Consider the following 62,040-nt stretch of genomic DNA (forward strand, 5'->3'; position numbering starts at 1 on the left):
GAGAAAGAAATGCAAGAGGGAGAGAGGAGGATGGTTGGGAGAGATGAGGAGTGAGAGAGGGATGGAGTGAAAAAGAGTGAGAGAGATAGAGAGAGAAAGAGTGAGAGAGATGGAGACAGAGAGAGTGAGAGAGACAGAGAGGCAGGTTAAAGGGAAATTCATCATGAGCAGATTCTCACATCTTTGACTCTGTAACTTTACAAGTGGTTTATTAAGCATTTATGCTTAGTACTTATCCATTATTTAGCAGTGATAGTGCATTATGGAACCTGTCCTATTTTTTTTTCTTTCTAGGAGTCCTACAGGGCATTGATATTTCATGCCCATTTCACACACAACTTCTGCCTCAAACTCTCATGCAACTGGAAACTGATAATGCAGTGATATCGCTATCGGTCATGCAATAATAAGGTCATACAGCTGACGGCGAGAAGCTCTCATGCTATCTCCTCTATAGCAGCAGCTCTAGAATCCTTAAGTACCTGATGGATATTACAAGATGAGGCAACCTATCAATAAGGGAACCTTTTTTGTGGCAGTGGGGGCATACACCCATTCAATTCAAATCACCTCTGACAAGGACACAGAACATGGAGCAAGTAGGACATCCTGTAATTCTTTCAGGGTGTCCTTTTTTCTAGGATTTAGACAAGACCACCCTAGACAAAAATAACCTTGATATTACCGCCAGCCCTCTGCTGCATGATAAACAGGGATAACTAAAGAGTGACACACATCAACGTGTTTTTTCTCATGAAATTTTCCACCACCCTGTTGTAATAACCAGTGTTTTTCAATCCAGAATTTTCCCCTTTTTCCACTCTAGCCCACTCAACCATACCTCACACAAAAACATCCACACTACAGTGGGTTCCTTCAAAAACACTGCACCAAAAACATATTTTTTTTTTCTAAATTAATAACACACAAGGTGCATTTATCATTGAGACCCAAATAATAGAGCATTTCCAAAAGGTAAAATGTGCTGTTGCATTGCCCTGATAAAAACAATACAGTTGTGACCAGCTGAAATAAAACCAGTCTGGGTGGTGTGCTTAGTTAAGATAAAAACTTTATTAAGGTACTTTCATCACTTCTTACCTGTAAAGATTCTTGAGCAGAATCTTCAAAGTTTGAATTTCCCTCATGTCTTTGCTGAAAGACCTGAGCAAAACCACTGGTCCTTATATTATGTGGATGGGTCTGAAAGCAGGCATGGAAGTAGAGATGAATGTAAGCTCAGGGATATGGGCACGTTTTTATCTCTGGTTACACAGGCACACTCACGACGTGCATTTCCTCTGTGTAGGCAGCCTCTCTTCCACACATGCAAGGCAGAAACAGAAAGAATTCCAACGGGTTTCAAAGCTGAGCGACAACCCATCAAATTCTGTGTTTTTTTCTGTGCAGTTCTCTTGTCTGTATCAAATAAACAGAGGGAACAGATGGAACAAGCAAGACCTTCAGCTAATTCCCCCGTGTGCAATGGGCCCTGACGAGGCAGACGAGTGGGAGCAATCTGGATGCCTCATCTGGCTCCAGGAAAGGCCAGAAATTTAGTATGCAGGAGGGAGAGAGAGTACCTCACCGGTGCCTTCTGCATAATCAGTATGGTCTGCACCAGCTACTGCACCAGGTATCACTCCTGTCCCTTCGGTAACAACCCCTAGTGTCTAACACAGGAAATGTGAGGATGGTCATGATGTAGATGCCTGATCATTGAGGAAGGGGCAGTTAAGCATAGGTGCTTCAATTTGGGTGACTTGTGGTTTGCTGTAGATGCCCAAATGTTGGACAAGTGGTTGGGTGGTTGGGCATATATGACTCTCTGTTGGGTAAGTGGTGTCTGAGTATAGGTGTTCAAGTGTTTATGCAAAGTGTTTTCTGGTTCTTGACAGGGAGTGAAAGGTATTATAGAAATGGGTGGGTGTTACAGTGATTTGGAGACAGTGCACCTGAGAGAGGAGTCAGGAGTCTGTCTGAGTGTCGGTACATCTGCCTGACATATAGAAGGGTAAGGGTAGTTAAAAGTCAAGGTAATAATATGTCCATCATTTCCTCACCGTGGAGTTACTGTGCATATATATGAAATGTGTGGACCAATGTCAAAAGCCCAGTTGTTAAAGTGATTGCACTATTCATAGATGGAATGAGGTAATATTTGCTATGCATACAATGTTTCGAAATCCGCTCTTATACTTTTAAATAGGTGTGATCCAGTCAGGCGCTACTCCCAATGTCTTCAGAAGAGAGTCACAAACAATTGCTACGAAAATAACTTGGAGAGTTATGGGCACAAATGCTTTCTCTTCCAGTCTGATACTGAAAGCAGATCTCAGTTAAGATGAAATACAGCACAGCATCACTATCCTCAAGCCCCTCCCTCACCCCAGGCTACTTGTGGTTACCATCATGCTTCTGATAGGTGCATGTCTAATTATGGGCATTCCATGGTATATACATGGCATGATATCAAAGCAGAGCACACAAATGACCTTCTGTGGAGGCCTGTGGTGGCTTTGCAGCTTTCTTGAGATCTAGTTAGCGTCCATGCTGTTATGGGGTGACGTCACCCCTTTGCACCGGACTGCCCTGAAAAAGCCTCGCTACTTCATGCTGTCTAAAGCCGCCACAGTGATAATCTGACTTGATCCCAATAAAGAATAGCTGAGCTCCATGACCCTGGGGTCCCGGCTCTGGGACTGCGGATCTCAGCAGCAGCAGGAGAGCTCCCTCTGAATTATACGCGGAAAGGCTTGGATCTAGAGATGCCAGGGGAGGCAAAGGAACTGGGAGTGAGGGGGCGGTTCCCACGCAACAAAGGCCCGATGTCTTAATGAGCTCTCTGTTTAGAACAGGCCCTGAGCAAAATAAGGTTTTCAGAACGCTCATCTGGAGCACATGAGGAGAGCCGTTTTCGATTGGAAGTAGGAAGCGTTGTTCTCTCTGTCTTTTGTCCATGTGCAAGAATCCTGAATGATCTTGCATCTTTATGTGTATCATAGGTGGCCTCATAGGTGGTATCATAAAGGCCTTCCATTAATGATGGTGTTTTTCAGGGGGCCCTTGTCTCTAGAGCTCAGTCGCTCCACATCACCACAGGGGTGGTCTTTGGCCCTCTCTGCAGGCCCGGTGCCAGGAGAAAATACAGAGAGGTGCAATGGCAATCCACAGGGGGGCACAAAAAGTCATATCTTAAAAATTGTAATAAATACTACACAGACGTTGGGATATAAGGAGACAACTGGGGTCCACTGAGATCTGCCTGGGGGTGCAATGCAGCCTTATGCACCCTCAGCGCCAGGCCTGCCTCTCTGTGACTTAATGGTGATCTTCTTCTTTTTATTCCAATTTTGTTCTAATTACCCTGGCTTAATTAGTTTGAATAGTTTGCAACCTGGTTGAGTAGTACAATTTTTTTTTAAAAAATGACCAAACCACATGAACAATTTGGCTAATTAAATGAAGAAAAATTTAGCATACAAATCGGTCTCCCCGGATTTCAGTTTGTCTCCCAGTGAGACCGAGTTACTCAGCGATGCAATTGTGTGGTGACTACCAATGGAAACAGTATTATTCCTCTAGGAGTGGACACACCCACACTCCCATAATGCTGCAGGAGGGTTGCAATCACAAAAAGGTTACCCTTTTCTGATGGTCACCCCCCTCAAGGACAACACACACACACACACACACACACATACTCACACACACGCATCTTTTCTTTGTAATTCTCTCAACAACCAAGCAAACTCTAATAAGGAATATAATTTTCATTGTTATTCTGTTTTTCAGAAAACAACATAGACACTTTTTTTGCAGGCCGACATATTAGTCACTCAAAAGGGGAGGGGGGGGGTGGAAAAAAACGAAAGAACACGCTGTATAAAGCTTCCTTCCTGAGCCCAGGGGGATGAACACGGCACTGTTTGAATGTGTGCTTTTTAAACCGGCTTTGATGACTCATTCAGCGGGTTATCTACACAGCAGAGCGGCGCAGGCAGCGGATTGCCCCAGTGCATGCTGGGAAGAGGAAAGACATCCCCACCTTAACAGCTGATTAAACTCAGGCAGCCTTATGGAGCATACCACTAATGTACCTTCCACAGGGGAGGGGGAGAAAGACAGCAGTCACAGCCCTTCCTTAAGGTAATGTCAATAATACACTCATAATTCTAGAATTCAATAATCTGTGTTTTTTCCTAAAAATTCAGCATATATTGTGCAACTGGTCCAATTAATAGCTATTTTATCAATGTGATATGTTGGCATGTTATGAAGAGTATATTTTGTATTGTAATGTATGTTTCACATGATGTATTTAATTTTACACTGTCCCACCAATTTTGCCAAAAAAGGCATCAACCTATCAAGGTGGGCTGAAGACTGGGCTGGGGTCCCTGCCTCTCTGGGACAGGTGAGATACCAAAATGGGACAGGCAGCGGGTGTTGAGAAAGGAGATCCCATCTCAGCTTTGAGGGGAGACGAGATGAGTGCTTCTTGATGTGGGTCAGTAACAGGAAGCTGGAGCATTATAAGGATGCCAAAGTGGCATAGACATTCAGTGGCTGGATGTGGAACCACAAGGTTAGAGCTGACACCCTACTGGAATAAGATACATAATATAAAACAAAAAAGCAAAAAAAAAAAAAAAACAAGTAATACATGTATAATATGTAGAGATGCAAGTTGCCATGGCAAAGGGTATCTACTTATTAAGACATGAGGTAGATTGTTATTTGATGGTACAGCAGTATTATACTTTTATTTTCATTCCCTGTGCATTCTGCCATATGGAATCTGGAATAACACAGTGAAGAGCTGCTACACACACCTCAAAAAAAAACAAAAAAGCCTTGTCCCCTCCAGCAGTGATGTCAGTGCAGTGCCGATACACATCCCCGATATCTTCAACACTTCATCACGGCAAATTAGCCCACCGCTACCACGCAAGAGAGACAAGGGGAACCTCAATCAGACAGGCCTGATGATAATCTCCACTGCCATGCCCGAGAGTTTCAGTTACCCTTCCTCACTGCATACAAGAGGCACACCAGTCTGTACAGGAGGTCACTATGAGAACAGGCTGAGCTGCATTGCCCAGATATCGCTAGCCACGAGTGCTAGGTTTGAAAAACCAATTGGGGTAGGGTGGGTTTAAATCGGCCCAGGATTCCTTGAGTCACTGTCACAACAAACACCTCTGAGTAATTTGCTGGGCAAAGTAACCTCATTGGTCCAGTCGTCGGTTGTTGTCAGTGAAGGATGCGTTGCTTTTCCGATCAGTGCTAGCTCTCCTGTATCACCCTGCGTGAATCATGGTGCGTACAGTAGCCATCAGCATTGGGGAACCAGTGCAGGCATCTGACTCTACGCTTCCCTCACAGGTGTGGGAGGTATAGTGGCATGTCAAGTGTGGCACAGATAGTTGGCGATCCCAAATTTGCGTGTGTAATCACCCTCTTTCCAAAAAATTACCCTCCCACATCAGGTAACAAGAGCCATTTATCATTCTTTCCAGCTGTCCTACCCCATTGGAGATGGAAGGGCTATGCAGGACTGTCACATCCCGACTAAAGAAGGAATATACCACAATGGCTTCCCTGTTACGTCCTATAGCAGTCAGCTACTTCAGAGTATCATGCCTTTGGCTTCATAGAGGAACATGTGGCAGCAGCTGAAATATAGAATTACAGATACATAGGAAGGTAATCTAAGGGGAAAACTACACCAGCATGAAACAGCCACACAGTCGATCCACCCCTCAGGTATCAGGTCATTTTTCAAAACAATCTTCGACTTTTGACAAGAGCACATCTTTGGTGAACACCCACCAACTTCAAATACTTTCAACCTCATTGGGGACTGTGACGGAGTGCCGTCACCACGGTTGAGTATGCGCTCTGACTGCCATACCAATGAGCCTGGCTACCAAAGTCGCATGTTTGGGACCCCGTAGATCCGGGTTTGAGGCTGGGTTGGGTGACTGCTCTTGCCCTTCGCTACAGGGACATATGTACTTAACAACTTCCCATAGTGTACTAGGCTGTATAGTTCCAGATTGGTGCAAGTACAAGCAGTGATGCTCAAATGCTGTTGTGCATGCACTTGCTGTCTGAATATCTGAGGATGTTGTTTAGCCTGGTCTGACACTATTGCTTATTCAACTTGGACAGACACACTTTTGTTCTCTTGTGCTGGAAGTTGCTCAGGATAAGAATGCCAGCTAATCAAATGTAATGCAACATAATGTAATATGTAATTTCTTTTCACTTTCTGGTCCCTGTGATAACAGCATTGGGTCAAAAGCTACTGAGATTAAACTCAGTGACTGAAATTTAGAAGCCCAGAAAGTGACCCCTTGTACACAGCTTGTGAAAGAAATACCACAAATATCAAGGTTGGGGTTAGGGTTATGTGACTATGGAGGTTATGTTTAAAAAAAGAAAATTTTCAACAAATCTTGTGGAGTTGTGGAGTGGCTACAGATCTGTGAGCTCACCCACCATTTTCCTGAATGGGTGTGTGTACCTCGTTTCAACCTCAGTTTTTGGCCAGACAACAAAAGGGAGTGTTCAAAATGCAACTGCTCTCCCAGTTGTAAAAGATAAAGGGACATTGCTAGAGTCACCAGAGTGTAACCTGTACACTTAACTGCAAGATTGCCTCAATTTCCAGAGCAGTCTTGCTCTGGGGTCTGTTCATCAATCAAATGTCTGCGGTTCCTGGTGTATTTTTGGGAAAAATGGACACATGTAGCAGATGTGTTTGACAGACGGTTGGCCAGGTGGAGAGAGGGAGTAAAGTTTAAATGTGTGTCTTGTCTGAACACGAACAGAGAGAAATGCAGCCCCCATTATAGTGTATCTTATGGACATCCCACAAATTGGCACAGACAGAAAGTTGTGCACTGTAAAAATACAGGCTTCTCTGTCTCTCTCTTTAAGAACAAATGTAAGTAAAACCAATACAAGCCATTCAGTCATTCAGTACAATATATATGATCAGATTCTCCCCTGTGATACCCAGTCAACCCATACCCCCCGACATACCCTTATTCCTCCACTTTATATACACACACACACACGCACACACACACCCCTCCCCGGGGCAACCTTTCAGTTCTGCCTGTTTGATTTTGCGGTTCCTCCGTTTTTATTTATTTATTCATTTCAGTCAGTGACATCCGCACCGGAAAACAGCTGAACACAAACTCGCTTTAAATGGGCTTCCTCTGGTACGTTTTAAACATTCCGAGTAGCTATTCATGAGCGCCAAAATAATTTCATTCACGCCAGGCTTGAATTGCTTTGGGAGAGAGATAAGGGCTGAGGAGACGGCGGAGTCAATCGCTGTAAACAGATAATGACTGAGCCACGGGCTCGAGAGCGGCTTAAAATGCAGACGGGGAGCGGCGTGGCGCACGCGCTAACAGGGATAAAATCCCTTTACAGGGATAATATTAAAATAACACAGAAGATGCGAAGCAGAGATTGTTCATCCGGATGAAAGGTGACATTCGCGACACATGATTTACAGCGCGTACAGCTTCTTCCCTTCGAACCTTTTTTTTTTGGCAGTCTCAGGACACACACAAGCGCACACGCACGCACATGCGAAAAGCGCAGGAAAACTCATCACCGCACTCTCACGCCGACACGTAATCTCGCTGCTTTCCCAGAGAAGTAGCTAATTACCGACAGGAGCTTAGCCCAGAACCCAGCAGAGCCCGTGAATGCTTGCCATTGGTGACGTAAGATACTGTACAAAAAAGCACAAGCGCCGAGCAGTTATGCAGAGCACGAGGGCAAATGGATTAAATCCATTTTTCTTCTTATGTGTCAAATAACTGGCAAGGACCCAATCCATACTGACAGGCTGGCCCAGAGGGCTTCAGTACTTATAAAACGCTTCTTTGGGAGAAGCATTTTGCTTTAGCAGCTCACTGTGTTCCGCAAAGTATTTTCAGGATTTCCGTAGTCTTACTGGGCTTTTCTGGGAAAGGAAATGTTGATATACAGTATGCACTAAGAATAATTAACACCCTGTTCTACCTGCGCTTGGCTGGACCGACATGGATTTTTACATGGCTGAACGGTTCCAAAATTCCCATCAAATAGCCAACAGCCCTGGAGTGCATCAGTGGAAATTTCGTACAGGAATAATTCCCTGTGCGAAATCTATGTGCAAGACAAAGCATTTTTATTTCAAGGCTGCAGTGTCACTGATTTTAATATGGAATGGACTGGTGGCAAATGGACAATTTGAGGGAGGAAATGGAGTTATAGGAAGTGAATGACAAAAAATACAACAGAGGGAGGAGGCAGGTAAAAAATCATAGAGATTGAATCACTGAGATAGTTATTTATTAAAAGCCACTCAAAATGTACACAAAAACTTGGCAGCCTGTTGGATTGGACTGAGTTGGGAATAGTGTTCCAATTCAGATGCAAATATGTCTCTGGAACAGAGGTGGCTGTGATAGCTGTGCCCTGTGCTCATGTATTTTTCTTGAAACCATAAATCAGGAGACTGCATTCTTCTGTATTTTCATGCCAGAGAGGTTCCAGTTGTTAATAAGAGACTCCTGATGTTCCCTCCATCGATGTTCTAAGTGCTCTGTGTTTTACCACACCCATTTATGAATATTCATAATAAGTAAGCAAATTACAATCCTTTCATTTTCAACAATGGAGAAACCAAATGTTCAATATTGCACACATTGAGCTAAATGTCTGTTTAGCTATACGAAAGTCTGTGGCCATATTTAGTAGTATAGTTCTGTGGGAATCCAACAGAGCTTTTAACTAGTCGAGGAATTCAATATCTACCATCACAAGGCAAAGGGGCTTAACTGATGTGGGAAATTTTTACTTAGTCTAATGAATCTAAATTTTCTATCTGCTTAATTTCCTGCTGAGCATGAGAACCAAAATCTCTGATTCACTGCAACAATTTCAAACATGTGACTTAACACCAATTACTATAAACTACAAAAGCCCAATCTAAGGGGCAAACATTTATTGAGGGTAAAATTATTCTCTCCTTAATGGTCCCTTTTACAAGATAAGGAGAGCTATGCAGCTCTCCTTAAGTCCACAGCTCAAGCTGCTACGCCAAATGCTGCAGTAACAGCAATAGCAATACTGCAGTTTCTATTCCATTTTAAACCCTGAACCACATGTGACAGATGCAGACAAATTACAGGCGAGCTGAATACTTGTTATGGCACAAACAGGGCAACTCATTACATCTGATGAGGACCCTGTGGCTGCATCAGCCCAGTCCTCCCCAGCCAAAGCCCCTCTTTTCATACACACTGCCCACTTCAGTGAGGATTGTGGGTAAAAATGCAATCAACCAACATGTTGTACTTGGACCAGATTGCCTGAGAGAAGAAGAAGAAGAATAGACCAGGCACACAAGGCACAAGGAGGAGCATTGCATGTGCACACGCCTGCTCCCCACTGATCTCAGAACAGCTGCCTGTGGGCTGCAGTGACAGATGAGGGGAACACCTGGGTCCAGCTGTGCCCCGCTGGGCTGATAGAGCTCAGCTGCCCCTTGCTGAGAGAGAGTGAGAGGAGGAGTGAGAAAGGAGGACAAGCACACTGCCCCGCCCATCTGTCAGCCATGCAGCATTCATCACACACTAATACACACACATACACACAAGTACACTCAAACGCACACATACACAGAGACACATGCTCTTACACAAAGACAAATACACAGAAACATGTGCTCACCACTTTAATCTACGCACATACTAACACATACAAGACCACACATAACACTGTAATACACACATGCAAACATTTATACCCATAAACACACTGTAATGTATGTGCACACATATACAGTCTAAAACACAAACAGAAACACACTCTAACACACACATTCTAATACAAGCACCTACATAGTTCCAGCAACATTAGGCTTTATTTACAATTCATTGCTTTTTGAGCGCATTTGTGGATGACATTGTCTTCAGTTTAAACACAAATGGGAGATACAACTGAGATGTGCCTTTTTACTACCCTAAATCATTGTGAGAGAAATTTCACGCCATTTGAGTGGTGCAATTTCCATTGGTATCATTCCCATAACACAAAACAGATGGTGGTGGTCCTGTATACCTGGCACAAGATTGACGGCAAAGATAGTTGTGGAAATGCAAAGGCTAAGCAACTCTGTCACAGTGTGAGTTAAAGCCGGCCTCATCCACTCCTCCCTCATTTCAGCATGGTTTGAGGCACGTGCACCAATCTCAGCGGCATCTCTCACCTCCATATGCTGCCTGCCTGAACCCCACAGAGAGGTGCCCCACCCCCCACCCCTGTGCTGGAAGACGTATGAGCATGAGCACGCGGTGTGCCCATGAGTAGAGGAGTAAAAAACAAGGAACATTACCCAGGTGTTCACCACAGGCCCCTCCTTGGTCCCATCTGAAATCTCTCCCTGCCTGTGGAGGTCTACAGTCATCCTCAGCCTCCCCGGGGGCCCTCCTCAAGCTGTCTGTCTGCCTGCCTCCTTTACCCACTACCAAGAGATTACAGGCAGGGAGAGAGTGTCCCAGCGAGCAACAATGCCTGCTCTTCCATTCTACCACAGGACAGTGGCATTCCAACCAGGGGGTGGCATGGGGGGTTTGAAGGGCCATGGGAAGAGGTGGGGATCTAACAGCCAGTGGTGTCCCTCTGGCCTGATACGATTCTAAACCTCTTCCCCTTAGAGCTGTCATTCCTTTCTAAATACAGTACATACAGTACGTTTAAAACTCCATTCCCCCTTATATATTAGTGTGTGTGAATAGGTGTGTGCCTCTGTGGTGTGTACGTTTCTGTGAGTTCATGTGTGTGTGTGCAGCAACATGGAGGTTGGGCTGGAGGGCTGTGCAGCGGCTGTGCGAGGCAAACGCTTTGCACACAATAGCAGTTGATTTGGTCTCTTTCAGCGAAAGCACAGGAGCATCCTGCCTGCCTCGGGGGAGCTTTTCTGAACATGTAATGATAGCGTCGATTTTAATTACCTCCAGTGAATGCCGCGTTCTGCGGCTGGCGCTCAGCAGGGAAAGTTGGGAACTTATCTCCGGAAACACCTGCGCCGCACTCTCAAAGAGAAGGATGCAGTCGGCCTCCTCCTCTGAGCGACGTTTACTCTCGCCGATCGCTGGAGTTAAAATGAAATTTTTTAAAAAATAATAACAAAGTAGAATAAAACGCGCTGCAGTAATAACCGCCTTCTCACACGTGTGTGTTATGTAACTAACCTTTTGTGTCGTGCGTGCACACCTGGCACAGTTAGTCAACCGGGAGCTGGAGTGGAGCTCCATGGAGGAATTCTGGGAAAAGCACCCCTCATCGTCTCAAAACTTTACTACAGGCTGTCTCTCTGACAATCTCTCAAACACATACATGTCCAAGAGGAAGGGTTTTAAGAATGGGTGTGGATGGGACAGACTTTGTCTTCATCTTTCCCAAGCCTTTACTTCATGGAACAAAAGCGACTCCCCACATAACCATGGCAACAGCAGGAGCAGAGAAATCTAGAAGATTCTCGTTGCCCTTGTTGGACTTGTCCGTGTGCAGCTGATCCAGGGAATATGTCACATGCTTAGATTATCAAGAGGGAAGGACATCCTATTTGGGTGGTGACCACAACAGCTAGTTGGCAAGTATAGAGCTGTTTTCCTCAGCAGACTGAATATATGTTTATGCAATACCTGACAATGTCAGGCCATCTTTGAATCTATTCTTTCTTCTATGCATGTGCACTGGCAATTGCTGGTTGCTGAGCAAACAGAACAATGTTTATATTCAAGTGATTTACGCCCTAGGACCACAGATATTGTATTTGCTGACCAGATATTCAGCTCATTCTGCCCAGCATAGAAAAAGTTGTCTTTTGTCATTGTTGAAGATGAGTGCTCTGACGTGTTGATAATTTCTGAATGTTCATGAGGGGTGTACCCAAAGACAGAACATGCATATCTAGGACAGCAATGTCTCCAGCACTGGATACCACCTGCTGTCAACTGGATCCTCCTAGATACACAGAAGACACAAGAAATGATGGCTACTTAATATGGTATGTGACCCATCCTGACCTCACTCACAATGAAGAAAAATGTCATCTTTTGCATCAGCAAGTAAACAGCCATTAACATCTATTCAATTTGAAATCTGCATCTATTCAATTATCTTGTGAACTAGTTTAAATCTGTCTGTTCCCCAAATTCACCTAAATCAGTTCATTGCTTCAGCAGAAGTGAACAAGCATTCTAATAGTTTGCTTCCTGGATCTGATGAGCGGAATCACACACAGGCCAGAATGGAATCAGCAGCCAAGCGAGCACGGGCTGATCACTCGCTCCTCTCGCAATCTGTACCTTTTTAAATTGAAATCTGTGGAGAGAAGCACATCAGTCACCATCAGGAGAAAGTGGCAAAGTGACGGGGAGGTCCAAGGCGGTTGTGACGGAGAGCGGGGGACAGGAAAGCGCTCGCGCGTCCTGACTGGCTTGACGGGGCGGTTGGCAGATAGCAGGATGAAGGGCCTGACTGGCACAGAGGGAGAGAGAGAGGGTGTGAGAGAGAGAGAGAGAGAGAGAGAGAGAGAGAGAGAGAGAGAAGGACTACGACAGTGACAGATTGGCCCTGCCAAAAACTGACAGATCCCTCCCCACCTCCCCATCTGACACCGCCAGGAGACAGACCCCCTGGAGTGTGGCACACGTCCTGCCATCATATGGGGACTGATAAAACTGTCAGGGGTGATTGTTTCTCAGTACCTGTAGAAACCGGTCCCTAATTCAACCTTCTCCTGGACCTCAAATGTAACCAGATGGTGACAAGATGAGGGAAAGAACCACTGCGGTGCTATTTCTATATGTTTCTTCTGACTTCAGAATGTGACTGGCTGCCTTTTCAAAAGTATCAAGAGACGTAAAAATAAGACTCAAATGGAAAGTGTAAGAAGTGCCATTGCGCCCACATTCTACACCATTGCAGTGAGGATGTGGCCTGATAAAACAAGGCCATACAAATGACATCCTTGAATCTGTTTATTCACACAAATACATTATTCAAGTGGGGCTTCCCCCCTTCCTCGGGGTTAATGACACCAAGTTCCAGGACACTGTCTGGGAAGGTGTTGAGGTGGAGTGTGGCAATGAAAAATGGGGCCCAGGCTGCTGTGGAGTTGAAGAGACGAGGCAGTTAAGCACTTGAAAGGTACAGACTATAAGGCACAGCTGCCAGGCGTGCCACCCCTCATGGGCCAAGGGTTCAATTAACCCTGAGCAGGAAGGACAAAACTGATCCCATAAATCCAAACTTTCAGTGCCTTTCAGTGGCTAATACTGACACACATTGTGAAAGAGGCATGCAGAACAAATGGCATACCAGTCTGGCTCTCCTTTTAAGGGTGAGGGGCACATGCCTGGCATTCAGTAGACCCCGAGGGCAGCGGCAGATGGTATGGGGGGATTCCCTTTGGGGGCTCAGGGAGCCGTGGATAAACAAGAGGGTGAGTAAGACAAAGACAGGTCAAAAGACCAATGTTCCTCTGATTCTAAGTGGGAATTTGGTAGTGTCAGAAATCTGATGATGTCACAAATACCCCTGCAGATTCAAGAGACTTAATGTCACATGTGTTCATGTGGAATCAAACAAACAAATCTCAGAAACCTAATACGGAGCGAAAAGAGCAATGTCACTTTTTCTTATACGGATGTCTTGTCGTCCATGTTGCTAAAATCTGAACTGGTTGCATTTTACAGTTCCATGGGTGTCTTTTCCCCTTTTGTTGATGATGGGATGTTTGGAGAGGGGGCACCATGTTATTAGTGGCATCTGTTGTTTTGTATTTGGTCTGAGATGCAGAAATACCCCCCCCCTCCCCTCCCCCTGCCCTTCACAGACCCACATAGTTTGCAAAAAGCTATGATCTTGTGCCAAACATTCCCTACACTCTTAAAGAGGAGAATGCACAATGTGCTCTGCTTCATCAGGAGCTTTTGGAAAAAACAAACAAAAAAGGGGGTAATTATCTATGTTTTCAATCTAGATTTACCATGAAAGATCAATGGTTCATCCCCACCCCACCTAAACACACACACACACCAGTAACACCAGGGACTGTGGAAAAGGCAGATATAGATCACCATGTTTTATTTTTTCTTTTTTTAAAATAAAAAAGTCACTGTAAGGGTTTGAGTTGATCTTGACAGCATGTGTCTGTTAGTGCTGCCATGCCAGTGAATACCCCAATCACAGTCCCCTGAAAACAGCTTGATGGCACTCATTCAGACCAAGTCATTTGCCATTAGTTACATACACTCTTGTTCCTGAGCATAAGGAAGTGCCAGTACAACCAAAAGTCCATATAGAGCAGCTGTACTCTAAACTTGGTTGAAATACATTAAATTGAAGTTCTGATTGAATCATTTTGATGGCAATTTATCTGAGTCAGCATAGCTATGTTTTTTCTGTTTGTTTGTTTGTTTGTTTGTTTGCATGTTTGATTTTTTTTGCAACAAAATATTAAATGTAAAACATAAGGAATATACTTTTGTACATATGCACAGTATGTCTTACAAAACATGAACTTCTCTTATTTTTGTAGATGCAAATGACTTACATAATCACAATAATTTTGGCAATAATTTTGAATATCTGACCACCATTGCTCCACTTCCTGTAGATGTCACCCAGAGTTACACACTGCTTAATGAGATCCATATGAGCAGGAAAATATATATATATATTTTATTGCACGAGGTCAGAGTCGTTCCTTTCAGCGGAAAGGTGTGCCTATTGATAGCATGAACGAAAAAAATATGTGGTGCCCTCTAGTGCCCACAACAGCACCGGTTTAAACGACAACCAGGTTGGTTCGATGACAAAATAAAACCAAGGTGAATTGTTTGCCACAACCAAACACTAAACATTAAAATCTAAATCATTTAAAATCACTCTGTATATGGCCTTTTACCTGACATATGCTTGGTACTGTGCATCCAACTAAACACATTCCCAAGGGTTAATTTTCAGTTACTTACTGACTTTGTCTCAGAAAATTTAAGATTATTTTGTGGGTCCAGTTAGAGTCGTGTCAGCTGATGGTTCTTGAAGTTAAGTGCTGATCCCTCTTGGAGAGCAGCTCATCGTTTTGGAGAGAGTCCCAAACACAGAGTCCTCTGCGGGTAGCAGCGCGACAGCAGGGAGAGGAAGCGCGGAGACACTTGACGCCCACGAGGACGCACACAATATGGAGCAGCGGGGAGCCCCGTGACACAACCACCGCGAAAGAAAGAAACTCATTCGCAGCCAGCGCTCTCCGTAAATTATTTAGCCCTCATTAGACGCTACGTGACAGGATACATGTCAGACGGACAGAACTGTTTTACCCGAGAATCGAAGGGCTGGTAATAAAAGGGGATCTTTCCCCTTTCCCACGAAGACAGTCCGCTTCTTGACCAAGAATTGCGTTGAGCAAAGGTGTGAGTAGCGCTTTCCGAGGGCAGACCGAGCAGTTGCGATGTGAGCCGTCTGAAACGTTCGCAAGGATGCAGAGAAACACATATAATTTTATGATGGACAAACGACAAAATGACACAACATGGCAATGACAAGGTGAGGCTTCATGAATCCTGTCATGGCGGAGCAACCACGCGCTGTCAATGGTTTACTGGGAGGACTCAAAATACCCTAGCTAAGGGAGAATTTTAGATTTTTTTATTCAAATAACAGCGGTGCTGCTTGTGCTACAGTGGACTGCAGGGGAAGTAAAATGGCATCTTTTTATATAATTTACCCCAAACACCCTCATCTTTCTCGGGAGTGGATACTGCTCATTTTTAGAGACAAAGATAACAGATTAAGGGTACCCCTCATAGCCAGATTTGCAGTGCTCCTTTTACAAATGACTGCTTGTCCCATCTGACGCGCACACCTACTGCTTTGCAAAGTAATCAGTTCTAGTTAGAGACTCAAAATCAGCACTCTGGTAGATAGCTACCAGCGAGGCGTGTAGTACAACTCTTATTGTACTCTGCCGAGCATCAAGCAACAAAACAAGGGAAGGTTAATTAAATTTTACACAACTTTTTTGAAATAAAATTATTTGCAGATTCGCGACTAGTAACAACAAGATGTCATGGATGGAGATCAACTGAAAGCTGTCGATCGTTGACTGGGATGAACCAATCAAAATACTCTAGCTGGGGAAAACACTACGGTTGGTTCAAATCAATGAACCATTGATGGGACATCATGGCCCCACCTGTCTTTTTCTGGAAGACAACACTTTAATCGGAAATACGTAATTGCATTCTACAATATTTGCAGAATTTGACATACATTTGACAGATACTTTTGGTCTCAGATTTTATTTTATTCGTTATTGATGGAAGGGAAGTGAAATCCTCCTCCTCACAAGTGGTTCACAACTTGAAAAGCTGTCATCCTTGCTGAAACCGATGGCGCTGAGTCGTGATAATCACTCCACCACCGTTTATCCACTCTCGGTTGCATAACAGGCTGCCTCTCTTCCTGTTTACAGAAGAAGCGAGCGGAGGCGGGCTCAGGTGTGCGACACAGGGTTACCTGAATACATACCCTGTCAATCAAAGCAAACACAATGAATATTCATCAGTGGCCAGACACGCCTGTCAATCCTCAGACGGGCGATGAGTGAGCTAGTACGGAACATTAAAGCTAGTTATTATCTCTTCTCCACACAACGAGGTTGACAAAGATGCATAGGCCATATCGTTTTAGCATTCAGAACATTTTGAAATACAAAAAAAACATTGCACAAGGTCTATAGGAGCAAACCTGCTTCATATATTTTGGTAGGTTTTATAAGTGAGGTCATTTTAAAAGAAGCTAAGCTACAGCACATTCCCACAGTACTGGCCTACTTTTCCCGCTGCTTGTCAGAACATCAGACAGGAGTTAGAGAAGTGCAGCAATATGTCAGTTGGTAAATCAATAAACTGTGTGTGGGACTTTGAAGAATCGGGGGTTAGGGGGTAGCTGAAGGTTGATAACGCTTTTCTGAACCGCCACAGACTGAGGAAAGCCATTTTGCTTCCTCTGCCCCTCTCTGACATGATACCACACGAGACCTGCTCCAACTACAACTCGCGCGTCCTCCGACGAGCCACATCAGAAACCGCCGCGGCAGAACCCGTGTCTGTGTGTGTGTGTGTGTAATTTCGACGGCTATATTAGCGTGTGAGCTTCAGGTATGTATATTTCTGCGATGCGTGATTCATTGTGGGCCGCGTGCACACCAGTTTTTTCCCCCAGCCTCTGCACTTCTTGACTTAATTAACCCAGTAATTTACTCAGTTTGAGATTTTTTTTTTTTTTATTTACATCTTTACAAATGACAAATGTGAATTCACAGCTGAAGATTGCAATGATGCCCTGTACACAATATTCATTGCAGTGTACCTGAGGTTAAGAAAAATGCTATACATAAACATAAATGCAGACGAAACAGATTGATAAGTCATTGTGTAATAAATGTGAATATCAAGTCCAAAGTGGCTGTAACTATTTGACGTATTCGGTAAGATAATATGCACATTTTTATCCACATGTTAAAAAAACGTAGGCAATATGTTATATTTTGTAGGCGTGTATTTTGTCAATGTGAGGAAATCGGTATATATTGTGCTGAATTACTCTGATGATCCAGCTTGGGCCGGGAGGAATTGATTTGAATGTAAGTTTAGACACTCGCAGCCTCTTGATGAGCGAGCGAGGGAGGAATGCGCGCCGTAACTGGGGAGCCTCGCAGCGGGACACAACGGCGAAAGTTGACGGAGAAGACATTACACTGCCGCTTCATATTCTCAGCGTGTTTTCGGAATTGTAAAGTCGAAGAGTTCGTCTCCTCGGTCTCTTCTCCGACCGAAGCGAGGAGCCAGGGAGCTAATTATAGTGTACGTCTCAGCGACAACCTCGCAGTGGCAGCGCCACTTCACCGTCAACAACGGAACACGGAGACAAAGATAGCGTGACCAAAAATCACTAAATGGACCCCCTGAGTACACCTCGAATTGCTTCCTCGAGACATATTCATTTCTGTTTCACACGTCGTCCTTTCAGTTGCAAAAGGCAATTCATTGCAGCAGACAGAGTTGAGGCACATCTGAACTGCAGTTAGGAATGATTTATAATGGAGCTCAGGAAGTGGATTTAATATATCATTTAGATTACTTGTCACGATGTACCATTATTTGTATGCCTTTTTTTATGAATCTTTTTGATTGCATATGTAATTATGGTTCGGAATCAACTTAATGCTTTATTGGAAATGTCAATATTTCTTTGAAAACGATTAGGGAGACCGTGAAGTTAGAGGTTGCAGAGGCGTAACAGAAGGTTGGAGATTATGCACAATAAAAATTAAATGATAATGTTGAATACAAAAAAGGAAAACAGAGCTGCATGCTAGCAATGAGGTATATAATGTAATCTAACATATACTGTAAAGTAGATGTTAAAAGTAAGATACAGGCTTTGGCAGTAGAGTCTAGGTGCTGGCAGTGGGTCATAGGTGCTGGTAGTGGGTTGTAGGTGTGGCAGTACAGTATAGGTGATGGTAGTAGGTTGTAGGTGCTGGCAGTACAGTATAGGTGATAGTGGTTTGTAGGTGTTGGCAGTACAGTATAGGTGATAGTAGTGGGTTGTAGGTGTAGGCAGTACAGTATAGGTGATAGTGGGTTGTAGGTGTTGGCAGTACAGTATAGGTGATAGTAGTGGTTTGTAGGTGTAGGCAGTACAGTATAGGTGATAGTAGTGGGTTGTAGGTGTAGGCAGTACAGTATAGGTGATAGTGGTTTGTAGGTGTTGGCAGTACAGTATAGGTGATAGTAGTGGGTTGTACTGTGTAGATGCTGGCAGGGTGTTAAACATGAGAGTGCAAGTCTCTGTTCTCTTGGTGTTTCTATGAATATGGAGGCCAACTTTACCATTCCTTGACAGTGGGGTATAGGTGATGGGATATAGGTTTAGATAGTGAGATACAGGTAGTAGCTGGGGGGTATAGGTGCTTGAGGCAGATTATAGATATTGGAGTTGGATTATAGATCTTGGCAGTGAGGTATAGATTTTGGCATTGGGGTACAGGTCACAGAGGGAGCTTATAGGTACTCTTGAGGTGCTGTGAGGCATAGGTGCCAGCAGTGGGATGCACATGTTGGACTCGAGATGAGGTTTAGATATTGGTAGTGAAGTATAGGTGTAATAGGTAATGGTTGGAAAAGGGGTACGCAATGGGGTACAGGCCTTGACAGTCGGGTACAGGTGTTTGCTGTGGGAGACAAGTGCTCACAGTGAGGTATAGGCAGTTTTGTCCATTTCTCAGATGTTCTTACTAGGTCAACATAAATGGTTTAAATTAGACATTGCTATTTAAACAGCTCTGTACTACCTGAAGCAACTTCAGTAAAGTACCTTGCTCAAAGTGTACAACATCAGTGCTCCATGTGGGAGTCAAACCAACAGTCTTGGGGCAACAAGTCCAGTTCCCTCACCAGAAATCAACCCGACACATTGAGAGGCAATATCTGTCAGTCCGGCTCATTGTTAACCCCAACACGCTGAATTCAGCAGCAAGACATGGTGTCTTTCCGAACCTGCTGATCACACATGCAAAATACACGCAGCCCTGCAGTGTTCACAGCATGTGGCACATGGCTGCGTCCACACAGAGAGAGCACAGGTCAACTGGCAATGCGGGGCGGCGCCTGACGCCCGCTCAGCCTGCTGCGCTCCCCAGCATGTGGCCCGATCAATCTCCACAGCAGGGGGGGTGACGCTGAGCACCCTCACAGGTAAACCCACCAAAGGAGGTGGAGGCTAGAGGTGACGGGTAGGGTGGGAAACAGAGGTGCTGACAGAGAAAGAGGGAGAGGCGAAGGAGTAAGAGAGACAGAAAGAGAGGAGGACAAGAGGGACTTGGTGAGCTTCCTGTTTTCTTGCAAAGGTAAACTTACACATAGGAGACTGTTTCGTGGGCATGAATACTAAATACACCAATTAGAGTTGTGAATAGACCGGTGAACAGTTGAGGCAGATTATTTGCAAAAATCTCCTTTTGACCACACGCAGACTATCCTTTAAATATAGAATCCAATTCCAGCTCATCTATCAACTTCCTCATTATCTTTTAAACAAAGGTCACGGATTATCCCATCCATTGTTAATTGCACCAATGGCTAACCCTTCTGTACCGTGTCTGTAAACTTAGCTGCAGGAAAATAATTAGCCGTTTTTAAAAATCTACAGAGAAACATAGACTCCAAGAGCGGCGCACGCCGCTTTTACTGATATGAGCTCAGCCACAGCTGTTAAGAATTTGCGAACCGGAACAGTCATTTCTTTCCTCCCCCACAAGAAGGAAAAAGGAAGAACGACAGAGATGCAGGAGGAAAGAGCAGCCTCATCACCATTTCCCAGAGCTGGTTACAGGAAAACGTTTCTTTGCCATCTAGTGGCCAGTGGGGGAAGTACACAAGATGGAGCTGACAAAACGCAAAGCAGTGTCATGAAGAAAAAAAACTGGAATGAAATGATGCTCGAGACCATAAATTGCTGAGGAGACACACTCTGTTCCTTCCTGGTTCACCATAGCAGCTCTGGTCACTGTTCAGGAGGGATGGGGCTCTCCTCCACTCAACAGTGCCCTTTCCTCATCACCTGCTCAGTAGAACCCACCACGGACCCAAATTCTGCAACATCCCACCTTTCTGCATCTCCCTTCACTGTTCACCAGTAATGACAGGCACCCGTTCCAAAAACACTAGTTAGTCACTGTTAAAGAATATTGTGAGTGTGAATGTTGTTCATGGGAATCTACTGCTCACCCTGTTGTATAATATTATAGTGTACAAGGCTGAAATAAGCAAGAGGCCTCTCCCAAAAGGGGGATGATAGTTCTGTTTGCTCCTGCAGTCTTTGGGACACCCTACAAGGACACCTGCAAACCAGAACCCGCTCTGAGTGGTTCTGTATCGTCAAAACAGAAAGATAAAGAGAGAAGTCGTGTTGGGTGTGTGTGTCCCGAGTCACATATGCTCTAGAAGTAAAACCCTATGTAAGACAATTTTTCTAACTTTGTGAGAGTTGACTGCATCACCTGTCTAGCGTGCATATGTTGACTCTCCCCATACAGGCATGAGAATAAAGCTTTGCTCCTCTGAATCAGAACAACTGCTCTGCCTGAATGATTTCTTCAACAATCGCACAGAACAGGGAATTGTTTCCCACTAATCAATCATTTGACCCTTCACACTGGCTGAGTTTCTTCAGGACACATGGCTCTCCACGTCTCTTAAAACCTTGCATCCCGGTTACATCCTGCGCCTTAGCTCCCATGTGATGGAGCAGGCTTCTTTTTGTGGTCAGAACAACAGAGACGATGGCCATCTTCCATCGCAGACTGAAGACCCAACTTTTCAGTCTATACCTTAGCGCCCAAAGCCTAAACTTTCATTCCCCTTATGCATATTTATGTATGTGGAAGCGTGCATCAGGGTTATGTGTACTTATATACAAGGCAATTTACTTAAGGGTATATGTTAGCATTGTTTTGAATGGTACAGTCCCTGTCCTGTATATTGAATTGCACCCATTACACACAAGGTGTAAATGTATTGATCCTTTGTCTTCAATAGAACACGAGTCAGTTTTTGTCACCTTTTACCTGTTCAACTGCATATCCAAGCATAACATGTATGACTTCACACAAAATGTTTTCATTGTGCAAGAAAGTATGAAGTCTTGAAAGATGTCAAACTGCAAACTAATGTTAATCACACAAGGTACAGGCATTGCAGGTTTATCAAAAATGATTACACATGTAATTTATGCGAACTCTCCCATTTTAGAGGAGGGCTTTTAAGTAATTCCTCATGAAACTGGCAATTCCATTGTTCTTTGGGTTTATTATCCTTATTGGCCATTTGCAGGTGCCTTATACAAATGTGGTGGCTGTTTCCAGAGTACCCACCGGTCCACCCGATACTGCAAACTCAAGGATGCCAGGGAACGGCTTATGAGCCAATTGGATTTTCATTGTATCTTGGCATCACAGGAGTTCCACAAAGGTTCATTCCACACCTATTGACAACTGAATGAACTACAGCACACACTTAAGAATTTTCCATCACTTTAAAAAGGAAATCTACAGCTTGTGAGATACCTCAGTGAGATTGTGCTCAAGTTGCATTCTCAGCCTGTATTTAACTTCAATCTATAGGCAGGAAATCAATTTACAGACAGATGTGTGATCATTTGACAGGTTAACTAAATGCATCAATTCCCTGCTGGGGCACTTCTGTACCCCTGGGCAAGGTACCTAACCCACAACTGCCTCAGTGAATATCCAGCTGTATAAATGGATGACATGTAAAAATTGTAAGCTATGTAAATCGCTCTGGATAAGTGTGTTAAATGACTAGTGTAGGGTGTAACAAGCTCATGTCTTTTCACTCACCTTAATTACAAATTTGAGAAAAAGTGCCCATGATAACAGACTTACACCAGTGACAACATTCAATAAACCAAGATAGAGTTTGTACTTTGCTGAAAAAAATTTATTTTCATCGAAAACAACATAGAAAGGCCTTCTCTCTAGTATTCAGCTGGTAGTTTAAATTAAACATGAAGGCGATGCAAAATAAAAATAAAAATAAAGAAACCGCGGAGGAAATTTTCACAGTACAGCAAATCCCACACCTACCTGTAAGGATGTGTCACCATGCCAGTATTCATTAAAACACAATCCAGTTCTGCCCATAATAATATTGCCATGTCATAATTAAACAGTCCTAATGCATTCGGAATCCTATGCAAGATATGAGGTACATATAGGAACTTGTGCCATCAGGCTATGCGATATTATATCTCGTATTTTTAAAGTGCTTTTCGCTATAGCAATTATTTCTTAACCAAAGAACTGAATGCCTATATGATATGAGAGTGGCGTCCTCTCAACGGGACTATCACTGAGAGAATTTCTGAAACAGACTTACGTATGCCGGACCCCCATCCTTAAAGGTTGACAACAAATAATTTCACTATCACCATTCAAGTAACTAATCCCTCAACACCGCATCTATCATTTGCATGGTCAAACTATTTCTGTACAATTTTGCATTTTTGTAATTGTCTGAAGACAAAATAATCAACAAAAACAATTCTCAGCTGAGCAGTAGTATTACGTGCAGCATTTTCATCTATATGCATATTTACAAAAACAAAAAAATTCTCTGTACAATATACTGATGTTGTTACAAAACAAGCGACTTGAGTAAATTAAGTCAACTGCTTCCGTGGCTCTCAGGCAGTCACTTTGGGTTTTTGGTCTTCCTTCTCCTTTTCATCCTTGTCCTTCTCTTTGTTCTTCTTTGACTTCTTCTTCTTGTGTTTGTGTTTCTGTCCCTTCAGCTCTGACTCCGACTCGTTGCTGGCGTGCTTCTTGTGTTTTTTGTGTTTCTTGTGCTTCTTGTGCTTCTTCTTGTCCTTCTTGTCTTTCTTGTCCTTCTTCTTCTTCTTGCTGTCCTGGCTGCCGGCGGAACTGGCGCTGCTGCTGCGGGCGGGGCTGCCCGAGGGGCTCTGGCTGCCACTGGGGCTGCTGTCCCCGCCCCTGTCCCGCCCCCGAGGCTCAGGCTCAGAGGCCTCCTCGCTCTCGCTCTCACTGTAGTCCGGGACGAAGGCCGCCTCGTCCGTCTCACGGGTGAGGTCGGAGGAGAGGCGGGCGGAGCGGGCCGAGGGGGGCTTGGGCTTGACGTGTTCGCGGTCCCCGCCCCCGCGCCCCGCCCCTCGCTCCTCAGGAGAAGCGGGACGGTGCGGCGGCTTGTGAGCTCCGTGCTCCCGCTCCTTTGCACCCTTTGCGTCCGTGTGCTTGTTGGCCTGTGCCTCCCTGGGAGGCCTGTCTGCCCTGTGGTCGTCTGGGGCCGGCCTCTTGGGCTCCGGCCCGCTCTGGGGCGGTCTCTTGTCCCAGCTGGGGCTGTGATCTGCTCGCCGCGATTCTGGCGGGGGCGCTCCTCTCTTCGCCGTTTCCGCGTGCACTTCCCTCTCCCGGCCTCTAGGGGGCAGGTTCTGATCTTTAGAAGGAGGCGGGGAGTCTTTCCTCTTGATGGCATCTCTTGGTTTAGTGTCTTTGTACTTGGAGCCAGAATGGTCTCTCACGCCGGCTCTGTGCTCTACCTTCCTCTCAGAAGCTGCAGCAGAGGCACTACTGTCCTTGGCGCCCGGTTTCCAGGACGTAGAGTCTGGCTTCTCTGAAGGCCTGTCTCTGGAGGAGGAGTGCGAGGTGGACGAGGAGCTCTTCTCACTGCTGTAGTCACTGCTGCGCTCCTGGTTCCTCTCTTTGTCCGAGCCAGAGACAGGGGGCTTCCGCTTCTCGGTGCCGTCTCTGTCTGAAGCACTGCGCTCTCTCTCTTTTGTCCTTTCCCTCTCCCTCTCTCTCTCCCTCTCTCTTTCCCTTTCCTTCTCTTTCTCCCGCTCCCTCTCCTTCTCCTTCTCCCTCTCCCACTCTCTGTCCTTCTCCTTTTCTTTGTCGCTCGGAGTAGACACTTTTGCAGGCTTGACATCTGGTGGCACCTCTGTGCTTGCGGTCTCTTTGGCGATGGAAGCAGGCCTCTCGGGAGGGGTGGAGTCTTTGTTGCTGGGTTTGGCAGTCACACCCTCCTCCGCCAGGGAAGTGGCAACGGCAGGGGCCCCGTTTCCTGACGGCGCAGCGGACACCTTCGCCTCATCATCGTCCGACTCGTAGTCCTCCTTCTCCCACTTGGAGCGAGGGACCTGGATCATGACGATCTCATCCTCGGCCGGGGTGGAGCTGTCATTGGTGTACTCCTCCAGGGTCTTGACCACAGTCTTCCTCAGGTCCTGCTTCTCCTCCAGCTTCTTAATGGGGCTGCCTCCGGTAGAACTAGTGCTGAAACACACAACACAACTGGGGATCAAACCACACACTTAGCGAAGATGGAGAGACGCTTCCTGTAAGGGGTGGAGATACCATCTGCTACCAATCACTGGCTCATTTGAACCAACAGAATGACAGATTTCCACAGCAAACAGTGACAGTTCTTGTTGAACTATGTGTTTGGTTGCTTGACTATGGATGGTTGTCCGAATCAGTGAGACGATGGTATCTCCTCCCATCCTGGGGTCATTCTCCAGTCACAACTTTCCTCATATTCTAATATTACAGTGTGTCAGCTGCATAGCGGTAAGGAGCAGAGCTCTTAACCAGAAGGGTTACCAAAAGATTCTAATCCTTGGTGTGGAACTGCTACTGTACTCTTGTACAAGGTGCTTAACCCAAATGTACATTTCGAGCTGTGCATATCATGTAAAAATGTAAACTCTGTAGGTCAGCCTACAGTAGAGGGTCTGTAAAGTAAATGTAATGCTATGTCATGTAAACTAGATCATTGTTCAAACGTATGTGCTAACAAAACACATGTTCTTCTCGCTACTCAGTATTCATGAGGGACAACTACAACTTTTCCAGACAAATTTACACAAAGAACCGGAGATCAACACGGTTTGTCAATATTACATCTTCAGATTAAATTAATGTTTAACATCTTAGAAGGGTGGGAGGGGATGACTGACCTGGTATAATCCACCAGCAGAGACCCTGAGCTGTCGAGGGCTGGGATCTTCCTGCGGATTTTGCCTTTGGTCTTCTCGGGTTTGCTCTTCCCAGCTCCATCGGCCGACTCCTCCAGTGCGGGAGGGCCCTCTGTGCTCCCGATCTTTTTGCCGATCTCGCGGTTCAGTTTGATCTTCCTTAGGGGCACAGGCTTAATCTCCTTTTCCATCAGGGGGCGAATGGCTGGCCTCTCCCTCTCTGCCTGCTTTTCACCCTCTAGCTTGGGCTTGGGTTTGGGGGACCCCTTGACGCCGTCGGCCGCGTCGGCCCGGGGCACCTTGGTCAGCGGGGCGTCCGGTTCCCTCTCAGGGACCTTCTCGTCTTTTCTCTTGCGCTTCTCGGGTTTGGCCTCAGCGGCTTTGCTGGACGGTCTCTCCTCGCCCCTGACCACCTTCTCGGGCTCCCGCTTGGGCCTCTCCTCTTTGGCGGGGCCCTTGTCATGCTTGGCAGGGACAGCCTCTTTGACGGGCTCTTTCTTCACCTTGACGTCCTCTTTGGGGGCCTTGGGCTCCTGTTTGACTGGTTTCTGGACCACCCTGCGGGACGGGGGTGGGCGGTCTTCCCTCTGAGACGGATGGGGTTTGCCCGGATCAGGCTTGAGGGGTGGTTCCTCTTTAACCTTTTTGACAGCCGGTTCCAAACGCGGTGACCTCTCGCGATCTGTGTCCGTGTCCTTGTCTCTGGAGGGCTTTGCCGCCGTGGCAGTCTTCGTGGACGACTCCTTCCTCTGGGTGCCACTCTCGGGCTTCCTCTTGGTCTTCTCGCTCTTGCCCTTGACCTTCTCCCTCCTGTCTTTGTCTGAGGTGGCCTTGTAGGGCAGGGCGGAGCCGTCCATGGGCTCGTCCCTGACGGGTGTGGCATCGTCCCGGCTCGAGGCCATCAGCACCGAGTCCTTGCGATCGTCCTTCCTGCTGTCATCCATGGAGTCCGAGTGGCTGAACGAGTCGCCCTCTTCGCCCTTCCTCTTTTTGCGGTGTTTTTTGTGCTTCAGGCCCTTAGGGTCCACGCCTCCGCTCGCCTCCTTCTCTTTGGGGGCCTTCTGGAGCTCTTTGCTGCCCCCTCTGCCAGGACCAGCACCGCCTAGGGGCAGCCCATGGCCCTCTTTGAAGGAGAACTTCTCCTGGTACGTCTGGGGGATGTTGCGGCCTCTTGGGGGCATGCCGTGGCTTTGCCCCGGGGGTGGGTATTCGTCTCTCCTCCCCCGAGCGTAGGGCGAGTTCTCTCTGGGACGGGGTGGAGCGAAGCGCTCAGGAGTGAAAGGGTCCCTGTTAGTGGGCGGCAGCCGTCCTCTGGGCAGGTTTCCGGGAGCGTTGCTGTAGCTTTTGAAGTACTTCTCGTACCACTCCCTGTACTCCCTCTCCCACTCCCTGTACCGCTCCCTCTCATAAGAGTCTCCCTGATCCACGTTCCGCCCATAGTAGGCCTTGGCATCGTAGGGAGGTGGCTCTCTGTACCGGTTTAGGTACTTGCGGTCCCCCTCGGTCTGAGCCAGGGACACTGCTTTCTTCGTCGGGGTGTGGCTGCGGTAACCCCCCGGCGATCGGGACCGAGAGCGGTACACCCCGCTGCTGCCAGCGCCGCCGTCCCTCCCCCGGTACGATGGGGAGCGTGTGCGGGAGCGGTGGTAGCCGTGGGAACGGGACCTGGACCGGTAGCTACGGCTGCGCCCCCGACCGCCTCTGCGCGAGTACGGCGAATAGGAGCGGGAACGCGACCGTGAGCGGGATCTAGACCGTGACCGACTCACAGACCGCGAGTAGGAGCGCAGTGAGCGGGAGCGGGAGCGCGACCGGGACTTGGAGTAGGAGTATGAACTGCCACTGTACGACGAGCCTCTGTAGGGTGACTTTGACCTGCCAAGGAGGAGCAGACACAGAGGAAGAAAGTCAGTCTCTTTCAAGCCAAATCTGTTTTAACAAGGGTCTATAATAATCCACCTATTACAACATTAGCATTCCTAACCTGGAATAGGAGCGCCGCCTCTCCTTCTGCATCTTTCTGTACTCCAGAAGCTCTTTAGCAAAGTCGTTGGTGAATTCCTCCAGCTTAGACTTCTCCCTGGCAACGAATCGACAGTGCGAACTATTTATCAAAAACAGGAAGGAGATAAAACCTGACAGTTAAGACACATCAGACCAGGGCAACACTTCCAACATTCAGCACTACTGTTAAAATAAACTTTAAACACTTTAGACAACACAGCACAATGTTCGAAAAGAACTTAATATACCAATCAAGTTGAAATAAAAATTACTGATATTCCAGTTAAAAACAGATCAAGTGCAAGAGATAAATTGCTGAAGTCTGTAATGACACAGCGTAAGAGCTTTTGTCTCTGTGGGTTACGGCACATGACTAAGTAATTAAGAACTGCTCACTCTTCCTTCAGGCGACGCTGCTGTCTGTAGAACTCCTCCTTGGACAGGAAAGGGGCAGGGGTCATAGGGGGGATGGCGTTGCCCATCGGGGCCTGGGTCCCGGGGGGCACCCAGGCGGCGGCCACATTTGCCGGGGTTGGGGGGAACACCGGCGGGGGCACATTGTAGGTGGCGGCGGGTGGCTGCCCTGGTGGGAACTGCATCGGGTACTGCTGGGGAGCCAGGCCGGGTGGCTGGGGCATGGGGTGCTGGTGCTGGGGGAAGAGCGAGGGGGGAGCGTACACGGGGAGCGCGGGAGGCTGGGGAGCGGGGATGGGCGGGGCCTGGGACCGCGGGGGACGGTCAGCGTGGGGCCTGCCTCTGCCGGAGGACCTGAGGGGGCAACAACGGGCACACAGATCAGCCAATGGAAATGAGCAGAGACATCCCACTGAGCTGCACAAACTGCTTGTTCCTAGGAATTGCTTCTGATCATTTTCTTTTGTCTCACTGTATAGAAACAATATGAGGACTAGGGGATCTGCTAGTGGCTGCTGTGAACAGAAAGCCTCTCCACTCACGTTTCCCAAAGCGGTCTTCCTGCTCCAGGTCTGGGCGGGTTGGATCGCGGTGGCGGGCCTGTTGGGAGTGTCAGTATATGGTCAGACAACATTTCCACCCTTTCCACATTTCATTACAACAACTGGCCTCCAAGTCACTCTAACCTTGATGTAACACTGCTCTGAGTAAAAGCAAGCCTATAAACAGCACCTTCCGTTTTGGCTTCACAAGACATTTAAAGAGTTTGGTCTTGATATCAGATCAGAGAAAGGCAAAATGGGAAATCAGTGAAAAGGGCTATCCACTAAATGGCGTACCAATAATACAAAGTAGTAGCAAGGCCTTACCGGTCCTAGGCATGTGTGCAAGAGAGTGAGGCTGCCCGATCACAGGAACGTGAAATCCCTGCGGAATGAAGGAAGGAGCAGAGATGGGTCAAACACCATCTGTTGCCAGCCATCAGCCTGCAGCAAAAAGGCCCCATCTTTTCATCTGCACTCACCTTTGGAATGACAGGTGTGGTCAGAGGTGGATCTGCTGACATCAAAACAGATGGTGCTGGTGTCACTGTCTCTGGCTCTCTGAAACATTCCCCCAGGAAAAAAAGACCAATTTAGATTTTTGCAGAACTGACAATTTAAATAACTGGGGAAAACTTGAATGCATTGACTACATTTACACTTTCTTAGTCGACCTTGAGTCTAGCACCAATACAGTTTGCTGGAATGCCATCTGTACTCGCTGTATGAAGCACTTGTCTCAAAGAAAACAAAAAACCAAAGGAGGCTCAGGAGAACTACAAGGCTAGGGACCTGCACAAAAGGATATTGGAAGAGGAAGTGACTGGAAAGGGGACGTGACTAGATCGAATGAAAGAGGAAGTGACAGAAGAGTGAAGTGACCGGTTGGAATGGGAGAGCAAGCAATTGGAAGGGACAGTAACTGGGTGAAACAAGAGGAAGTGACTGGCGAGGGGAAGTGACTAGAAGGCATCTCACTTGGATGGAAGTGGATCTTCCTGCTTGATGGAACGCTGGGGGGAGGGCACGGAGCTGCTGAAGCTGGGGGGAGCGGAAACGCTGCTGCCCTGCAGTGCGGGCATGCCGGAGGGGGGGGGCGCGCCGGACGGCTGGTGGACCGCCACAGCAGGGGCGGCGGCTGGCGGTGCGGCCTGGGGAGGAGGGGTGGCGGCAGCCGCGGGGCGGGTCACGTTAGCCATCAGGGGGTCCTGCTGCCGGGACGTGGGGGGGGCGGGGAGGCTGGACGGGACGCTGGAGCCTCGGCTGGGGCTGGGGCTGGGGCGGGAGCGCCTGGGCAGCGGCCTTCCGCATCCGCTTGGTGTAGCCCGTCTCGTTCTTGAAGTTATTAACAGCCTGGCGAAACACAGAGAGCCTCTCCTTAAAACACTGACACGATGAAGCTTGAGGTGACCAAAGGACCCGACTAAACCAGTCCGAAGGCGAAACCACCAACCAGCAAGGTAAAACAGAGAAAGAAAGCCTCTTACCTGACGCAAAAACTTGTTGGCAATTAAAGCGTCTGGCGACACATCTGATTGGTTACAGGTAGGGCACATGTGCTCCTCTGACTCCAGAAGGCTTGTCCTTATACCTGAAGGAACAAAAATAATGTAAATAACCAAAAAAAAAAACACCCACAAAGACATGCAATCATACATCCTCGTCCCACACACTAATTACTGAGGAAATCAAACGCCAGTTTTCATAGTGGAGTCTGGGGGGGGGGGGGGGGGTCGGATGGCAGACTCACAATCGTCACAGTAGCTGTTTCCGCAGCAGGGGATGACCACGGCGTCTGTCATCAGGTCCTTGCAGATGAGGCACAGGAGCTCGTCCGGCACCGGGTCTTCATCCTCCGAGGAGGAAGACTGCTCCTGGGGGAGGAAGGGGGGCTTCTCCTTCTTGCCGATGGCATAGGCCTCTCTAAAAGGGCAGAGATCGCTCATTTTGACACTGAACAAACCTCCATTTTACATTAGCGCTGGCAGTGGCTTTCACTGAACAAATGAGGCTGCGTGCCGACTTTTTTCTTACATTAATGACAATTACGAAACAAACATTTTAAACACTGCAGTTCATCTCAAAGGGCTTTGCAGCAGTGGGTGGATGAACATTATGAACATTAAAGATGCAGAAAATGGGTGAAGATGGTAAGCGGCAGGCCTTTAATCCGATGGGGCTCAGGAGGCTGCGTCTCGTGATCGAGGGGCCGTGTACTCACGCATCGATGGTGGGGATGGCATATCTCCCGGTGTTGGTCAGCATGGCCCCCTTCATGCTGGGGTCGTCCACCTCCATCATGAAGCTGCGTGGGATGCCTGTGCTCTTCTTTATCCGCTGAGGCGCCTCGAAGCTCTTGTCCTGCTGGCACGACCACACAGGGCTGTGTTAGTTTTCTCACAGGCCTGCGCAGACAGGCTGCTAACACGCGAAAAGGTGGTTTACAGGACTTTGCGAGGGAAGAGTTTATAAATGCCATAGAACAGCTCATCTGCTGATTTCAGAATTGTTAAAAAAAAATCATACATTTAAAAGTTTTCACACAATCATACCCATTTTTCTATGAAAAGAACCGAAAAGCTCTCTTACCCCATTCGTCGGGCAGTTTCTTATATAGTGGCCATTCTTCCCGCAACGGAAGCAGGTATAGTTTGGAGGGGGAGGACCCACGAGTTTCTTCATGTAACTGATCAAACACAGCAAAGGCGTGAAAAGAGAACACACAACCACGCTGCCCACAAAATGGATTCTCTTCTCTTTGACAGACCTCCATACTTACTGGATAGGATCATAGTCATGGTTAGACTGGGACATCATAGCTTTGATTTTGTCTTCCTCGGATGCGTTCGCTTCGGCGAGGTTGGCGGTCTGTGCGACAGGCAATAACGGATTCACATACAAACTGAGATTTTTTTTAAAGGTAGTGACAGCTTACACAGAGCCAGTGATGTGCACCCGCCTCATCCTGTAAAGAGTAGCCAACCGCCTGTCTCGTCTGGCCGTGCCAATGTCTCCAAGAAAAAAATTTTCAAAACAAAAAAATGCGGAGAGGAGACAGCCTGGGAGTCCCTTAAAGCATTTGGCCCGCGCTGTTTTTCCAATTAAGCTTGGACTGGAACTCACAATCCTGAGGGTCAGGTTTCAGCAACCCATCCCTTATGCCCTGTTTGTGGCTGGCAGGCTACATGTCTAATTGCCCTCTGCTGGTTAAAATGGCCCTAAATTATTGCTCTTTAATACATAGTTGTTGGTCTTTATGAAGCCTGCGCTTAGTTTCCAGCTCTATAAAATGCTGGGAACATTAAAATTGCTCCTTAAGAAAACTCCAAGTAAAAGGATAGAATGTGTTTCTTCAAACTGCTATTCCATCCTTTTCAGAGCATAAGTCACTTGATGTTTTTTAAGTGGATAGCTAATCGACGAGTCTTACAGAGACGCACCCGAATCGGCACCTCGAATAACTCGAGCACAAGTCAACGCATTTTAAAACATGCAGGAAACGTCGCAAGTTTTTAAACGCAAGTTTTAATATTGGATTTGTTACTTTAAAAATGCATGTTTCATGCTAGAAACACAGCAATGCTTGGGGTCTAAGAGACCTTGAGAGATATTTCCTATTTAATTTACAAAGTATTGGTATTAAATGCATCAATAGATACCACTTTAACCTTGCCGACTTATCCACTCATACATAAAACAGGCCAACTGTTCAAAAGTTTATTGCTGGACCCACACACAAACTGGCTTTTATCACAATATAATTTCCTTTTACAGAATGTGATTAAAGCTGTTTCCTGTATAGTGTGTTGACAGTGAGAGGTGAAGATGTTTTACAGTTCATCATTCACAGATTGCAGGCAAAAGGTACCCAATCCTACGTAGCCTTGACATTTAAGACTTATTTTGCGAATGTTAAAAAATGTCTTGTAAACATTCATCACATGAAAGCATTCCATCTTAGCTTTAAAGGCCCAGACTAAACTGCAAACAAGACACACCGAAATTCCCCTTTGCCTTCATGGAGATCCATGTTCAAACATGTAAACAGTCAAACAAGCTGACTTTAAATACTACACAGTAGTAGTTTACACAGCGTAGCAAAGCACACGAGCAGAGTCCTGTTGGAGATTTAAATCGGTTTAAAAATGGATGTGCATAAATGCTTTCCCCAACATGGCTAAAGGTCCATGGGAATGGATTAAACTCTTGAATCTTCATCTTGGGGGGGAAAAAAACTCGAGAGAAAAAAAAAAAACACGAGGAAGGACAACGGGTTGGGAGCACGAATGTGTTGGGACATATGGCCACTTCACTCTTCCAGAGCCGGCAACGGACTGTCTTGACATCCCGAAAGGCGTGACCAGGTAATGCGCTCAGGTGAGCAGCTCTCAGGGATCTCCCCTCCCATCTCAAACTGGCCCAAAACTGAGGCTGTGGGTTTTTTGCGCTCCGAACACAGTCTGACTAGTTTGCTGATAGCCAGTCAAAAGCCCCCACCCCCCAAAAAACACACGGACCCTTGGACCCCTTTTTTGAGCTGCGTTCGTAGTGCAAAAACACAAAAGGCGCAACTTTCCAGGATCAGGCATGCACACACACTGCTCGGCTCACAGCAAGGTCTTACATATATTACACATCATTTTCCCAAACTTCACAGGATACTGTCCAGCAACAAGCAAATATTGATGGTCAACATAGTAGAAGATGCCAATGTGGCATACATACAAAATTCTATTTGAGCCATTTCAACAGTTTAAAATTACATACCAAATAATATAAATAAATGATACTTCCATATGGTAATTCAATATTATTCTCCCTGTTACTAGCCAGTATCCTTTTAATTATTACATTGCATCCAAAAAGTTATCCCCATGTTTGAAAAATTTTGAACATTCATTCTGACGAACAGAAACAATTTCTATACTTAAGACAATAGTTAGTAATCTGACAATTATTTAGAGTAATAAAGGAGAAAAGAAGACTCAGAACAAGCATGGTGCGCTGCTTAACACAAGTATGAAGTAAAGTGCACAACATCAAGTGCCACTCGCTACGACTCTGTCCATTAACATGTAAATATGGAAACATTACATTAATAAACATTCTTAAACTGAAATCTATTCTTTGGAGCATGCCCAACCTTGGAACAAATTTGTTGACTACATTACTGAAATGGAATGTTGCTTAAGATCACTGCACTCCACTGGAGTACAACACTCACTATAATTCAATGCCATTTTTAAAGAAGCTTTTTTCATCCAAATACTATTTACGTAAGACAGATCAGTTTCTGTAGACCATGGTTGGACAATTCCATAGAAGTGCAAAGGCACCAAGACGCAAAATTCAAGTGAGACGGATCAACGAAAACCAAGCTGATAATCAACAGCAACAAATCACAAGAGGGAATATACCTTGGAGAGCTGGGCCAGAGAAATAGAGGCAGCAGAATCATCGATCTGTTTGTGAAAAATTAAAGACAAAACTCAAGTTTAATGCTATGATAAGGCACAGCTCATGAACATCACGTACAAACATTCCATTACCATGGACTCCATTAGTTTCCATTAGTCAGCACTGTCGTCATGTTAAAACATCTAAACTTCACAAGCATTTTTACATTTCTTGTTTAAACTCAAATATATTCATCTGTCTATTCGCAATTGGCTATTAATATTGCGTCTAAGAAATGAAATGCAGCATTTAACTCTGCATTGCACCTTACTTGTGGTATACATTCATCATGTATGGCCCATGATTACTCATGGACTGTCAGTGCTCAGCTAACAGAATAAAGCACTGGCTTAAGAAAGTCACTGCTAAAAGCTAGTCACATTCCGAGCAGGCTAGCTAAAAAACAAGGAAAAAGATCTGACTTCTAAAATTTGTAAACAGAATTTGTTTACACTTCATGCAGATCAAATGATCGCAAGACCACCGTCACTAAAATAGTTTCTACAAATGCATGTGTGCATTTTGGAAAATCAGAGACTAGATTCACCTAATGGACTGATTCAAATGAGTGTCACCACTATCACAAATAACATGTGAATGAATACAATTCAAACCTACACGTTTTACAAAGAAAGGCTTAATTACAAATTAATTACGGTAAGAGAAACGAGTATAACGCCATCATATGGTCTTAAAACTTTTACGAAGCCATTACACTACACTGCATTCAGACGGTGGGCTGATCGACATCCAGACAACTAACGCAACTAGCCCCACTCGTTTTTGAACAGTTAGCTACCAGCTGTAACATTTGCATGCCCTTGTACTAAAAATTATATGCTGCACTTACATACATTCCGATGGCATCATGGCACACAAATAAGACATTGGACATACCGTCTGGAAACATTCGGAGCGCTAGTTTCCACACAGCCGCTTTGAGATCAATTATCTGACTAAGTTCACTGTTTGTCTCATTTGCATACTCCTGAATGGCAAAATCATATTTTGCAGTGTCGAACTCCACTGAAGAGGCCAATTACTCACTTACGCTCCCCAGGAAGGTGACGGAGAGAGAATAATTCCTCACTGAACTCTCTCCGAAAAGTGAACACACAAGGCCTTGCAAGAGGTGCTCAGAAATTGTACACACACATTTTATTGACACAAGGTTGCGTTCTGCATTGTACAGAGTACTGATGGAACCGGTCAGCCCGTTTGAACAGTACACTTGTCAAATACTTAAATCAACCTGACAATATGCTCAATAGAATGGTCCTCCCGGACTCTACCCTTAGGTATACTTTATAAAAAGGCACTTGTATTGAGGGTTAGGGTTACTTCGAGAAGCAGAAAATAAATGGCCAGACACCAACACTTGTTTTGTGGAAGAACACATTTCCCACAGTTTCCTGCAGTTTTACCAAAAGAAAAAAAAACACTACAACAGCAATATAAAGTGCAGTACTTAAGGCAGTTTGTGTTTTCTTATAAAGTGCTAAGGCTCAAACAATGGAGCACTTCGGCTTCTCAACATTGACACCAAACTAAACCTATATAAAGGTCAATTCATACCAGGCACGATGAGAAGGCGCTCGTTGTCAGGGCAAAAATAAATTACAAGGCAAGACAAAAAAAACTACATACTCTACAACTTTGCAGTTAAAACTTCATGATGGGAGACTGGATATATTTAAATCACCACTTACTTAAAATGGCAAAAAAAAAAACCCTTTCCCCTGTGTAAGGCATTCAGTTATACTAAGAGCTGACGTGTTGATCTTATCGGAAGATGGTCAACTTTCATATGAGAAGCACGACAGCTGTAGGCAAATGCCAGCAACAAAAAAACTCATTTCAGAACTAGAAAATGGAGATGAGTTTCGTTTGTACAAGCTGTGCCATTTTACCCGTAATATCAATATCATCGATGTATGAGAAATTTCTGCCTTCAGATTTTTTTTTTTTTTTTTTACACATCAAGCCTGGTGTGAAGCCAACCTTCAATTCCTCTGCATTTAGTCTTCTCCAGTGCAGTACATACATTTGCCTGGCTGTGTTGTTTGCAGGCAAAAGTATACCGTTTTAAATGGTTTTGGTGGTTGTTTGAGCCTTAGCGGAATCCGATTTGTCTTGCACATACAGTATAACAGACACGTGACAAGTATGATATTCTTCGTTCAACACCGATGTGCCTTATCATAGCAATGTCCTAACACATGGACAAGTCAGAAACCAGCTGTTTAATACAATGTAAAACTAAAGGTATGACTTCAAACATTTTATTTGGGAACAAAAAAGTAAAAGAAAAACAACAGTGTTTACAGATGTAGCACTTCAAGACAGACAGGTTTGGAACGTGCCTTCATGTTCACCCATTACCAACATGATCTGAACGATCGTACATTGATCTGTACAACAGATTCATACTTTCTTTACCGTTGTCTTTCAATATGAAATACAGTGCACTGGCATGCACAAAAAACAATTTACAGTTTCAATAATGTGCATATAGAGAAATTAAATGCATTTTGTAAAAGATTTCCACACATTACAATGACAATATTCTAGCACCAGAATCTTACCACTGTACAGCATGGTTGGTTACGTTTTACTCACTAAATCATAAGTGTACCAAAATGTTTTTTGAGTGCTGGTAAAACTAGAGCCAAACACCTAAGTGAAAAATAAAAGTGTGAGGTTTTTTTACATACTGATTTTGAAGGTCCACTGGGAGGCTCAGAGCGATCACTAGAAAGCAAATTGAGAACAGACATGGGTTAATTTCTGCAGTTCAAGCCCAACAATGACATAATTCAATTTTGATATGCACCTCAGGTCTACCACAAACTAAAAAACTAAACTGACCTGCTTAATTACTATTTTAAGGCTTGGTGAACCCTTCAAAATGCAACGCCTACTATCGTTGTGAGCAGAATTAAAACTTGAACTGAGGGAGACGCACAAGTACCAAAACTGCAAGATGACTCGCACTTACATAACAAATGTTTTGCTTGCAGATTTGACTCCGCCAATCGGTATTCTTCGAATGATAACCGATGAGTTTTTGGGAATGAGAGCCCCATCATCGGTGTACTCTGCAAAAGAAAAACAATGGCAGGTAAACAGAATGAACCAATTCAAAGAAAGGTAAGAGCGCCTACCTTTCTCTCTCATACAACGAAATCACGTTCATTACTTTACGACAATCAGCCATACATTTGAACAAGGTTTGAAACAACCACGATCTAGCTATACATCAAACATCCACGATTTTTTCTCTGCTTGAAAGTGGATCAACACTACACTGGTGTATGGTTGTGCGACGAACACGTGCGCCACGGATCTAGAAGAGCGGCTGACATTTTGATTGGACAGGACACATTCAGTCGCGCGAGGCCTCACGTAGCTAAGCGATAAGCAAAATGGATTCCCGAACAGAGGCGTTATCGAGCCGGACAGCTAACCTGGCTGCGTACATGTGTGAGGCCAAGAACATCGCTAATTATTACACTGGTTATTTACAAGAAATCAAAATAAACTCATCTGGATGACCAAATGTAGCTTATCAGCACACAGACAAATGAGACGCAGTAACTACATTCCACTCTAACCGGTCGCAAACTCGGCCATGAGGTCAATTCTCATGAATCTGAGAGCTACAGAACTTTCAGGCTGTTGCCTAACTTATACTAACGTCAGCTTTCAGGGACATACTGCTTTCAGTTCTAACGCTGTAGTTTGCTATATATGTTCCCGAGAATCTCCATACGAGTTGACGATATGGTCTTACCAATACACGTGCCTCAACACTTGTACCGCAGATTAGCCAATTTAGCTCACTCACGGGCCATCCGATTATCATTTGTAACTAACTAGATAGAATGGCGATCTTGCAAAGGCTTCACTGTAAACGAAAGTGGACGGTCGATTCCGTGCCAAAGCATGACGGCACATCCATCTAGTCGGTTAGATGGCCAATCTTTGCATTAGCCTGATAGCTATCTTGCTAGCTCATACGGGTTACCCAGCCACCAGAGTGCAACAGAACACATCGAGAGGAGAATAACGACCACTTATCTCCGCACGTATCACTGATTGCAACAAGCATGAAAAGCTTACCTTCCTTTGTCTGGGCGTTGGTTATCTGCAAATCGCAGTCAGCAGCCTTGAGTTTTTCGCGGCCCATGATCTGGCGCTTGAGGTCACTCAGCGTGATATGCAGGCCATCAAAAGTGACCGTGTCATAGTTAAGTTTGGATGAAAACTTATAGTGCACACAAGACATTTTTGAAGCAAATTACACTAAATTTGCCCGACAGAACAGCAGTGTACAATCAAATTCTGAGGGTTAATCAACCTTTCCCTTTGCTAGCTAGCTAATTACAAACTGAGTTAACTACTGGCTAGCTAGCGCATCAGTAATGGCTAAGCTATCGACACCATCATAAATAAAACTCTTCGACACAACTGTCTGACAAAAAAGTTCACCTTATGGCTTTACTGAAGTGGGGAAAATTAAACTAGCTAAATTCACACCAATAAGGAAAAATGTAACCTGTACCAACGGCAAAACGACATTGTCTCAAATCAATTCCATTATTTCAGTCCGTCACAGTTTTGAATACGGCAACAAAGAATCTTCCAGTTGCTTCAAAGAAAAGTGTCCAACTATGTTTAATTTGGCAAGGGTGGTTTCAACCCCCACATAGGAAAGACTGCCATCAAATGTCCCGGCCCTGCAAACGGTTAAGGTGTCGTCAGAGTCCGATCAGAGAGAACACTTCCATTGCATGGCGTCGAAACAAGTCCATTAATAAACGCAGAGTCCCAGAACACGAAAAAAAATATTTCAGAGGCAAATATCCAGGTGAAAGGAGACCTCCAAAGTCCCCAGTCCCTAAAAACTCCAAATATCCGTCGTGTCCACGTCCGTCGTGATAACAGCTAAAACGCCGAGATCTGAGATACAAAGAAAGAAAAGCAGGGAAGAAGCGCGGCCTAAAATGGCCTCCCTTCCTCCTCACCAAAACAAAAAAGACTGGTGAAAATGGCGCTCCCGTGTAATATTAATACGTTTCATATCCCTGCGAAATGTCAAAAACCTCGGTGCTGCAAGAAAGTAACCACCTGCTCTTACTTAATATTAACCCTGCGTACTTAACTAGCTAGCAAACAATATTTATAGACAATAACTCCTCGGTGTATTTCACCGTTCAACTCGCCGTCTCTACGCAGACCACTATGGCGGAATATGACAGGCACATCGGGGTTTCCTGTGCGAGGACACAGGGGGCACGTTGCACGCAACGTCACACGCAACATAGCGTATCATTTCAGCGCACGTTTTTTACGCGCGCACCTTGCAGAAGCGTAAACGGCATGGGTGGGCGGGGAGCTACGAAACCGATATGGCGTCGAGGGTAGCGAGTTGTGGTAATCCTTTTTGCAGCTGTGGAAAAAGAAGTAACTTTGTGTGCTAAGCAGATGCATTTTCGTTAGTAATTTAATCGCAGCACATGTAAGAATATGACACATCGTGGTATTTGAACTGACACGACTCCTTATGGAAGTTTGGAAGAGTTGCGTAGAGTAGTTGTCTCAGACGCTGAACCCCGAACGGTGGAAATGCGCTGCGCTACAGCTAGCCTGCAAGCCCCCCGCACTGTAAATAAGGATTTGAGTCATTCTACGTGATCTTGTATATATTATGAATGCAACTGGCGTGGCAATTCCAAAGCAAATGTAATAGGTTGGGAGAAAAGCTATAAGATTCTCCATTGCATGCAGTCAATGGGAAATTGTCAAGTAGCAGTGCACGTCTTTACTATATTGGTTTCAGCAAGCCCAGCAATGGAAACTGGTTTCTATTCCAATACCGGTTTTGTTAAATTTAGGGAGAGCATCCAACCACTGACGCCAGAAGCATTGTAGGCTATTGTGTGATGTTACTGTTAGTCACAAAAATGTGTGGCTGAGCAGATGCTCTAATTTTGCATGTTATTGAAACGGTGATCAGTCTGTGTCCACTGCATCAGCCCATGTTGATGACACAGACATGAAGTCTGGTTGATGTACATAGAGCCTGCTCAGGACGATGCTCTTGAACAAGTAAATGATTCTTTGGCAACATGTGAAAGTGCATACAATGTCTCACTGTCCTACAACTTCCATCACAATATTAGCTGCAGGACATATTAGCCGTCGTCCCCCAGTGGTGGAATGAACTTCCACACCTCATCCGTTCTGCTGAGTCCCTCTCTGTCTTCAAGAAACATATGAAGATACAGCTCTTCTGCTCTCACCTGAGCGCCTGAAACACTTCCCCCCTGTCTACTATTAAACTATATTATTTTTTTAAAAAATGTAATGATTTGGCTGTAATGGTTTGGTTGTAATGGCTTAACACACTCACTAGCTTTACCTGCTAGTTGGTACTTTGCCAACCTTTGCGACTTTGTCATGCAGTACTTCTAATATTGTTGACTCTATGCTTTTTCGCTTGTGTTGCATTGTACCTCACTTGTAAGTCGCTTTGGATAATAGCGTCTGCCAAATGCATAAATGTACATGTAAATATATTAGGATATATTAGACCATTTTACAATTTTTTACAGTCTACATTTTTAGTTTAAGAGGAAGGATTTAGTTCTCTTGTAAGACGATTTTCAGTTTTAGGAGGATATGTCTTGTGATGTGAAATACATTTTGAATCTTACCGGACCATTGGTGCCTTCAAACTTGTTAACACATTATTATGGGCATAATTATTCAAGTGTTATAGATTGTTTATATTATTAAAGTATAAATTAGTGTATGGATGAATACAAATAATACATGTGCAATCATAAAGGTTTTGGAGCGGGTCGAGCATGAGAGCAGAGGTTGTCATTGTGAGACAGGCCTAGTGTATAATTAGTGATTCTAAAATAGGGTTGAGTAAAGCCACAGAAAATAAAATAAATACAAATTATGAAATGGATAATCTCAGAATTGATACGAGCTACAGTTAAAGATTTTGTTAGATTAAAAGAAGGTGCCCTTCCTACGTACCGTATCTTACTGAAAGCAATGCATAACAGTAGATGAAATCAGAATTATGTTCTTTGGTCAATAAGGAAATATGATTTGATAACATCTTCAAAAAGAATGGACAATACTCTTATGAACATGTCGCTAACACTTTATGAAGCTGTTATACAGTCAGCTGTCATAGTCAAGTAAAAGTGTATTATGACAAGAGAAAAAGAGTGCCACGTGTTTCCACATGTGTGGGTCTTTTTTTCACAACATGGTATGTCACTCTGAAGCTATGTTTGCTTTATAAAGGCCTTCTGAATGTACGCTAAATGCAAAGTGGTCTTACTAATGCCCTACTTAAGCTGGTTTTGTTCTGTTCCCGAATCTCATTTTGTTGATCTTGAAAGAAGGTTTAGTCAAATCATTCAATTCAATTCAAATTGTATAGCTCTTTCTGCAAAGGATATTGTTGCAGCTTTCCAGAGATCCCAGGCCTAAAACCCCAAGAGCAAGCCTGACTTAAAAGGAAAACCTTGAGCAGAACCCAGCTCAAAAGGGGGAGGCGATCTGCCTCTGGCCAGCACCGAGTAGTCCAATTAGTATTTAAATATCTTCTTCACTGCTTGTAATCTAAAGTATAGTAATCATACCACAGCCCTCCAGGAGTAGGGTGAGTAGTGCAATTTTAGGCTTTAGGCAAAAGCTACATAAAATTGCCTCCAATTTAAAAATGTCTTTTTTTCCACAGTGGAATGCCCTGTTGTCATTTTTATTGGTTTTACCATTAAACCATAATCGTATTTATGTTCCAGTCAAGGAGAATATGGAGATATGATCTGATGATCTCCAGTGTCTTTACATTTACCTTTATTCATTTGGCAGACGCTTTTATCCAAAGTGACTTACAAATGAGGCAGAGTATAGCACAAGCAAAAAGCCACATAAGGAGTCAACAATATTAGAAGCGCAGCCTGACCAAGTTTAAATAGTTGGCCAGACAAGGCACAAGCTAGCTGGTAGAGATAAAAGTGCATGAAATCATAGATAGATTTTTTTTTGTATGGAAATGAAAGCTTACGATATAAGAAATTGCTTTAGGTGGCAGTGTTTCAGGTGTTCAGGTGAGCATGGGAAAGCTGTGTTTTCAGATTTTTCTTGAAGACAGTGAGAGACTCGGAAGAACAGATGTGGAAATGTGGAAGTCCATTCCGCCCTCAGGGGACAACAGTGGAGAAGGTTCTGGAAAGTGATTTTGTGCCACAATGAGACATCCCGTTCGGCAGCAGAGCGCAGCGGTCGGGAGGGAAGACTTATGGTGCGTTCAGTTAGGTAGGTGCAGTTTTGTTGGGTGTTCTGAATGCAAGCATCAAGGCCTTGAACTTGATGCGGGCAGCTACAAGGAGCCAGTGGAGTGAGACAAAGAGTGCAACACTGCAACTTCTTAACAGGTGATGAGTTGGGCCATGAAATTACACTGTGCTTGTGTCCCAAATATTTGTTGGATTTACTTTGTTTTGTAAAGAGAGATCAGAACCAACCATTTTTTTCTTGACTTAATACACTAAACCGAAGAAACCGCCAGCACAACTGCAACGACTGTAGCTGTGGGTATTAAATATCTAAATATCAAATCAAATAGCATATTCAATCTCAGGCATTCACCCTCCTTGTTATTAGCTTCTGGAAGATTAATTCATTTCAAAAATGTGGGCTGTGTTTTCTTTATATCACTGGTTTCATTTTATTTGAATGTGCCAAAAAAGTACATTCTTTTTGTACTTTTCCTGCCTTTGTCACCCTAATTTTGGAACTGCCCGCTGTGCAATAAATTTGCTTCACTTTTGCACCCTCCACACTCACTCAGAAGTGTGGAGGCATAACTAATGCTTTCCGCCAATACAGTGACATGCAGGCATAGGCTACATTTTTCACACCCAAGGTCCTCACAGCGCACCATAAGAGACCGAACACTGCATGGACGACACGTGCATCTTTCACTGACTTCATTAGGGTGACCCACAGGCGTCCAATCAGTCACTAGAGGGTGCTAAGGAGTGGTGCCACAAGGGGACACCGGTCAACATAGCCCAGCCGACTCTGGTGGAATTGAGCCAATTATGTTCTACAGCTACAGACTCCTGGTGACTGTCAACCAATGACACAGTGCGCCTTCAGCCTGGGCTGTGAGGCTCAGTCTTCATTCAGAACGGGTGCCTTTATTGACTCTTGGGACCCAGAAATAGTGTATTGATATACAATCAGTATGCAGTGTGACAATGAATAAGTAATGAAGGCAGATAAACAATGATGTCATTGCTAAAAATACAATGCATTCTTTGTTGTGATTGTACAGCACAGGCCTCTCAAACAATATTACTGGCATATGGTCCTTGTTTCATTTGTGTTTCGTTAAAGTCAAATATTTGGATCAAGAACACAGCACCACTGCCGCAAAAGCGTAATTACAAATCAAGTTTCATACAGACTACACCACACTGATCGTTGACTCACTTCTAAGCTCTAGTTGCTGAATATAAAAGTAGATGGAATCACCATCTTAAGAAGCTTACTTTTTTAAAGATTTATTCAAGCAGATCTAACATGAAAACACCTTTGGTTCGGGCCAGACTGTTTTATTCACCATCATTAACATATTTGAAAAAAAATGTCACACATCCCTGCTCTCTGAACCATAAACAAGAAAGTCACTGATGTCATTCTTAAGCTAATTACAACACTGCTGTAAGTGCTACTCTTATTTATGCAAGAATTGAATATCTAAAAATTGGATTGTGAGTGTACTTGCAACCTATTCTAAATTACAGTAGCTCAAGAAATGTCAGTAAGCAAGTAAACATGAGCAAAGCCCACAATAAGATACGTTATGCATGTGAACGGATCATCTGACACAATTTTGTAATTGGGGAAAAAGCATGTAGTTTCATTTTTGAGGAAAAATAAAGTATGTTCCCTAAATGTTGTGCTGGGGGTGTTTGTCTTTGGTCTCTCGTTCAGCAGCGAACGTTTCCTTGCAGCAGGGGTGGGGGGAGCCGAGTTTGCCCCCTCTCTCTGCCGACATTTTAATTTGCCTCCGATCTCCCCCTGCCGCCATGTCTGGCTCCTCTCTCCCCCCGCGAGCTGATCCGCTAAAGCCGTCTGCTGCACGCTTCACACTGCCACTCCTGTCTGCTGTCTGCCAGGTAAGGAGAGATCCACACCTTTCCGCTCGCATCGCGAAAAAAAGGGTTTAAAAACAAACAAAAAAAAAAAACGGGGGCGTGGGTGGGCGATACCCTGTTTTGTGCAGCGGACGCAATTTGGGGTACAGCCGGGAGGGTGGGACACGGGGAGAAGAAAGGCAGAGGGGAGGAAAAACAGGCGAGCGTGCCCGCTTTGCCAGGCACGGGGTGCTGGGTCGTCCCTGTTGGCCCTTGAAGGCTGTCCAAGCGTTGGCTCGGGGTGGCGGGAGGGTGGCAGGGTGCCAGCGCCTCGCCTCCTCTCTCCCCCTCTGTCTTGCTCCTTTTCTGTTGGGGGGTTCACGTTGTTTTGGGGTGCTTTTTTTGTATGTGTCGGTCAGTGCGGTAAACTCGCGGGAAAAAAGGGGTGCGTCGCGGAGTTCGGAGCGGGTCTCGGGCACGACCCCAATTTTTTTCCCCCAATACCGTCCTCTTAACCGCCAGCTACTGTCAGATCAACAAAAAAACCTCACATCGTGTAAGAGGTGGACCATATTGATCACGCGGAGCAAAGAGGGGCCAGCCCCGTACCTGTACCTGACATTTGTGAGATAGGGTGGCAGCTGGGCAGCTGGGTGTTAGCGTCCTTTAGTTTGTGTCTCCCCAGCTTGGTTTCATGTCAACTTTGCAGTCTTTGGCTACATTTATGCTTTGGCCACATTGCAAATGCTGGAGAATTCTGACCTTTTGCTGCACTTAAGCAGAGCCCCAAGATCCACTCATGAGTAGCTTTCACAAGCCGAACACCATTACAATGGTCATACTTTCGTGCTCTTCCTTAACGTTGCGGGGAACAGTGGCCATCGCCATGCGAAGCTGGAGCATCTGTGACCATCTCAAAGAGCGGCAGGCGTTTTTGAAGTGCATCTGCATCCCACCGGCGATCCCTGAAGAGCCACACACCTCCACCCGTCTGTCTTCTCCGTCCTCTGTCTGTGGCCGAACTGTACCCCTCCACCATAACATTGGCTGTCCGATATCACATTTACAATCTTTGTTTACATCACAGACATTGTGCCATGTCACAAGAAGGAGACACTCTCCCTTCGTTACCCCCCCCCATACACACACACACACTGTCATGCACACAACCCTTCTGAATCTTTACACCCAGGGTAAGATATTTCTCAGAGAGGTCGAGCGGCACCTATCGACTTGACTCAAAGCGGTTCAGAGGTGAGTGACACGCGATCGGATCACGAGAGTCGAACAGTGACGAGGACGACGCCAATTATATAGAATGCCGAGCCATTGAACGGTCCAGGTTACGGATTCTCCCTCGGATTCTTCTGCTGGGACGCCAGACAGAGAGAGACTTGCGGACGGCGTGAGCGTTCTTGGCTGTAAGGAAACCCTGTCTTATTTCCCATTGTTGTTTGTGTTATTTCTTTCTTTTTCAAAAGGATGACTTTTTTTAAGCTCAGCATTTGTGACACTCAATTTGCACCCAGCTTTAGACTCCGTGTTTTCCTCTGTCTCTCACCCTAGCCACCTCCGAATTGCACGCCACAACCCCCTTTTGTGAGAGCATCGCTCGGATCTGTCGGCTAGGCTTTATGCCAGCTCTGCTTAATCAAGATTAAACATATGTAGATTTGCTTTGTTTTCGACTAATGGCAGCTGCAAACAATTAGCTGTGACGCCCGCCGACTGTTGATTGGCGAAGGGATCGGCGTGGGAGAGCTCGGTGTGTGTGTGTGAGTGAGAGACCGTGTGAAACTGTCTGCGATGCGGGTGTTTTCATCCTCATGGGTGTCTGGCGGCTGGCATGGCTTCAGTAAGATCGCCCTTCGCGTCCGGATGCTTTGTACTTTTCCTGATGCAGAGAGGAAAAGACAGGAATGGCACTGGGTACAAATCCATGCCTTCCCGCAGTAACTGGCTTGTGTGTGCAAGTGCATGTGCGTATATTTTTATGTGTTCGTATCTGTGGTATGTGTGTTGCTTTGGTCCCAGGGACTGCCATTACGATCAGGTCTGATACTCGGTGTGTAGACCCGCTTGTTTCCTTTGTCTCCATCGTTCCCCCCCCCCGAGCCATCTTCCTTGCTGCTCCTGCTTCTCAGCTGTTCCCACCCCTCCCGGGGGTTCATCGAGATGCAGGAAGGGGTGCTGCTGAGTTTCCCTGGCAGGTGCAGGACTCGGGCGGGAGGTTCTGAGCACACAATTCTCCTTAAGGAATCCTATGAGTTTGTGGTCCTGACCCAGAGCATTCCTACCCCCATCCCCACCCCCACACCCCACCCCAGCTTGTTCGAAGGCTGGCAGCCTTCCAGGTTCGTCTCATCCTCATGGATCAAGCTCTTACCAACGGCGTCTCATAATGGAGGCTGGTTCCCCAGCAAAAACGATGGTGGAACCAAGTGCTACCTACTGAGCATTGTGTAGAGAGCTGAAATGACCAGGAGTAGATTTTTCAGCTTTTTCTTTTGTTTAATACAGCAATCCTCCATTTGTGGAGGTGTGTTTGTTCTGTTCCTTCTTTGTGCTGTCTGGCAGTAGCGATAGCAATAATGTCCCCCCACCTCTGATCTCTTTCGCCTTTGTGTTGCAGTTTGAAACCAGTCTGCAAACTGTGACTGTTGTGTCTGTGCATTGAACGCAGCTGTTAGTCTAAATGTTTGTTGTGGCTCTTTATTGTGCATAAATAAAATTGCTGCATTTGCTACAAGGTACTGCACATGGTGCTAACAAGGAAATGGTTAAACACTAACAACAAAAGAAAAGCGTTTTAGTCTTAAACTGCTCTGCTTGAATTGCAGCATCCATGACATTTGTAGAAATAGTCCATAAAAATGTGGGAAAGTGTAAGTGGCATTTTAATATTAATCTAGTACAGCAACAGAGATCAGAAATTCATTTCAGCCTCCCTCTGCTGCTCTGTCCTCTTGGGAAATAATTTCTAAAGCCTTTTCATATAAACCTGCACTGCACTGTTCAGCAGTTTTAATGGCACCGAGCTGGGTTTGTCCATCTGGTTACTCCTCCTTGGACTGACAAATGTCTCTAAAATGGTTGCCAACTCCTGGTGCTGATGCCATTGAATTTGCACCAGGTAAAGCCTCCCTCAGCAGGATGAAATGTTTGGCACATATGTTTTGCTGTGTATCTAAATGAATCAAGATAATGGTGATGCACACCTTCAATCTGTATTGATAGAGGCATCATTAACACCTTAGCATGTTGCAAAAGCAGTATTTATATATGGGAATTTCAGGAAATTCAACAGGCTTTATGAAGCTGTAAGCAGAGAGGGCAGCAGTGGTGCCTAAGCGCATTTCTAACCATGTGAAACACAAAGTACTGGAGGCTATGGTATTAGCTGAGGAAGTATGGCAGCCTTCTTTAAGCTCCGGGATTGGCAAAGCTGACTGGTATTTGTGATGCAATATAAGTCGCTCTGGATAAGAGCGGCTGATAAGCAAATGGAATGTAATGTGATGCGAATGACACCTAGTGCCATGTGACGCTGCAGGCTCTGGGCGTCAGCAATTCTCCAGCTTCATTCACACTGCTCTCTCGTCAGCTCAAAGACGGCATTTAAACCACCTCGGGTCGTGTGAAAACCAACCTCAAACCGCTCAGCGTGCGCCTCATTTTCACGGACAGGAGCTCTGCTGGGTAGCCAGAGCTATCAGTATAGCAGCTGTCGCCACAATCGAGAAAAGGGGTTTTAACTGCAGGTGCTCCTCAGCTCCCCCTAGTGATGAGGGAGGTGTAGTGCATGCGGGAAAACAGCAGATTGCAAACCTAAGCTGCTTTGCCCCACTCACCAACAGAACCCGATGTTACTGGTACAGTGCCAGCGGCAGCCACTTGTTTCCATATGTCCTTCCTGTCAGGCGTCCACTGCATACGCATTATATAGCTCAGCCTGTGTCTTCAGGAGTTCTGCGGTTGCTACTGATAGCCAATGCTCAATCAATAAACCGTAAAGGCAGTATCTAGATGGAGGTCAACTGCATGCTTTGTCCAATTTTATCATTAGAAGATTACTGCACAATTTGTTTAAGGTGTTTGAAATGTTTTGAAGGCACTTTACTTGTACCGCACTTCCTTCTATATATTCCTTTCTTCCACCTCCTGCCCACGGCCTGTAAAAATGTGCTCCCACCCACCCAAGCCACCTACCAATGGCAACATTGATGCAAGCTCTCAGGGGTGTGCTCTCAGTTCCCCTCCTGTACATCATCCAGATAAGCCACCATAAAAACTCTGACCGTGTCACCTGCTGCCATATATCTGATGAAGATCCAATGAAATAAGACCTTGTGCCTATCAGACCTCTGCAAACAGTGTACCGTTGATTGCAGGGGCAGGGGTGTGGCAAAAGAGCAGGGCCTGTGAAAGGTAGCCAGTTCAATTCCACAGTGGGGCACTGCTGTTGTACCCTTGGTCAAAGTACTACAGCCATTTTGTTTCATTCAATCCAGCTATGTAAATGGATAACAGGTAAAAATACAAGTTTGCATGCTTCTCTGGATGATCTTTGAGGTTCCAACATAGTTCAGCACCCTAACCTAAAAGACACACTGCTTTTCAGGCAACTTCGAACTTCTGGGTTGCAAACTGGAACAAGTTGCTTTCGTCATCCCTAGCCAGCATCCAAAATGATCAGCCTCCCACACAATCCAGGGCAAAACAAACCAACAAAATGACAGGGAACATCTCTTGTATCTGCTGTTTTTCAAAAACACCATAAGGACCTATTTATAATACAGCTGTTTGCATTATAGTACAGCCCGTTTCAGCCACAGGTTGTAAATAACAGGATTTTAGGGCTACTGGTTGGCTCAGCCAGTCACAGTGCTTGGTCTGAGCACAGGCTGTGCCTACGGCCTGAGTTTGAGTGAATCAGCTTTGTTCTTCCAGGGGTAGGGGAAGGTTTGTCAGAAGGGCTCCTTCGCCCCTTTGCAGCGTTGGGACTTAACAGCTCGCGAGGTGCCTGCAAAGTCCCTCAGCGACATCAGCAGGAATCTGCCCTGTAGGGGCTATTCTCAACGTTCGAATTTAAAAAGTTCAAAGCCACTGACCCACAAGATGAAGTGGGTCATACTCTGGTGAATCAGAATCTACTGTGCACGTCAGGGCTTTATGTTTGCTATTGTCTTTGGTTTGTTTATTAAAAGAATAGCCAGGTTCAAGCATAAAGTTTGAGTTTTAAATGATCATGTTGCCTTTCTTTGGCGGCTTGCCTGCTTGCCTAGTAAAAACTGCCTCAGCTCCCTCTACTTGCTCATGCCTATTTCCTGTATCACCTGTCTGTTTGTGCTGTTGTGCTTGTCATACCGCCACCAACTGAGTGAAATAAATAGTGCAAGTGCAATGAATAACAAAATATACTTTAAATGCACAGTCATAAATGGCTCTAACACGCCCTGCTGTGGAGCGTTGTGAGACTTGCAGTGTGAAAAATAGCCGTTGGCCTGTGTGCAAGTGTGTCTGAGCTCCTTTGTGAACACAGAGGGTGTGCAAAGTGACAAGCCTAGTTTACAAAGTAGTGATTCCCAACATGGCGATAAAATACAACACGGAGTAAAGGCATGTCTGAGGACTGTCCTGTATTGACTGGCCACTGCTTTTTCTCTGTGCATGTACCTGCTCTACGCAAACCAGGAGTGGCATTGTTCTAACCACAGCTTTGTCTCTTTCTGCAGTGTATGTTCTGAAAAGGAATTCACAGCAGGTAAAGAGAGAGGAAAGTGACCTCAACAAAGGATTCAGTCTGTGAGTAATACATCACATCTTTTATTTCAAATGCCAGTTTTTTCTTTCAAAATGAGAATATCTTCAAATTTGACTGCACAATACAGTTTTATCTCAATCACTGCAGTACAATCTTCCATTAGAGTGAAAGAAGAGCTGTAAATTATGCTCAGAGAAACAGATCGAGCTTTGCTTTTGCAACAACAAAACCTCAGTGACCTCTAGTGTTCAATACGTGGAAGTACATGTCTCAGGGGAGAAGGGGACCATGATAAGACAGCTGACAGGCAGGAAAAAAGTCACTGAATTCAACGCGTCGGTCAATTTTAACTTCCATTTTCAACTGTGTTAATACATTGTCCTACACACTATCTTGCAGTGTGCCACTTGTCCCTATCTGTAATACACGTTGCATATTTAACAATAAACAGACATCAACCTGTCTTGAAATAGCTCTTTTTCAATGAAACAAGTGAATATAAATACATGGAGGTGCTACGTGCCCTGGCGCGTTGGTTAACAGATGTTTGACTGGTGGGCTCTGCTTTTCTCACATTGTGTATTCATTTCACATTGTGTTGGGGTTGGGGGGTGGGGGTGGGGGGGGGGGGGGGGGGGGGGGTGGGTGCTCGTGGCAGTCTCCAAAGCGATATTGTCTGAGTGCGTCGCTGTTGTGCGAGCTGTAGGCGCGGCCTTTCTCTCCGCAGTGTGAAGTTATGCGCCCCATCTCGCCTCTCCCAACAATTCTGGCTGGCCCTTCCGCGACCAGCAGCGTGTGCTGCATTTCAATGAGCCTCGTCTAAGATGAAGGGAGGGAGGAAGGGAGGGAGAGGGGGAGCAAGACCTAGAGAGAAGGAGAGGAAGTGAGAGAGACAGAAAGAGGGCATGGGGGAGGAGGAACGAGAGCGAGAGAGAGAGAGAGAGAAAGAGAGAATTTGAGGGGAGAGAGAGCAAGAGAGAGGGAAAGTGTGTGTGTGTGTGCACGCGTGTGCGCAGGGGGGTGATGATGGTCCAGTATTTTGGGCTCACAGCATCGTTTTTCCCAGTGATCCCCAAATTTGAGGTCTGGTGACTACACCCTATGAAGTCCATATCCAGGGCTATAACTGAGAACAAGGAGCAGCTATAACAGGAGCCAGGCAGCAGATCTACCTGTCAGGTCTGAGTACAGCCACACACATGAACATCAGAATGTGGAAACAAATCGCCAGCCAACAAAGTAACCCCCCCTCCCCCCCGTCCCGCCCCCCTTCCCCCACCCCCCACCCCACCAGTCTTAGCTTCAAAACTTCATAGCCTGAAAAGTGAGCAAACAGAATTTGAAGCCTTTAATTGCCAAGCAAATGTTCATTTTTTAAGTAAATGCCCTGCTTTGTTTGTTAGTTCAAGCTTGATTGTTAATTGTTTCCCATCATTGTTTCCTTAGATCCACATGAACACAAGAGTGCTCAACGGTTCGGTCTATTCAGACTCCCCGTCAGCTCCCCGACAGATTGTTTATTATGCTAACGTGACATTTTAATTAAAACACAGACGTCTTTAACGAGGAGTTAAATAGAGAGAAACTTATTGTTTGAGGGATTGCGTGAGGGGAGGGTGAGAATGTATGTGTCCTACTGGATTCAAACACAAAGGAGGGTTTCTCCTCTGGCTGGGGCGTGCCAAGGAATTATTGGGGGCAAGCAGTGATGCAGGTGTGCCAAAACACTGTGTGTGTGTATGTGTGTGTTTAAGAGAGAGAGAGCCCAGAGCAAGGCCAACCACGATCCAAGAGCAGAACCGAGTCATTAATAAAGAAGAGGGTTGAAATTATTGGCACCATTCCAGGCCATGAGCGTGTAGAATGGGCTGGCAAGGGTGATAAATATCCTGGTATTTCAGTGACTTTTGCTGGATTTTGATTTGCAACAGCAGCCCCTCCTGCACTTTGGTGATTAAATTAATACCCTCACAGTGTTAACGGCAGCATTCTGCACTACTGGCGGGAGATGTGTCCCTTACGGTGGTTCAGCCAGCCCCCTTTGTCCCCCTCCTGTTTCACTCTCCCCCAGATATGGTTCCGAATCCCGAGACTCTGGTCTTAGTCATGTGACTCGCGGCCGTGGTCATGTGATAATGTGGACCGCTGTTCACGGCAACAAATGACCCTTACCTGCTACGAGAACAACAAAACACAGTATTGAAATAAAAGAAAGGGCTCTTTGCTCCTTTCTGTCTTCGCCTGACCTTTCCCAGCACAATCCTCTCCCCTGGTGCGGCAGGGTTGATTAAAACAGATTCTTGCTAAACCACAGTCTCTGAGAAGCTGGTGGAGAGCGCGTGCCTCGAGAACTGAGTCCGAGAGCAGAAAAGTCCTGCTCACGTGCCGCGGCTGTCAATTTGGTGAGTTAATTGATACACTGAGCAATTAATCATCGCCGCCTCCCTGTGTAAGTCATTAACATGCGCAGCGCGGACAGTCGTGTAAATACGCCGCTGTAGCATCGAGCAGCCTGCAATGCGAGCCTCTGTCGAGCCTGAAGGACCGTTTCTCCATAGTTTAATGTTTAAAGCTGCGCTTTTGTGATGAATTCGTGAACGGGCTGAATTTATTGTCCTTGCATTTTTCCACGCTTCTTTGTTTTTTGTGATGCATTATGCAGATAAAGGGGGTTTTGGTTCAATGTCATTTTTGTGCACTGATAGCTGTCTATCTGGTGTCTCGTTCTCTACACTGCCGTTCCCATATTTAGTAGATATGCCAGTGTTTTTATCTTACCGTTTTGAGACGCGGCGTGTCTCGGATTTGGCAAATGCGCGAATTTTAAGACAACGGTTTCTGCAAAACGCTGTAGATTAAGGAATTAAACATTCCACAACGAGGAAAAGCTTGGTGAGGAAACAATGCTGAACGTCGTGTTTTTGTTGTTTTGGAATGGCTAATGTAACTTACTCTGGAACAACACAAATGAAAGTGCGTGCAGAACGGCGAATTGCCTTTCTGTTGCATTGATATGTAAATACATGTCTTAGCGGGCGACGACAGTTGTGGGATAGTTGTATCAGTGCGAAGGACTACTAACCCCACAGTGTATTTATCTGGATATATTCAAGACACCCAAGCTGCGTATGAGATAATTTGTAGGATTCTCAACTCGAGAATGTATTAAAGACTGACGTGCGACAATTTTGGCAGGGACAACCCTCGTGCAGTAACTTTGACCGGACTGACCCCTTTCTCTCCAGTCGGTCGCGTTAGGAGCATAGTCTTTCAACTGAGTTTTTTGTTTGTTATTACTGTTATTTTAACCTAAAATATTTTTAAATGTGATTCGGCAGAGCCAGCAGTATGTGTAAGATCACGTGGCATATGGATCTGGACCAGATCAGTCCGTCGATATCGTCTGCCTTCTGTTGTCTTCTACCGTCTGCTTGCCCTGTAATATCAGTACTCAGTATCTGAACCCTTTTGTTATCCCTTTTTTTATTTCCAAGTCTCTCCAACACTCTCTGCACTTGTCTTTCTCTTTATGGAGGCATTCCATTTAGAGTAACGTCAATTTCCGATGCCTGTTTAAAGTTAGCTTTTGCAGCAGTTTAATATTAAAATTATATATATATATATTTTAAGTAGGCTAATCCGTACTGCATGGAACATAACACAAAAATGTCAAAGGAGGGGTGTGTTGCCATGACTATGAAAACATGTTCTGTTGTTGTAAAATGTGTAGCAGGAAGTAATGGTGGAGCCAGTCGTGTCATCACGTTCCTGTTTGGAATGTACATTCCACAGTTATGTCTCAAGCCAGGATTGCGTGGCTAACCAGCAGCACACCAAAACAGGGCAGTAGTATGGCGCAGTGGAAAGGGGCAGGGTTTATCATCCAAAGGTTGCTGATTCAATCCCCCGGTGGGGCTCTGTGTTACTTAATATGAACTGCCCCAGTAAACATCCAGCTGTGTAAATGGATAATGTGTTGGGTAAAATTGTAAGATGTGTAAGTCAGTCTGGATAAGGGCATCTACTAAGCAATTTTAACAAAATGCCATATATTTGATTTGATTTGACTTCCCTAGCACACAAGCTGCTCCATACAGAATGATTGTTACTAAGCTACAAGAACTGAAATTGATCACTGTGAATATCTTTGTGCTGTTTTGATAGCTGACAATGCCTACAATACGTGCTTATTCTCATGTACTGTATATTTGTCCAGCAGTGTAAGTAATGTTACATCATAACTATCATATCATACCATATCAAATGGGTCAGAGCTGTGGCATTTCGGTCAGTTGGCAAGAATTATGAAGTCTTTGTCAACAAGTAGTCACCAGAGCTATATGGCTGCCCCTTTTCACGACCCAAGTTAGACTGTTGCAATGGACCAACTGCTGTGTTATCCAAAGAACTGTTTGTCTGATTAAGAGCTGCTTCAGTCCCGAGAGCCTGTTAATGAGAGTGGAAGCAGGGTAACCTCTCGGTTCTCAAGCAAATCTTTGTCTGACAAGTGAGATGAGTGAGAGGAGTTCCTAGACTGATAGGCATAGCGGATAGCAATGATGGATCGCAAAGCAGCACCAGAAAGCTGGCACAAAACCCACACTGTTTGATGCAAGAGCTGTGTCATTGAAAGGATGTTTGTGTGTGGACAAGCTTGGTCACAGAGAGAGGCTATAAAATTGACACAGTGTGTTAGGGCTGAAGCTGATGGTGTGTAAATATCCTGGGAAGAAAAAATGAGAGAGCATTGATGGAGTCTGCTGGAGAGAGAACTCAAAGGCGGAAAGCAGTGGCTTTGTTTCAGGGGCTGGGCTCTGAACCGTTATTAGGGAGCTGGATTTAACTTGGGGAAACTGAGCGACAAGTCAGCCATCTCGCTAGCATGCCACTCCTCCTATAGGTGAAAATTGCATGCAGGTGTGCACAAGGACCTCCCTCTACTGCTCTGTCTCATTCTATTTCTTTCTCTCCTCTGCAAATATGTGTCCTTCACTAGCTGTATTGAGATGTACAAATGCTCCATTTATACGGCTGGATGTTGTTCTGCCATGTTTCAGGTTGAGCTCCGTTAACTGAACATGCAGCACAGTTCGAACCTGCAGCCCCAAGGTGCTGTTAACATCTGTGTCCCTGAATGCCATACCACACTTTCCTTTTTTTGGGGGGGGGGGGGGGGGGGGGGGTGGAAATGGAGCCAAACTCTGTACCTATACCAGCATGGGGCAGCTTGTGGAATAGTCACCAGAGCGCCATACGCTGTGAGGTTGTGGGATCAGGTACCATGTGGGGTACTGTTGATGTTACCCCAGGGGATTGTGGGTTACTGTGAGAAAGATACTTTTCCTGAATTAACTGCATTACATGCATTGGTTTGAGCAGTGGCCATAAGAATACACTACAATTATATATAAAAATGTATATATTTTTTTACATAATATAGATACATGTATTTGGCAATAACCCAAATGAAATATCAAAGAGTCAAATTAGTTTGGGAGTGGTTAACATCTGGGGTTGTGGTGAGCTCGTCAGAAAAACAGCTCTTCTAAAAGTCTTCCTTCATATTTGGAAAGTGACTTTTCAGAGGGAGCAAATGTATTTTCTGCACATGCATTCCATCCCCAACCTGGCGCTAGGACACTTAATTCCAGGATTTCTAGTCCTGGCCACCACATGTTCACCACACCACCGAAAAAGGAGCACCAATCCTCTCCCGGCATGAGCTGATTGCAGCCTGGCGCATCTCCACACTGCCGTCTCACGTTACGGCACAGAGAACCCTTTCATCTGCAACTGATCCCACCACCACCACCTCACTTCTGGAGCTTAACATCATTCCGCTTAACGATTCAAGACCTCCCCTGGCCAGACTCCAATAAAGTGTGTTCAGAAGAAAGAGGGGACTATACTAGACTAGATTACACACAATTCTTTTCAATGATGTGTCAGGGATTATTTTGGACCTAAAGGTTGAGTTTATCTTGCCAATGTGTTAGGTGGGGGGGGGTGATATGTTACAGATGATAATCTTTAACCTTCAGTCCTTCAGTAAACACCTAGCTGAGTAAATGTATAGCATGCTGGGATGTGCGTGTCAGCTCAGCCCATATTTAATTTAATAATATGAGTGAGTGATGCAGAGTAGGTGGTGTGAGATTTAAAATGGGTTTGAGTTCTCCAGCCAGGTGTGGGGGCTTGTCTCCAGGTTCCACTCGGGTCACTTTGCACCAGTGCGGAGAAAACCCAGCCCAGTTCGAACCACTTCCACATTACAAGTGCAGTTTCTCGTATTAACTGGAGACTGCAACTGATGCCCCAAAGCCAACGCCTGCTTGTTGTTTTGCCGGAGGTGGCAATAGCCCGTGACAAAGAAAGGAACAGGGCTGTGCCTTGGCATTGTGTCGGGGGGGAAACCAGCCTCTCTGAGGTAATCGCTCTGACCAGCACTGCTGGCGGCACGGTGTAGTGGGGGAGGAACGGCGCCTTTGACCAGAGCGCTGCAGGTTTGATTCCTAGGGCAGAGCACTGCCGATATGCCCTCGAGCGAGGCGCTTAGCCTGAGGTGAATATTCCTCTGCCTGTTTAGAGAATGTCTGTGATACGCACCGTCTGTCACCCTGGGAGTTATGTAGTCTGAGAGCAGAAAGTCACCAGTGTCCAGAGGGGGAGTCAGACATACTCTGGGCACCAACTGGTAGCTCATTAGGGTTGGCTCATTGACATCATAAGGGTCAAAGGTCGCTGATCATAAGCGGTGTAAGTTCATAAAGACCTTTCCAAGGTCATTACACTGAGGTCTAGCAGTGCTTTCCAAGCCAGGAATTATTTCAATGTCCAGAAAGGCATACATTGATAACACTGTTCATTTGTACAGCTGGATATTTACTGAAAGAATTCACATGAAATTTGTTGCCCAAGAGTACAGCACAAGGGAGGTGACAAGCCCATCTCCTGGTCTCCCTGTCATGCTGATTTGTCATTGACATAAGGTGAAGGAGTAGATACAGGAGTGGAGGAGTGCTTTTGGAGCATAACTGAGGGAGCATAACTGAGAGAACCTTTTCTTTAGAGGCAGCCATTTTGCTGGACGCTTTTTTGATGTTTTTTTGGGAGCACAAAATGGTGGCACGGTAATTGAGTTGGAGTCATGTTGACACAGTCAAAGTTGTGCATTGAAATTCAGCCCCAGGGGCTGTCAACCCAAAATAGCAAGAGCCAAAATGGCTTTAGACCTCAGGGCAAAAATTCTGCCACTGTTTTTTCCAGCAATTCGGTGTCTGTGGGTGTATAGTACATCCTTATCTACCCTTCTACATATTCTGCATGGTAGTGAGGTGCTGAGAGTCTGAAGGAAGGGACCTGTGCCAGCACACTGAAATAAAATTCCTCATTAACTTCATTTAAAAATGAGAAATGAGAATGATTCATGATCATGACTGTAGTGTGTGTGTGTGTGTGTGTGTGCGCGCGCATTTATGTATATGTGACTGTGTCTGTTCCAGTGACTGGAAAGATGCTAGCTGGCCCCATAAAACTGACCTTGAAAATTAATCTCATTTTCCAAACATTTTCTTTTTGTGTGTTTGGTGCTGAACACTTTTTTTGAAGTTCATCTTTTTCCAAAGAATTTTCCAGTTGGTGAAAACTTCAGTTTGATATGTATGTTTATGTTAAGTGATACTGTGAGGTGTTTTTTCAAATGACAACCCTAGTTGCCCTTTAGGAATAGGGCTGTGCTCATGCATCATGACGCCAATGTGAAAAACGCAGGCTACAGGATTTTTGTCCCCTTTTCTGGTTCCCAGTTGGATCCCTGAACATGGTCTTCTGAAATGCCTGTTGTAGTCACCCTACAAGAACAATCCACCTAATCTCTCTTTCTCTGTCTTTGACCACCCCTGTGTCAGTGGACCCAGGAAATATCAAGGAAGTGAAGGAGAAAGGGAGTGGAGAGGCAGGGAGACAGAGAGTGAGAGAGAGAGGGAGAGAGACAGAGTGATAGAGAGGCTGAAGCATAGCACAGCTAGACAGATGGTCGGATGTGTTTAACCGTAACGAGTGTCACCCTCTCTCTCCGTCCTCTTGGCTGCCAAGTGAGAGACTGGCAACGAGCCGCTGGGCTGGCTGTGGCTCAGGTCTAATCTGGGCCTAATACTGGCTAATTACTGCCCTGATCTGAGGGCAAGCTATTGCCTATTCAAGCAGTCTGCCCCCCTCCCAAGCATGACCGGGTGACAACTGTGCTCTAGACTGAGATAATGCTTGCGCAAATGCTGAGCAATCAGAAGCAGAGGCTGTGATGCCCATTCAATGTGAGCCCATTAGGCGTGGTGTGTTACCTGGCGGACGTGTATGTAACAAGCAATGCTCATCCCTGCAGTTGGTGGCAGTTCATGCATATTTATCCCAGTTAAGGACATGGTTGTCTCCGGATGTCATGAAGGCTGGCTGAACAAGGAGAGCCTGACACACTGTTGGGAAGCAAGGCTCTTTTCCCTCCCCCGTCACCTCAGATAAGTGTGACAATGACTGTGTGTCACTTATTTCAAAGTGACTTCCAGGGCACTGACTTGTGTGAGGGTGACACAGAGGGTGAGAAGAGATCGCCTGTTGTAGTGCAGTATTAGAAGGTCATTCACCAAAGTCAAAAATGTCTTGACGGCTGTATTCTTGCAATTGCACAATAATTGGTACAGATTTGATTGTACCATAAAGTTGTGTTCTTTTTAAAACTGTACCAAACAAATGTTTCTGACCATGGCAGATGTGATATTTAGTGACACAACTTGTAGTAAGAACCTTGCCTGGTAGTATGATATCAATGGCCCACCTGGGAATTAAAACTGGCAACCTATGGGTTACAACTCTGTTCCTTATCCACTACATCACATCACTAACAGTGAGGTGATGAGTAGGAGACCACGTACATATCTACGTGTGAGTACATACACAAACATGCAGCGGTGTGTATGTGTGTGTGTGTGTGTGTGGCACAATTGCCAGCTTACCTACCGCGGATAACGGACAGAGCTATGTCATCACTCTGTCACCGCTAATCGGCTATTGACAATAGTAATTGAGCCCCGATGTGCCACAACGACTTCCCCTTCATAATCAGTGTTCAGACAGCAGTGGCACAGAGATAAGACCTCTAATCGTCTTCAAACGAGGCCAGAGGAAACAAAAGGGCGCGGCTGAGCTGCTCTAGCCAGCTGTTCCCCTCAGCAGGTACAGCTTCGGACAGGGCAGGGAGGCTCAGCTCCCTCCCGCCATGTTACCTGAGCTCCATGCGCCATTTTCACTTCTACAGCGGTCGCGGTATTGAAAGGAAGTAGTGGGTGCCGAGTGGTTCATTACGCAAGATGGTCACTTTGAGCGCAGGCTGAGCCTGACAGAGTGGGTTTGAAACCCGGCCGTGTCATTTGTTGGGACTGGCTTCATTCTGCCAGGAACAGGGATAAGTAAATTGACGAAGGCTTTCTCGTCTCACCCCTCTAAGGCGCCCTGCGATTGGTCAGTTGCTCAGATGACATCAGCGGAGCAGCGCATACCCTCCAACGAGCAGCCACTCTGCTGTGGTGCACCATGTGACTTGTGCAAAAAATAACCATTGGCTGCATGTGAGCATATTGGGGAATTGCATTTGTCTAACTTCAGCTCTCCTGTGTAACCTCAGAGGTTGTCGCAGTGAGACAAGGGGAGATTCCAAAACAGGGTTGCATAAAGGGGAAAAGCATTCAATTATAAAAAGCAATAGCTTTTAGAAAGTTCTAGTTTCTGACTCCATCAGAAACCAGAACCCAGATAAAGCGTTAGTTTGGTCATGCAGAACCTCTGTTGGTCAGGTTTGTTCAAGACATGGTATTGAGCTTCTTTTACTTATCTTATTATAATGATAATAATAATGATAAGTATATCGTATATACTTATCATTATTAGGCCTATTATTCAATTTCTTATTAGGTTTTATCTGACCACAATGTGCTCTGCACATAGCTGTGAATCACACAACAAGCACACTCAGTCACAAATACTGTCATTACTTCAGCCTCACTTGCAGTGATGACAGTGATTAGCCATGGAACGGATTTGGTGTTAACCTGGCGAACAAAATGTGAGCATCCATTGCACAGCTGTCAGCCTCCCACGCCGCATCATTGTGATGTATTCATTTTTTTTCTTTGCAAAAGCTGTTTTGCAGAACAGTTGCATTCCACTGTAGTCAGCGTTGTGTCTTCTGTCCCACCCCTGCCGTCGCTGTCCCAGGGCCTGGTCCCCGTTTGCTGCCTGGCTCGGTGCAAACTCTGTGTGTCGTCACTGGCGTCATCTGCCTCGCACAGCCGTCCCACGGACCCGCGTCAAAATGGCACGAGCCGGTGCTTCAGACACGGCGTGACAAACGGGTCCATTGTGAGGGAGCTGCAGCAGGCGCGCTGCGGTCTGGGACTGCTGTCAGGCAGCAGGACTGTAAAGGCGGTAAAGGCATGTTAGTAGGAAGGGTGTGAGGTGGAATGTGCCGGGGGGAGTGGGGGGGGGGTCCTGGTGCCTCGTTGCTCCGTCGGTGACAGAGTGTCAGCGTTGCTGCGTGCCCCATGGCACAGTCCCCGGTCCGTTGAGTTGCGACCCCCCCCCCCCCCCCCCCTTCTGTGTGCTCCTTTGTTCTCCTGAAAAAAAATGACAGCAAACCCACCTCCCAACATGCTTCTCCAGACGCAGTGGGCGGAGTGAACCTGTAATCCTTGCGGATGGAGCCGTAGCGCTAGCCCGTGAGCTGCAAACAGGGTAGGCAGGAAAGCACCAATTTAAATAAGAATAGCTCATCAGTGTCTCTGTTAATTACGAAAAATAGGGTTCAGCGCCATTATCATTTTAAACCTGGCTGGCTCGCCTGTTTGGAGCTCACCAGCCACCACTGCGGAGCAAAACTGTACAATGTAAATTAACATAACATGAATTAAAAAGGAAGGAAAAAAAAACAAAAAACATAAGTAGATGGAAAAACAGAAGAAGAAGGGGAGGAAATCTGAGGGGAAAGGGAGCCAGTTGGAGTGAAAACAACGCTGGCTCATTAGCGCAGCTATATGTACACAAAGACATAAACAAAAGACAGTGCGTGACGCCGTGTCTCACAAGTGACAGCACCATTCTGGAGGCTGTTACAGCACCCCGCCGCAGAGCCTTTTAAAGGGCCACAACGTCCGGATAATGATGCAACCATACGTCTTTGTTCATTGCCCGGGTAATTTATTCTCATCTGTAATTAACTGTGGCACTTTCACCCCCGTGGGGTAGTTAAAGACTCAGTGACAAAGGCCTGTGTGCTGTATTCATGGACCGGCGCACGTGGGGCCCTCCAGCCTGAACACATCTCCACCAATCCAGTGTCCACAGCCAGCTACACGTGAGGTGAGTTGTGGGTGTTTCCTCTGCAAACCGAACTGGGCCCACTGGACCAACTCCAGCTAGGATATGAAGTTTGTACGCAACAGCTTGCTCAACATTCGATTCTCACGTTGTTTCTTCATAACTTACCAGAGCTTACCAGGCTGGAGCAAAACGTATTACAGGTGGCCAGCAGCCACAGCTAGTCCAGCTGAGACTGATGGAAACATTTGGTGCATGGGCCTTTTCCTTGCCTCACCCTTTTGTGACGTGGTAGGAAAGAAACCTGTTCTGCTATAGCTGTAGTTAAAAGGTCATTTCCATCTGCCAGGCTAAACTGCAGTTGGACGGTGGCCAGTCCTAAAAAGACAGTTGCAGCTTATGGGCAGCCTTAGGTGACATGGAGATAAAAGCAATTCACTCAAGGTACATTTGGCTACCTAGTAGTTGATGCGGCCAAGGTGAGTTACACTTCATCTGGGAGAAGGTGGCCTGGTTGTGGAACCAACAAAGAAGGAACAATGGCAAGCACTTTAACCATCTTCCACACATTGAAATAATTTTTCAAGAATGGAATACGTCTAGTTAGACAGAGACATTGTTTGCTGGAAAAGGGATGAGCACTTTCCTC

At 45.6% G+C, this 62,040-nt stretch overlaps 1 protein-coding gene across 1 annotated transcript; it reads right to left on the reverse strand.

Moving 5' to 3' along the window:
- Nucleotides 1–22,670: 22,670 nt before the first annotated feature.
- LOC118794034 (E3 ubiquitin-protein ligase RBBP6-like) lies at nucleotides 22,671–39,345 on the reverse strand. Its single transcript, XM_036552166.1, is given in 18 exon segments — nucleotides 22,671–24,967; nucleotides 25,651–27,543; nucleotides 27,653–27,772; nucleotides 28,069–28,440; nucleotides 28,629–28,686; nucleotides 28,956–29,013; nucleotides 29,111–29,189; nucleotides 29,607–29,848; nucleotides 29,850–29,981; nucleotides 30,116–30,219; nucleotides 30,379–30,551; nucleotides 30,850–30,989; nucleotides 31,218–31,314; nucleotides 31,408–31,496; nucleotides 34,046–34,090; nucleotides 36,800–36,836; nucleotides 37,084–37,183; nucleotides 38,208–39,345. Coding segments are annotated over 18 exon segments (5,508 nt in total). The 5' UTR covers nucleotides 38,374–39,345; the 3' UTR covers nucleotides 22,671–23,364.
- Between the last annotated feature and the right edge of the window lie 22,695 nt (nucleotides 39,346–62,040).

This window comes from Megalops cyprinoides, chromosome 19 (genome assembly GCF_013368585.1).
Source record: "Megalops cyprinoides isolate fMegCyp1 chromosome 19, fMegCyp1.pri, whole genome shotgun sequence".
In the NCBI taxonomy this organism is placed as follows: Eukaryota; Metazoa; Chordata; class Actinopteri; order Elopiformes; family Megalopidae; genus Megalops; species Megalops cyprinoides.